Source organism: Primulina tabacum, chromosome 6, assembly GCF_025594145.1.
Source record: "Primulina tabacum isolate GXHZ01 chromosome 6, ASM2559414v2, whole genome shotgun sequence".
Taxonomy (NCBI): Eukaryota; Viridiplantae; Streptophyta; class Magnoliopsida; order Lamiales; family Gesneriaceae; genus Primulina; species Primulina tabacum.
Window position 1 is genome coordinate 31,762,364 of NC_134555.1, and position 72,089 is coordinate 31,834,452.

Genomic DNA, 72,089 nt, shown 5'->3' on the forward strand with positions numbered 1-72,089 from the left:
GAAAATTCGCAGGATTCGAAATGACAGTAGATTCGATTTTTGAGATCTAAAATTTGTTCCAAAATCGTTCCAAGCATCATCGCTCAAACTTTGCATAACATATATGGATTTTTACACACAATATGCGTCAAAATATTTACTATGACAAGATTGATCCGAAATATGAAATATTATACATGCCTTGATGATTTATACTCACGATACGACGAATATCAAAGCGAGGAGATGCGAGAACCCATCTGGGATGACTTGTGGCACGTTTCTTGCTACTAATCAAATGTGAGGCTGCTGAAAAATTGTAGGAGAAACGGGTTGGGTGATGGAGAACTCAAGAAACCTAGTTTTTCCTTTCAAAAAGAAAATCACAGAGTGTGTGTGTGTGTGTGTGTTTGTCGATGTGTGTGTGTTATAACGTGTGAGTGTGTGTTTGTGTGTTCGCGTTAGTTTATAGGCTTTTTTTTAAACTTTTAATTATATTAATTAAATGACAAACTACTAATTAGGCAAAATTATTAAGCCTTCTAAATTTAGAAAATAATAAACAATAAGTTAAAGAATTAACTCCTAATTTTCGAAAATTGAAAATAAAATACTTAAAATATCTTAATTCATCTAATAAATTAAATTAGACTTTAAACACTTAAATTTCATAAATCATTTAAAAATCAATTTTCTTGACTTGAAATAAAATACCACACTATTCATAAATCGCCTAAATCGTCATCGGTCTCTTTTCTCGATCCCGCATCGAATATTCGTCTGAAACATAAAACTAAAGAAAACGTTTTAATGTGCATCAAATAAACATGTAATAATTTAAAATAATACAAATCATAAATCATGCATCGTTAAAATAATTTTAAAATTAAATAAATACATGGGTTTACGTGTACTAATTTTGGGCTCTACAATTCCTCCTCCACTTAAATAAATTTCGTCCTCGAAATTAAATCTTACCAAACAACTCCGGGTAGCGACTTCTCATATCTGCTTCGGCCTCCCAAGTGGCCTCCTCCACTGATTGATTCAACCACTGGACTTTGACCAACTTGGTCACTTTGTTCCGAAGTCTTCACTCCTGTCTGTCTAGAATTTGGACAGTTCTTTTTTCATATGACAGATCTGGAGCAAGCTGCAACGGCTCATATCTCAAAACATGCAAAGAATTTGCGATATACTTCCTCAGCATCGAAACATGGGACACATTTTGTACTCTGGCCAGATTCGACGGTAGAGCTATACGATAATCAAGTGTCCCAACTCTATCAAGAATTTCGAATGGCCCAATAAATCTCGGACTCAGCTTGTCTTTCTTCCCAAACCTCATAACACCCTTCATGGGTGCTATTTTCACGAATACGTGATCTCCTGCGGCAAATTCGAGATCCATTCTTCTCTTGTCAGCATAACTCTTTTGGCTACTCTGCGTAATCTTCATCCTGTCTCGGATCTTGACCACTATGTCTGCAATCGGCTGAACAATCTCTGGGCCAAGTTTTGATATCTCACCCACTTCATCTCAATGAATCGACAATCTGTACTTCCTTCTATACAGTGCTTCGTATGGGGCCATACCTATAGATGATTGATAACTTTTGTTGTAGGTAAACTCCACTAGGGGTAGTTTTGATTCCCAATTCTCATGGAAATCGATCACACATGCTCGTAACAAATCTTCCAATATCTGAATCACTCGCTCAGACTAGTCATCTGTCTGAGGATAGTCTAAGGGTGGGATGCCATAATGAATAGCAACTTCGTCCCCATAGCTGCATGTAAACTCTTCCAAAAAGATGATGTGAATCTTGGGTCTCTGTCAGACACAATATAAACTGGGATCTCGTGCAATCGGACTATCTCCAAGATATAGAGCTCTGCATACTGAGTCATGGAGAAAGTCGTCTTCACCGGTAAGAAGTGTGCTGATTTAGTAAGTCAATCCACTATAACCCAAATGGTATTAGATCCTCTGACTGAGCTCAGCAATCCAACAACGAAATCCATGGTGATTCTCTCCCATTTCCACCCGGGAATAGGGAGCGGCTTAAGTATACCTGCTGGCCTCTGATGCTCTGCTTTCACTTGTTAACAAGTGAGACATTCAGATACAAATTGAGGAATGTCCCGCTTCATCCTTGGCCACCAATACAGCATCTGTAAGTTCGTGTATATCTTGGTACCCCTGGATGGATGGAATACGGAAATGTATGTGCCTCTGTCAAAATATCCCCTCTGATGAAATCAACACTAGGAACCCACATCCTTCCTTTGTACCTCACAATACCATCGGACATTGCGTAAAGTACACTGCCATTGGCTTCATCCTTCGGTCTCCATTTATGTAACTGCTCATCTGAAGGCTGACCTCTATGGATTCGGTCTAGCAAAGAATACTGGACTGTCAGATTAGGCAACTTGGGAGCTCTCCCCTTAGGATAAACTTCTAGGCCAAACCTCTGAATCTCTGACTAAAGAGATCTCTGCGCTGACAGCTGTGCTACGACTGCTACTTTCCTGCTCAAAGCATCTGCCATAATATTAGCTTTCCCTGGATTGTAGCTAATTTCACAATCATAGTCTTTTATTAACTCCAACCACCATCTTTGTCTCATGTTCAGCTCCTTCTGCGTGAAGAAGTACTTGAGGCTCTTGTGATCAGTGAATATCTGGCATTGCTCGCCGTACACATAGTGTCTCCATATCTTCAACGCAAAGACAACGGCAGCTAACTCGAGATCATGAGTCGGGTAGTTCTTCTCATGCACTTTCAACTGCCGGAAAGCATATGCTATAACCCGACCATGCTGCATCAATACTGTCCCTAAACCGAGCTTAGAAGCATCGGTGTATAACACAAAATTGCCTTGCCCAGATGGCATGGCTAAAACTGTGATAGGAGCTTGCTTCAAAGTATCGAAGCTCTTCTGACATTCATCACTCCATACAAATTTAGCATTTTCTTAGTCAATGAAGTGAGTGGCACTGCAATCGAGGAAAACCCCTGAATAAATTTACTGTAGTAGCTTGTCAAGCCTAGGAAACTACGAATCTCTGACGCGTTTTTCGGCTCAACCCATTCTTTTACTGCTGCCACTTTGATCTAGTTAGGGCTGAAATACTCAATTCATTAGGTCAATAAAAATCGCTGGAGCATTCGTCACTCCAAATGGCATCACTAAGAACTCGTAGTGCCCATATCTAGTTCTGAAGACTATCTTATGAACATCTGCATCATTTACCTTCAGTTGATGATACCCAGAACGTAGATCTATCTTAGAGAATAATCTAGCTCCCTGCAACTGATCGAATAAGTCCTCGATTCTTGATAATGGGTATTTGTTCTTGATTTTTACCTTGTTCAATTCTCGATAATCGATACACAACCCCATGCTTCCATCTTTCTTTTTTACGAAGAGCACTGGTGTGCCCCATGGTGATAAACTACGGCAGATGAATTCTTTGTCTAGGAGCTCCTGAATTTGCTGTTTGAGCTCTAACATCTCTGCTGGAGCCAAACGGTACGGTGCCTTAGAAATTGGCACAGTGCTCGGCACAAGGTCAATGGCGAACTCCACCTCTCTCGGGTGGAAGGCCTGTGACGTCGTCGGGGAAAACATCAGGAAAGTCTCTGACAACTGGTACATCAGAAATCGACGGAGTGGGTGCGTCAGGTGTTGAAATAATAATGGTCAAGAATTCCTGACATCCCTTATGTATAAGTCTCTGTGCCTGCAAGAGATCATGCGAAGGAAACTTCTCCACATGTCTTGCTCAAAGAGAAATTACTCCATGCCCAACGGTCTTACCAACACTGATCTTCTCTGAAAGTCAATTAGAACTCTGTTCTTCATCAGTCAGTCCATCCCCAAGATAATATAAATCTCTGGCATTGGCAACACAATCAGATCGGCGTAAAATAATTGGCCATGTATAACTGATAACTCCTTCCCTGGTGGGACCGTCACGGAGTAACTCACGTCGAGTCCAATGGACTTGACATTCAAATAATTAGCGAACGTCTCTGAGATAAAAGAGTGAGTGACCCCATAATCTAACAAGACTTTTGTGGCTACTCTCTTTATGAAGATATTTCCTGAGAGACGTTAGCACAACACATAAAATTATACCCCAAAATACTAATCTTAACCTTATGCATAGTTGGAAGTCTCTATTCAAAGTCTCCAAAATACGAAAACAACATACTATTATTCTCAAGTAAAATTTGAAGCATGAATGACAAAAATAATATGGTGTTGAATTAAATAGGTTACCAGTCAGTAGAGTCATGTCTGGGTTCGCCTCCTCGGCATGCATGACGAACACTCTCCCTTGGGTCGGCTGCCTCCACTGCAGGTATTCCTTCAACATGTGATCACTAGCTTCACAGTTGAAGCATTTGTCCGAACCTCATAACATTGTCCCATATGATGACGGTTGCATTTCGGGCATTCTGGATACTCATCAGGCTTCTGAGGAGCCTTATTTTGCAGAATAGGACCTTTGCCTTTCGGGGGTCTTTGAAACGACCTCTTTCCCTGCTGTCCCTAGATAGGTCTCTTGAACTGTTGTTGTTGTGAGTGATACTGCTGGGGGGCCTGATAGGGCCTCTTGCTCTGCCTGTCATTCTCAATATTCCTCTAGTATTGCTCTGCCGCCAAGGCTCTCGACACGGCAATAGCATAAGTGGTAGGACCAGCAACTCTAACATCACTGCGCAAGATCGATCGTAATCCATCAATGAAATGAATTAGCTTCTCCCGGGCATCATTAGCAATTAAGGGCAGGAAGGGACACCCCCTCTCAAACTTCCTTACAAACTTTGCTACAATGTTGTCCCCCTGTCGCAAAGTCATAAACTCACTGTTCAGGCGGGAGCGTACTTCCTCAGTGAAGTACTTGGAACAGAAGGCCTCCTTAAAACCAATTCAAGTCAAGGTCTGCAAATTTACCGACACAAATAAGCTCTCCCACCACCATCTATGGTCCCCTGTCAGGAGAAAAATGGCACATCTGACTCTGTCTGCATCCTGCAGCTCCATAAAAGTAAATATCACCTCGATGGACTTAATCCATCCCTCAGCTATCATCGGGTCAGTAGTCCCAGAGAACTCCTTTGGATCCATCCCCCTGAATCTCTCATACACCGCCTCTGGCCTGGGCCTTGCTCCCATATCTACTCCAGCATTATTCCCCGCAAACTGTGCTAACAACTGTGTCATTCCTGCAAGCATCTGTGCCTGCATGGTGAACAAGGAGGAGTGGCCCTCTCCCCATCCCGAGCCTCTCTATCCTCTTCACCTGCTCCACGTGCGATCATACGTCTAGGATGAATACTGTTCCAAAATTTACCCAACACGTAAACCAACATGCAAGAACATAATATCCATATCATAAGATGAACGTAAATCGAACTTAAACATGTACATGTTGAAATCGTGACCTTGATGCTTACTACATGAATTTTAAAACTTTAAAACTTACAGACTTGAGGCGTGACTTTGTGAGCTTCTTGCAACCGGCAGTAGGCATAACCCTTTACAAGAACACCATAAAACTTTAAAACTTACAGACTTGAAGCATGACTTTGTGAGCTTCTCGCAACCGGCAGTAGGCATAACCCTTTAAAATAACACCGCTCTGATACCAAAGTAACATACCGTACTTTAAAACTACTTAAAATTAGCAGAAAATAAAAAAATTTCTTAAATAAGTAATATCTCTCAAAGTGCAATATAAATAAAATGATTGACTAAATATTTGAAATATAAACGAGAACAAACTATTTCCGTGTCATCAATGTCGCAATCAAAACGAGCTTGCAAAAAGTACTTGTTTATACAACATGAATTAATTTCATTAAAATCAGAGTAAATGAATTTAACATGCATAATATTCTTGAAAACTTAAGCGGTCCTCGGGTTAGGCTTCCTCACAGTCCGAGCCAACTCGCTGGTCCCCACCTCTCGCCTCCTCGTACTCGTCCTCACCTGCATCGATCAAGTCTAGTGAGTCTAAAGATTCAATATGTATAAAATGAGAATAGCAAGTAATACATAATAAAACCACATGCATTACAAAGTAGCACATACATACTTAAACTATGAAAATACTTGCATAAATATAGACGTGCCATCATTTCATAAACTTTTTTATAAATGTACTTGCAACATACATAGTTAAACATGCATAATCATCATCATTTACGTAGAAATATGTTTCAAAGCAAGTGACTCATAACATAATGCGCCTGATCAGACTAAACAACAGTACTGGGCTGGCAAGGATCATCACAGCCTTTCGACCGGACATCCACTCCCACATACAAAAGATCCCCGGTCATGCTTTGCCGGCTGGATTGGTCTCTAGTCATGCTTTATCGCTTTCCAATCCTGATCAAAACCTGGTCATGCTTTACCGGGGTGGAGTGGTCCCCGGACACGTTCTCCAGCTTCCAAACCCGTAACATAATTGGTCACAAGACAATTCGTATACCTCAAAAACATAAAAACATTTTTTTTCACGTCGAACATACTTACGTAGCAATGAGGGCTTCGTTGGATCTCGCTTGAGCTACTGCTGCACTTACTAACATATTACTCATGCAACTTAAATTTCATATCTTAACTGTACCAATCGTACTCACTACCGAAGTAGTTAAATAACTTATGACTTTCTAGACCATTCGGGACTTGACCATGTTTAATCATCATACTAAACCATGACATCGAACCCCGAAACAATCCTGATATGTAGTATGAATATTTCCCTTGTAATGGAAGACACGGACCAATACTACCTAACTAGTAGCTCAAAAATCCCTGGACTAGCTCCTAGGCGCCGTGCAATGTGGTGCTGTGGCGCTACAAGCATCGAAGAGCTAGCGATGCGGCGCCACAAGAGCAGCACCGCAGCGCCCGACCACTAAAAGTTAGCGTTACGGAACCACAGGTGCAGTGCCGTGGCACCAGACCTGCGAAACATTTTCCCAAAAATGACTTTTGATCCAAACTCTAAGCCACGTCCAACCGACTCGAATCAACCATGGACTAACCTCCTCACCACCCATAGGACTATACTGGACCTACTCACTCACGGCCACAGCCCCAAAAGTCCCCAAACAATGACACACAACTACAATGCGTCACAATCCCATAAACATGAAATTCGGCATAATTCGCTTCCCTATGACTTCTATTGTAACCAAATCCTTACTGACCTGAAACAAAACATCAAATAACATCTGATCACAACACACGACATGCCTAAACACAACAGTGACCACCCGGCCGTTCCCAACGAAGCTTGCAACCAATAAACCTCAAGAAAACATGAAGAACACATTTTGATAGCACCATAATTTGAGAAGTCACACGAGAATGATCATAACTCACTCGTCTCTTGTTCGAAAATTACAAATTTACTCTCAAATCGAAGATATCAAAAAGTACTATTTTTATATTGTGAAATTTTTCCAGAAAACCGATCAAATATTCGCAGGATTTGAAATGACAGCATATTCGGTTTTTGAGATCTAAATGTTGTTCCAAAATCGTTCCAAGCATCATCGCTCAAACTTTGCACAACTTATACGGATTTTTACATACAATATGCGTCAAAATATTTACAATGACAAGATCGATGTGGAAAAATGAAAGATTATACATGCCTTGATGAGTTATACTCATGATAGGATGAATATCGAAACGAGGAGATGCGAGAACTGATCTGGGACGACTTTGGCACGTTTCTTGCTACTAATTAAACGTGAGGCTACTGAAAAATCGTAGGAGAAAGGGGTTGGCTGCTGGAGAACTCAAGAACCCTAGTTTTTTCTTTTAAAAAGAAAATCACAAAGAGTGTGTGTGTGTTGATGAGTGTGTGTGTTATATGTGTGAGTGTGTGTGTGCGCGCGTGAGTTTAAAGGCTTTTTTAAAAAAAATTAATTAAATTAATTAAATGTCTAAACTAATAGTTAGGCAAAATAATTAAGCCCACAAAATTTATAAAATAATAAATCATAAGTTAAAGAATTAACTCTTAATTTTCGAAAATTGAAAATAAAATACTTAAAATATCTTAATTCATCTAATAAATTAAATTAAGCTTTAAAATGCTTAAATTTCATAAATCATTTAAAATATCAATTTTTCTGACTTAAAATAAAATACCACATTATTCATAAATCGTCTAAATCGTCACTGCTCTCTTTTCTTGATCCCGCATTGAATATTCGCCTGAAACATAAAACTCAAGAAATCGTTTTAATGTGCATCAATTAAACATGTAATAATTTAAAACAATGCAAATCATAAATCATACATCGTTAAAATCATTTTAAAATTAAATAAATAATTTAACAATTAAATAAATGCATGGGTTTACGTGTACTGATTTTGGGCTCTACATTGTTTTTTTTCAGAGGATGAACAGTCCCTGAAATACTTCCTAAATATCCTAAAAGAAGCCAAAATCAGAAAGGAAGCAGCACAGGAGTCTGATGATGATCCTGATGAGGAAATTGCTCGAGAATCGCCCTACTTCAGCCTACAGTCCCTCATCCACTTCAGATTTTGAGAATGAGTAAGATGTTGATGCAGAGTCCACTGATGCTGAATCTGAAGCAGCCTCTGAAGAGAATGAAGATGCAGCTGACGTTGTTGATGTTGTCAGTGGTGTTGTCAGCGATGGTACAAACTATGATTTAACTGCTACTTTCTCCAATGCCTTCTATTCTGAGGATGCCGTGACCAGATGGTATTTGTATGCTCATCGAGAATTCATTGAAGAGAGGAATGTTGATGAATTCGCTATGAGAGGCTGAATCTGATTTCTTTTCTCCGAACCCGAGGGTTGCTCGCCACTGTGAATTCCATAATGCCCTACTCAAAGAGGCCAGTGCGCGAACCCGAGGGTTGCTCGCCACTGTGAATTCTATAATGCCCTACTCAAAGAGGCCAGTGCGCGAATTTTTCTGCAACCTCATATATGACATTGGAGATGTCAACTCTGTTTGGTTTGGAAGAGTGTTTGTGCGGGATGTCATCTATCAATTTTCTCCGAATTTATCAATGAATACTATTGCATGCCGTCTGTTGCTGAGGACGCTCCTCCTGTTGATATTGATGAGATCACTGCCATATTGAGTGGCTGTGTTATCACCAAATTCCCAGTCCGCCCTCACCGCCTAGCTGCTGCCAATTTGACTTCTTTTTATTTGGTGCTGAACAAGAAGACACTCAGAAATTGGACACCGTCGTCCAATACCACTGTGGTGACTAGGCCGCAAGCTTTTCTTCTATTTGATGTTGGAATGGGTCCGCCCTGTTGATTTGGACAGTTGGTGTTCAAGATTGTCTTGCAATTTGCTGAAGATGGATTGAAATCCACTTGCCTTATATTTCCATCACTGATATATGTGATACTGGAATCACAGGGGTTCCTCAAAGAGAAGATGAGACCCTTTCTGATGTAAGCGAAACGCGAAAGATAGCTCCTGCTTTTTTCAAGGGCAATAGGAAACTGGACCTACCTTGGTCAACGACTGGTGTTGCCACTGGTGCTGGCAACACGGCGTCCACATCCACCTCCACTCCTGAAGGCTACGTCATGCTCTCTTCCTCTCATCTACAGGCACAAATTGGCTTTGGGTTACAATAGATTCAAAAGGTCAAATATGACATTGCCTACTACAAAGAACGAGTGGCAGAGTATAGGCTGCTACTAGAAGTTGGCCTCCAATCTGGCCAAAAAAAGGGAGCAGAAGAACCAAAAATGACAGAGAAAGATGAGGCTGAAACATCTACCAGAGCAGCTGAGACTGATGGACTTTCAGACACCGAAGAAGATGAAGAATAGATGATTTTTTGTAGTTTGTATTGCTGTGTTTTTCTTTTGTTGGTTCACTCTTATATCTGTTTATTGTTTAATGAATTCTGATTTAATGTATTGCTGTGTTTTTCTTTTGTTGGTTCGCTCTTATATCTGTTTATTGTTTAATGAATTCTGATTTCATATATCTTCGTATGACTTCTTATGTTTTCTAGTATTCTAAGTTGGTGTTGACAACACTATCGACAACACCAATGATCTAACATGTTCAATTCAGGGGAGATACATTCTAACTCAGGAGGAGCTTAACTAAGTGCATTAATGACCAAGATTATCACTTTTTAATGTTTTGTCCATAAAGGTAAAAAGAAGGAGATTGAAAGAAGTATTTTTTTTCCTTTATTAATGTTTGCTAAATTGATATTATCAATTTAAGATTTTGTCTTTCTATATTACAAAATCTTTCTTGATTTATTTTTAGATATTAGAGGATTTGCTTTAATATGACATTTATCTCTAAGATATTTTATCTCTAATGAAAATCTTGTTTCTATATTTTCTAGGACTTTTTTATGGAATTGTTTTTAAGTCAAGTATTGGATAAATATGGAACATCATACAGCCGTGGAAGTGTGCTTTTTGTGGGTTTTTCGTGGGGTTTGGACAACAGACTTTTGCAGAGAATACATAGAAGATAATTTTCAAGTTGAAGAATTTGAATGATTGATTCACGTTTATGCCGTGTTGCGAATTGATCTGAAGACATTTGAAAAACAACACTGACGCAGTGTTGATCGAAGAGTTTTCTTTTATTTGTTTTAAGCAACTTCGGTTTATCTATCTAGTTTTTAGTTTGATTTATTTTGGTGCATTTTAATTCATTAGAGTATCAAGGAATTTGATTTTGTTATTTTCACTAATTTCTAGTAATTTTTGTCATGAAACGTTGTACAAGTTTTATACTTGTACATAATTTAAGCATGTCCTTTATTTATTAAAATTATATTTGTGTATTTATAATTTACTTCGCTGCATGTGCGCTCGTATTGACAACACTGTGCCATCTGATACACACAATATATTTATTTCCTATACTTTTATTATCAACAACGTCCTTTCAAGAACAAACTCGAACACGAAGTAGTTCACTTAACAATTTACGAGTCTAGACGGAAGTCGGCTCAAAAACAAGCATGCTCGGTTCAATTCGACTCATTTGCATTTCATAACCTAAACCGCGAATAAGTTCATATATTTGAGAAGTATACAACCAAATCTAGTTCCCATCATAGATACAACAAACAACCAATCAAGACAACCTAGCCCAATATAGATCACAAACCACAATCTGTCTCCAAACACAAATGGCTTAGCACACAAAAAACATACCAAAACTTCCTCATTATTCAGAATTTACACACATTTTTCTTTAGGTATGCCAAATATGTAAAAATAATGTCTGCATGCGATCCATAATATCTTGAAAATATTTTAACCAATCGATTTGCATTTTCCGCAGCACTTTTGTGACCCATTGACAGTTGAATCGATACAAGTTTGATCAACTCGTTTGCAATAACTATATGGTTTTTACCATAAAGTTTTTCCAGGATCTGCCAGCCAAAAGATTCGTTAAAAGTCATTAAATGAACCAATTCCCGTTTAAAATAATCAATTGAATTCGTGGGACAATAACTATATGACAAAAAATGTAATTTTCACATGATGTGAGATACAGAACAGACACAAAAAATGAATAAAATCATTTCAGTCACAAGAAAAATTGAAACTAGATGCCTTGGCATTATTCGCTTGCAAAATGTGAGTATATATTATTCTTTACTAGAAAATGGCTAAATTCAAATAAAAAGCAAGTCTTAGTTTGAAGTCGATGCTTAAACTGAAACGTTACCTCAATTGACGCCTGGCAATGGTCCAATGCAGCTTGCAGGTCTCCAGCCAAACAAAGTGCCTGTGCTATGTTGTCCTCAGCCTGAAAATAACGATTGATTTAGTAGATGACTTGTGCAGCCTGATCTTTCTTTAAAAATGGAGCAAAAATTTCTCTAAAGACAGATAAAAAAGGGAAAAATACATCAAGGGAACACCAGAACGTGATACGAATTACCTCTGCAACTTTCTTGTTGAATGGATGGAGGAACGTTTTTAAAACATCAATATATTTAATGGCATCCGTAATTGTTTTAATTGGTACTTCACTGCCTGTCATGGTATCCTGCAATCTATCCAGTGAAATGGATCAATCAAATTACAAGATTATATGTATTGGCATATGAAGTAGTGCATAGCAAAGATAATTTATGGCATCTATGCATGCGCTAAAGGGAATTAACTTTGATAAAAGATTGGTTAGACAATGTAAAATACCTTTCGATACAAGTCTCAGCCTCTGAAATTGTTTTTTGCGAAGCTTGTATATCACGATAACTGCCACAGCTCAAACAATGGCCTCCCTCCAAGCAGCAGCCATTATCATTTTTCTTGCAAACTTGGAAAGCCACACTGCTGATATCTTCATCGTGCGTATAACCCTGCAATAAACATAAACAAAATAAGAACCGTTGAGGAGCAACAATTGGATGCTGAGCTGTTGTATAATTTAAAATATCAGTTTCATAGTTACCAACTATAGCTTTTGACACACCACCAATTGCTCGATTGTATAATTGCTCCAACAAATAAGGTCACATGTTCAATTCTCATTAATCGTAAATTGGGGCGACTGTTGGAGTTATACATCTAACCATACTGTCCCATCTGATTGCCTATGTGGTACAACCACCTGTTTGGCATAACATTTCCAACTTCATCGATGACGGAGTTATCATCATTGAAAGGGAAGGTGATGCATTATGGCGAGGGCATTCCTACTTAATCAACTAAGCTAAGTACAAATGCGAGATGTTAGGGTTCAACAGCAAGTCTTTGTTTAAAGTAATTGGAACGGAGTGCAAACACAAAACATGGAACATAAAGTAAATGGTTCTACAACTTCAGATGGAGTTTTATGTGAGGTGCATAAAAAATGACTAACGATTTTGATGGAATTCTTAAATCTAAGCATTTAAAGGAGTCTGCCAGATATCGGGAATAACATGTTTAGCTAATGAAATTTATAAGCTTAAAATAACTTGAGTCCTAAAGCAAATACCTGCAAAGAGTTTGGCACTTTCAAGTGTTTGAGTTTCTCTTTCTCGTATTCGGTGACACTGCTGTCCAGAACTACTCCTAAACAAGTTGGCTCAACACATCGATAAGCATTAATGACAAGATCAGACAGATTCACTCGAGCACAGCTTCTACATTGACAAATAAATGAGTATCGATTCTCCAAAACCTGATGCCGTTCAAAACAGTTCAACTGCCCAACCTGTCCAAAATTTTTTTGCTTGTGATGAAACTTTCATATCTTGGCTATAAATGCAGCAGGCTGTGTGCTGCAAATAAACCATTACTTCCCATCATAACATCAACATTTTTCGTATGGATCGATATAACTTCCAGAAATATGTTGGGACACGATCCATTTTTACAAATAGGCAATACCACAGAAGCCATGGCGGCCATTATGAAATCAAGCTGTATCATGTAAAAATTCTTAACTTTTAAGCATATAGAACAATGTTTGTTACAAAATAACCTGAGGGCCATAAGAGAGCTCCAGTTGGGATTCTGCAGTGACATGCTCAGTCGTTTGTATGAACAGAGTACGTGAAAGGAAATAAGCGTGAACATTTGGCTGGCAAGAATGATTAAACAAACTCCCACCAGGATACACAGCTTGAGCCACTCTAACCTAGATAATGAGATTGGACAGGTTCAAGATGGTTACAAGTTTCAGTATTATATATCTCAACCAAATAAACAAAAAAATTTGAGGAAACAGCGATGTTTAACTACAAGATAGCTTTTGATTTACATGAATTTAATAACAGAAACCAACATTTGGTCCATTAAAGACTACTTATTGGTGTCAGTAGGTTTCAAGTTTTTCCAGTATCATACACACCCAAGGAAAAAGCAAATAATGTGGTTCTGAAACACATAAAAAATAAAGAAAGAAATCTTTGGATATGAACCCTTCTTGCCACTTTAAGGAAAGAAAATAAGAATAAAACATCATTATTTCAGTTAAGCACAAGATACTGTAAAAAAAAATAAACATGGAAATATTTATGAGCAATGTTTTTAATGAATCACACACCTCCCCCATGTTGATAAGGCTTTGTTAGCAGCTAACTACTAGGAGAGCGATCATATGATTCCTATGAAGTCTATCATTTTTATCGCCTTATGATTTATCGTCCTAAATTAGTCCTTTGAGTGGTAACACAATTCTAGCATTTCCTCTCATGTCATCACTCATGAATAAAATGAAAAGATTGGCTGTTATTTATATACCGTAAAAAATAGTTCGAAAAGAATTAGACATTTATATTGCGGTGAGTACCTGCTCCACAGACATTGTTCCTTGATAATCTAGAGGCTGATTGGCATCTGAATATTTCATGCGGACAATTGCCATGGAATTGACCCTAATTTGAGATAGAAGGATAATAATCTGTATTGAGGAAAACACAAATGTATGGAAAAAGTAAACAAATCAATAAAATGCATAAAATTTTGATAAAAGATGGGCATGTGTAGAGATATGAAGCTACAAAAAAATACAGATTGGTGAACCTCTAATCAATTTTCAAGCAATGTGATTTACCTCTGAAATTATGACCGAATTAAAGGGAAGTTTGGAGGCATAAAATTTCTGAAGACAGCAGAACAGGATCATAGCATATACATGCAACTCCAACTTGCTTTCATTCGGTAATTGTGCATAATTCTGACAAAGATCCTGGCATTTAGCAAGGTTATTAGCTTGAAGTTAAATGGATATCAGCACACAAACAAAAGAAAAACAATGTAGACACTTACCATAATTGCATGTATGTTAGGATGAGCACCATCATAACTCTGCTGTTGTATATGCTTCACAAGGACACGGCCAGCTAAAACTACATCAGATGGCAAAACTGCAGGCCAGTGCACACCTTGACACTCATGCTTGTGTTCAGCAACATAGTTGAGTTCGGAACTGGTAATTGAAGGTGAAGTCACGTTTCTAACATAGTCTTCAAGATCATCTATTAAGTTTCTTTGAAATTCATATTGTTTCTCATGTTCAGAAGAACCACATCCTCCAGCTAGCATTTGACATTTTGTAGAGCAGTAAAATGGTATTGAACATGACATGCAGGACACTGCATCTGCTGGCAGTTCATTGAAACAGTGGTGACAATGGGTCTCGCGACAATGCTTCAATATAATCTGCACATCATTTCTTCAGGTGAGAAAGGATCGGTGCCGCATATTTAAGTTAAAAGGGCTCTTTGTTTATCATAGTTGTCCATTCTTTTTACTAAATAAAATTCTTAAGTCTGACATAAGTTAATGGATGGAAATAAAAACAAGTTATTAACTTAGCGGACAAGATTGCAAAATGTATACAGCATGAGGTAGCCAATTTAAGAAATAGATACATAGTAAGACTTTTTCAAACTACTAGAAGCACTTCACTTTGGGGAAAAAGAGAATTTAACACATACAGCGGCATAAGGATCTTCCTTGTGAATTACAGAGGCTTGAGGAACATCAGTATAAGAAGTCATTCCCCTTCCCTTAGTTGGAGTAAAGACACATTGGAGTTCCACTTGCAGTGGCTCATCTGTCACATAAGGCCTACAGTATAAGAAATTAAAGAAGTAAAACCTACATGTTACACAAAGCAATGTGTCAATAAAGCAATAAACATACACAAGTGCAACAACAGCCAACAGTCTAAGAGATCCGTTCAGAAAATATTATGCTATGAACTAAATAGTTTGAACCACACAGCTTGTTCATAATTGGCTAAAACACAGAAGCACCAATAGAACAGATGGAAGATGAACAGTTCTGACTCCAATAGTAAATTTAACCACAAGAAAGTATGCAAACAAACAAATCCATGGTTCATACAAGTATATCTATAAGTAATTAATTAGCAAAACAAGATAAATCTAAATGAGCAGAGTCCGATATGCCAATTTATAGTAATAAGGAAGCAGTTTTCTTGGTTTGAATCTGAAATTTTTCTTTAGCACTGAAAGGATTATCTCTTTTTTAAATTCAATCATCATCATCATAACACATTCCCGCTAGTTGGGGGTTGGCTGCATGGATATTAATTCTCCAAACTACCAAGATCTAAAATATCCTCCTTGCTCACTTTTATCCAAGTTTTCAATGACATGCCCATCTTCTACACCTTCTATTAACATGTCAATTTAGGATACGTCACATTGAGGCCGTGTTTGGTCCACTCTTCACATGACAACCCAGGTCAAACATTTCTCTCTGATCTTGTCCTCTATGGGGCCACACCTAAATATATTATAATCCTTTCATTTATAATTATATCCTTGCGCGTTTTGTCATGTATTCATCTTAACATACGCATATCTGCTACCATCATCTTATGTATATGTTATCCTTTAGTGGCCCAATACTCTGAGCCATAAATCATAGTTGGTTGATTTACAAGATTATATTGAACTTTATTCAAAGAAAGCTTTAGCAAGAAGCTCAGATTTGTGTCACAGAGTAGGAAAAAAAGTCAGAAAGATGTATATACCAAAACGCATAGCATTAAATAACTTCAACAATAAATATCTAAAACAACAGTTTCGGTGATGCAAATGATTGCTACGAACAATTAATATACAATTGCAGAGTATAAACAACAAACTGATAGAATGTGAGAGGTACTTATCTGAAACACATTTCTTAGATAAAAGAGATCCAGATAAGATGGTGCTACAAAACCTTGAGTAATATCATATGGCTCCTCCAGTAGACTGCTTCTTTGCCCAGAATGACCCAACATAATTTTTAGCTCACCCTGTATCTGTCTTTTTCCACTCAAGGATGTCTCTGTCTTCAATGAAATCTTCAAGTCATTGATCGCATCTTCATGGTTCCCTAACGAAGCATTTGCCTTAGCTCTCCTATACCATGCCTAAATTAGAATATGCGCAGAGAATTTTTATAAGGATTTAATGAAATAAAAGAAACTTAAAAGAAAAACATGTTTTGTCCTCCACCTGAGAGAATCAAGTGTGTTTTGAACAGCAGTTTTTCTAAAAAGATAAGAAATGCAGAAACCAAAACAAACTTGATAATAAAAAAGCTACGCACAAGGTGACTGGAAGCCCACGTTTCATGAAGAACCACTAATCTTATTTCTTATGGGAAAAATAGTACCACTATCATTCCCATCAAATTCTGAATACATTTAGTCACAGTGAGAAGGAAGAAGAATAGAAACGGGAACAAACATTTCACCTTTGCATAAGCAGGGGATATTTTAAGCGCCCTACTGCAATCTCGCAAACTTTCCAAAGAAAATCCTAATTTCTGAAGATAAATCAAAAGGAAAAATCAGAATAAAAAATAAGTGAGTTGAAGCATGTGTCTCAAAACTGATCCTGTTATGAAACTAAAACTTACATGCAATGAAGAAGCACGATTCACATAAAGTGTTGCCACGAGATTTTTCTCCCCATCATCCACATCTGTTGGCGCAATGTGCAGTGCCTATTTATCCATTTTAAGGAATATTATTGCGCTCCAAAGTTGAAGACTGTTTATTCTCAGTATAGAGAATACAGCATTTCTTATCAGGTTCAACAGAGGCAGGTTAAAATATCTATCTATGACCCGCATTGCAAATATGACAAACTCCTAAAAAGAGATTTAGAACAACTTTCACTCTTACTCTAATATTCAGTGCATGAATGCAAGCATGAATTGTCAAAGATAGGGCTTACAGAGGTCTACTTATTCCTTATCGAGTTTAAAAGATATTGATAATTGATCACAAGGTAGTAAACAAGAAATTTTCAACAGGAGCTATCATATGCAGTTTTCCCTTCAACAGCAAAAAACTGCAAATTTAATTAGGTTACCTTTGGATGTAGTGATATTGAATTGAAGAAAGAATTCCAACTTGTATTTCAAATTAAACTAATATCGCATTTGTAATCCATTACTATTACTATTCCACTTTTGAAGCACTTGCAAAGTTTCAAGTCAATATTTGGAAGCACTTTAAAAAATGCAATCTATCTTCAAAATAAAACCAAACACAAACCAAATTTTCCTTTCCCGAAACTGTAAATTTCAACTTCAACTCCCCCATACATTTTAAGATAAAAGATCATAGCTTTTCTCCCTCCTCTCTAGTAACAGAGAAACTTAGTAAAAAAAACACCACAATGGGTTGCTTAAATTATGTTACCTGAGAGTAGAAACGCAAAGCATTGGAGAAATCCCCATTCGAGAAGCATGCGTTGCCATTTGCCTTGGCTTCTAACGCAGCTTCCTTATTCTTGCCGCACAGCGCCATTTCCGGGTCCGTCAAATCTCTGACCAGCTGAAGATATCCAACCAAAAAACAGGGGAAAAAAAGCTCATATAAACCGTCATTCCGCATCATTCCCCACTAAAATAAAGCAAGCCGAGCCCAAACCAAAATCTATCACAGAGACAAAGATTCAATATTTTCAGCAGTACCTGGTGAAATAGGGGCAAATTTTGGCAGAAATCAAGAAGGGAAGAGCATGTGGAATGGAGGGAATTCGGTGCGCTTTCTGCGATTTTGTGCCTTAGCGTTTCTGGGATTGCGAATTTCAGCTTCTCCATACTCGGAAGATAGTGGCGCCTTGCTACTTACTGAGAAGAGCGACAATAAATTGATTTTCTCGGGAAAGGACCAAATTAGTAAAGTATTACACTTTTCCCCTCAATTTCTTCATGTATCTCAGTTCGTGTCTAATTCCAAAATCAGATTTTTATGGCTTGGTTTGTGTTCCGTCACTGGTATGCTACCTATCCGGGGTCAAAAGATTTTGACAATTAAAATGATGGAAGGAATCCTTCATTTGTGCAGCTAACCTTATTCATCCACACAAAGAAAAGGAAGGAAATGTGCCAGAAAATCTTGGACCTTAGATTCTTCCAGTTCAAATCTCCAAGCTCATGACCATGAGAACATAAGCAAACGAATCCAATCCAGAGATCCGCCACCTCTAAGACCGAATGTTCATCCAATGTCATCAGAGCAACAAAGTGCTCACTCAGTTCAAATCTTCAGGCTCGTCACCATGAATGACAGAGTGCTCACTCAACAATTCTTTGTTCTTAGTTTGTCATCTTTAGGACTTGGAAGTTTAGGCAATCCAAAATGGAGTAAATCATAGAAAATGTTAAGCCAGAACATACAACGCTTGTAATGGCCTATACGAGATCATGTTTGATATTTGGTTTTAATTCAATGAATTTATTTATTTTTTGCTTCTTATTATTGAACAATAAATGTTTATTAAATAATTTGACGAATTATTTACATATTTGTCGTTCAATCTCGAACTGAAAGGCTAAAGATCAATAAACACATGATTAACCGACTAAAATAGTATTCGGTTTGAATGTGGTGAAACTGAAATTTCACGAATCTTAATATGCTTTTATTTAATTAATTAAAATAAAAAATATAACGTCCGAAAAACTAAACCTACGTAAATCACATGCATGCAAATTATTTGAATTTCTTGATTGTTTTATTTAATTGATTTTAAATTCTTGCATGATATTTATTATATGATTAAAGATATGATTGCATGACTAAATGATTATATGGCACGTATTCATGAAATTGAAGGATTTTACCTGAATATTCGATAATTGGCATGGGAAAAGAGACCGGGGACGACCAAGACTAGAATAAATATTTTTCACTAAATATTTTCAAGCCTTCCTAATATGATTAAAAATGATTTATTTTTCTTAAAATGTTAGAGTTTGAATTATTTTACGAGTCGAGCTCGATTTTACCCGAGAAGCAGGTTTTGGGCAAACAAGGGACTTTTAAAATATCAAATGCATTATTTATGAAAAGTAAATTTTATAAACTTTTATGTTTTAATTAAATAAGAGTTATTGGGCACAATTTAATTATTTTAAGTAGGCCCAATTGCTCCTAAACATAAGGCCCAAAATCAAACCCCATTAACATGTTGAATAAATTTAAAAATAGAACTCATAGGCTTTCAAAACACCACAATTCAACCTTGTAGCAGTCAAAAACACACATCACACACACACGTTATTTTTTAGAATAATGGAGGAAAGAAAATCAAGGAGTCTTCGTCGCCCGGTCGTCCAACTTTGCACCCTCGCCAACGATCGTTTATTCGAGCGTTATAAACGCAAATGCACGTTTTCTAAACTCTTTTAAACATCATACAAATCATAATATGCATGATTTAATTGTTTATGCATGAAAAATACGTTTGTACGATTGGTTCAATGCTCTGTCGAATATTTTCAAAGTTTCATTGATTTAATGCTTGGTTTTGAAACGTTATGATTCCCAAGGGTTAAGCTGGCAATATAAGATGAAATATGAATGAAACATAATTAATTTTAAAGGGAAATCAAGCTGGAAACCGAAGGCGAGGCTAAGGAGAGGACCGAGGGTTTTGTATGGTTTGCACTCGAGTCAAGGGGCGGCTAGCTTGCATGGCTGGGCAGGGCTTGGCTAGGTGGCATGGCTGGTCAGGTTTAGGTCCTAGGAAGAGTCCTAGGATGGCTAGGGCTCGAGTCTTGGGCTGGGGAAGAGTCCACGTGAAGAAGGACTCTCCCCCACGCACGGGTAAGTACAGCAGCGGCCAAGGGGGCTCGATGCTAGGGCTAGGCAACTCATGGTTGGTCCTTTAGGGTCTAAGGAAGATGGTCAAGGGTTAGGGTAGGGGCTTGTGTGGCTTGGTTCAGTGAAGGCTCGAGCAAAACGTGGAGAACACATCATGAGGCGCGCGGCTGCTGTCCACGTGCAAATGGCTTGCGGCGCTGGTCCAGGGCTTGGGCTGGACTTAGTTGGATTCTGGCATGGTCCAGGGTTGGTAAGGGTCAGGTGGGCTTGGTGGTGGCTCGAGTAGAGGAGTCCAAAGCTTACTAGGAGTCTTGGGCGAAGGTAGGAGTCACACGCAGATTTGTGAGTCTCGGGTGCAGGGCTTCTGTGCAAGCTAGGGCCAGGTTCTAAGGGTCAGGGTTGGTCAAGAGGGTGCCTAGGTAGGTTGGCTAGGGTCTGGCTCGAGGTGGCTCAACCTTGGCTCGGTGGAATAAGGAGATGGTTCAGGGGCTTTTTAAAGGGTCAATTTCAAGAATTTAAAGAATAAAATTGGAACCATGGGTCCATGGGGGTGGTTCATGGTTCACAATGGTATTTTAGGTAATAAAAAGTCTATGTTTAAAATTTGGGAAGAATTAAAGTTTGGATTTATTCGGGATTTAAACGCCTCACGAATTGTTAATTAAAGAATTAATTATAACACCTCGAATAAAGCCGAATAAAATTACGAAAAATTAGATTGAAGCTTAAATAATTATTTGGGATAAGCCCATGTCATTAAAAGTAAGAAAAATATAAAATCGAGAATTTTTACGTCTAGGGGTTAAACAGTCATTTTACACTTGGGAAATACGTAAAAGCTTGGCAGCGTCCGAAGGATCATAGTACATGTTAAATGATATTTTATGACGTAAAGGAAAATATGATATTTTATGATTTATGGTAAAGCTTTGCAATTTTTAATGTTAAAATGCTGTTTTTGGAAAGTTGTGATATTTTATGTTTTAAAAGAAAAGGAAAAATATTTTGAGGGATGTGAATTGACTGTGACAAATGATATATGATGTGTTGGGGATCCGTTTTAAGAAGGAATGGTGAATTTACAATTTTGTGGGGATGTCGTGAGGGAAAAAGCCCCAGAGGGACCCCGACGAGCGTATTTCCACGGTGGAGCCTAGTGCCCACCCCCATGGACCATGTGGAGTTGAAGACTGATCAGTCGACCAAAGGATAAAAGCTAGTCACTTTCAAGGATCAAACTTCATCCAAAATGATAAATGATTGAAAGTTTTACGATTAAAATGATTTTATGATATATGATTTACTTATGCTCAAAAGCTATTTTAAATGATTTATTTATGCTTACAACTATTTTAATTGGTTTATTTATGTTTAAAAGCTATTTTAAGTAAAAATATGATTTTTAAATGCATGTGATTGTATGTATTATTTGCTAGTCATGTTTAGAACGTGCTGAGTCATTAGACTCGCTAGGTTTGTATGATGCAGGATTTGATGACATTATGGGAGGCGCTGACGATTGAGTGGATCAAGTGCTGCATCACACTCCTGAGGGACCTTTATTTTCCGCACTAGCTTAATAGATAAAAGATTTGAAAGATTTATGTTAATGACTTTATTAGGGATTTTTATACTTTATTTTATTGTTAATTGATCTTTTTAAAGATCGACATAGGATTTTTGGTTAGTTGACTATTTAGAGATTTAAAAAGATCTAGACTGTTAAATAAAAATAGATTTTTTGATTCTAGAAATATAGGTTAATAAATAACTTAATGAATTTCAGTGTAATTACACAAAAATTTGAATAGGTTATTGAATTAGAACACGTGTCACATAGTTGAGTTCAGTAACGTAGTGCGTTTTGGTCATTTTTCTTTAATTTGATTTATTCCTCGACTAAATCCATGTGGTCCAATTCGAGTTGTTAATTTTATTAGTAGTTTAGTTTAATTTGAATTTAGCTAAATAATCTCAATCACCCACATAAATTGAATTATCTAAATTAAGTTAAATAATAATATCCTAGCAATTAATTATTGGAATATGTTGGAACGAATCGAACTCTAAATTCGGTTTATTACAATTCAACTTAATGTGCTTGTTTGTCTCAATTGATTTCGACGGTCATTAATAGTCTAACCAATACTATATTGTGTTTATTATATTGAGAGGTGCATATATTATCATTAACAAATTTGACGGTATGCATAATTACAAGACATAATCTTGAGCATGATTATAGTATATTTTGAGTATTTTTCATTTCAATTTTGGAGTTAATATAACATTTTACGTACTTTTTCAATATATATATATATATCACTACAAGAAAAGTGGGTTTCCGCAGCGTGCAATATGCGCCGCGGAAAGGTATCGGCGGCGTGCATGGCACGCTGCGACGCACGCTGTAAAGTTGAAAGCCGTGTTAAGTTTGAAACTATTGGCAGCGTGCAGTTTACGCTGCGGTTGACTCTAATAACGGCGTGCGGAGTGTGCTATTGATAATTATCTTTCGGCAGCGTGCGCCGCACGCTATGGTTAAAAGTTTCAACGTCGTGCAAAACATGCTGTTGATATATTGACCAATTCGCAGCGTGCAAGGCACGCCGTGGTTCAATGTATCCATGGCGTGCGCACGCTGCAGTTAAAAGTATCAATGGCATGCGCAATATGCTGTTGATGATTTATTGGCAGCGTGCAGCAATATGCTGTTGATGGTTCATTGGCAGCGGGTATTGCACGCTGCGGTTAAAAGCAACCATGCTGTTGATAAGGCGCAATGCAAGATATAATTGATATATTATTGTACGTTGTCGATTTGGTTTATCAGCAACGTGCAACACATTAACGTTATTTATATTATTATGAACCAAATTTTAAACAATAATATCGAAACTCAAAAGATTTATCACACAACATCCAACCAATCACCGGAATTAAAACAAAATAATAAGATAACATAAAAACTTGATAAAGTAAACAAAATACTGAATAATATGATGGTTTGATGCAATAGTGTCTCTAACCCTAGAACCAATATAAGATCTGTATCAGTCACACAAAACGATAAATTTAGAAAACCATGCTACTGTGCTTCCAACTGCATCATCCAGAAAAATCATTTCAGAATTCGGTCGAATTAAGTCTACCTGCTCCACAAGAACTCTATCAACCCAAACTTTCCAACAAGATCCACCAAGAGGAACGTGATGCACTTTTACAGTTGGATCTGTGGATGCAATTCGACCTTCAGCAACAACTCCATCACCACACCAATGAAGCAACTTACATTTAGTATTTTCAGAGATATCTCCATGACACACATTCTTTAAATTTGACTGCATATAAACAATACAAAGTATTAATTATGCCATATCTATTTTATAACAAATGTGGTTTAGATAACACAAACTTTTAAGATAATTACCTGAGATGCAACTTGATGTTGGTTCACATTATCATCATTACCACTTTTTTTGAGACGATTGATATCACAGCCGCTACCAATATCATTCTCAATCCCAATACTGCCACCACTACCTACCTACATATTGAGATAAAGCAAAAAATATCTCAAACAACAAATCTCCAATGTAAGAGCCATTAGATTACTTCTACTGTGAGTAAGCCAAGAAAATAAATGAAGCGATGTGTGCTGTACAAATCAATGACATAAGAGATAAGCTAAGAACCTCTCGATTGCATTGTTTACATGGCTTACACTTTGTGATGAATATTTTGTAATAGTGGTCAAATGGGGAAGCGAAATATACGATTCACGATGGTAATAGTTCTTGGGTGCATGAAAAATAGAGTGCTTCTGTGGTGCAGTTTGATCCAAATACATGGATTCTTGAGTACAGACGGAGTTCTTGAGGCTTACTCACAGTAGCCAAATACATGGATTCACAATTAAATGAAACTTATACCATTTTTTCTTCCCAACAATAAAACAAAAAAATGATCAAGACAAAATCATAGGTCACTAAACAAAAATTCTCAACAACATCAATACAAATTATTTTATATATTGCTGTTTAATTACTAACCTGTTCTTGCTCATTTTGTTGCCTCATATTTTGGAAAACAATGGACCTCATTTGTTGCACTTCTTGTTGAAGGTTGTGCATCATACTTTGAAGTTGTTTAATAGTTCCATTTTGTTGCAAAGATGCTCCAACTTTTGAAGGTGTAACTCCAAAGCCCATTCCACGCACTCTACTCGAATTTCCTTCTCAAATACAAGGCTAATTGCATCCTCAGCAATGTTAGTAGTGTTTTGAGATTCAGGTGCACATTCTTCTATTTCTTTCTGCAAAGAACAAACAAATAATTTTTGAGAAAATAATGAATTCAAGTTGATCAGTTTTTTTTACAGAAATAATTTTTTTACCATTTTTTCTCCAACAGCTTCACCACTAGGTTGTCCATTTTTCTTCTTATGGCCTTCCACCCATACTTTTGTTCTTGTAATTGGTGTATCAGCAGAACTTGTTTTCTCCTTGAGTAAGAAGCATATAGAAATATATGAAAAATTCATTAGGAACATAATTCAAAAAAAGTATCATTACAATTAAAAATAAAAACACTTAGAGAAGAACTTTTCATAAGGTTTTTCAAATAATAACAATTACCATGATGTGAGCCAAACGGGCATAACCTCTCCTGCTCATTGTGTGGTTGTGTATTTGCTTTCCTCTCATCGCCTTAAATTTTTCACTCTTTTCCTGAAAATAAAAAACATATAACATATTCATATATAATTGATTAGTCATATGATTGCTAAAAATTAAAGAATTGATCCAATGCATTATTGTCACATAATGGGTATAAATGAAAATTGAAAAATGAAAAATGAAAAATTAAGATGATACAGAAAAAATAAGTGCGACAGTTGAGAAAAATAACTATAAAGGATTAAAGGTTAACTTTTACACCAGTCAACCAATTAATCTAGTGGTGTTATGTGTTGGAATATTTTAAGTTTCACCAAGAATCTCAAGTGATGCAGTAAGAAGAACATTATCTATTGTGTGATTCGTTACTTCTTGGAATTATTAAATTTAAGCCCGAAAACCATAACAATTATATGCATGTATCAAACAGTCAAAAATCCATAAGAATGAATTGATACTTACTTGAAATGGTGATGATCGTGTCTTCTTTACAAACAAGTCCCATTGGTTTTGATCCAAAAATTCGGGCTTCAAAAGACAAAGATCTCGTCCAGCCACTCGACCATCATCAACTTCTCGTATAATTATTTGGAGTTTGGACTTTCTATCACGCCACAATTTACCTAACTTTTGAAAGATTGAATGTTTCTCCCACTCCTCAACTTTATAGTTCAACTACACATTAAGAAGCATAAAAATATTTTTACATTTTGTAATAAAATAGGAATAAAAAAACAGTGATAAGTATTACCTGAAGACAACACCACATCTTATTCTTCATTTTCTCGTCTAAGTCTTTCCATCGATCTAATGTGTATGGCACAAATTCTTTTACCATGCAACCTAGAAAAGTGGCGTACTTGACCGAATTATCTCCAACTGCCTGTCCAAACTCATTACGTTCCAGATCTTTGGGCTGTTGTTGGCCACTACCCAAATTAACCTTTGATGGACCTCGTCCTTTTTTCTTATTAGTTTTGGCGTCATCAACTAGGTCTTTATCACGCAAATATTCTGATGAATTAGGTGGAGTGTTGGAGTCCACTCTCGATAGCTTATTTGCTATATTTTCCTACAAAATATCACAAAGAGATATTATCATGTAAAATTGAGACATCATTAAAATTAAAATAAACCAAAATCTACAAAATAATAAAATATCACCTGAACTTCACCTACAGATACCTTGCTGCGTTTTTGGCCCAATCTGCTCATTTTTTAATGCTGTATATGAAGAGATAGTCAAACATGTAATATAACATGATAATTCGCTGAAAATAAAAAGAAAACAGACAAATATATTGCAACAGTAAATAAAGTGTAATGGAACCTTTTAAATTAACTACAAACTCTACAACCGAAAATTTCAATCACGGATCAATCACGTCAATTCCCTCACACTCATTTCTCGCATACGGTTCTTTCTCAGTGATGTTAATCTCAAGTGTGGACACATCAAGAGGTGTGAATGATGTATAGGCTTCCTCTTCAAGCAAATTCATGTTATGCATACCCCGAGGCGGCGCTTTCAGCAACACATACCAGTTTGATTCGTCATTGTCTCTAGAATAGAATACTTGTTTTGCTTGTGATGCTAAAATGAAAGGATCGCCTTCAAAAGTTCTTAGACCTTGGTGTAAGTTGATCAGTGTAAAACCATCTTCCATTTTGATTCCAGTTTCATGATTTGCCCAATCACACCTAAAAACAGGAACTTTGAAAAAATAGTAGTCTAGTAAAACAATATCTCGTATAACTCCATAGTATAATACTCTTCCAACGGTATGTGAATAATCATTCGCACTAGACTGACAAACAGTATCTGCTTCAATCGAAACACCACTATCTTGTGTCGACCTTTCAACATCAATTGTGTGGAATCGATATCCATTTATAATATAACCCATATAAGATACGACATGTTTTCTTGGACCATGTGCTAGCCATTGAATTCTGTCTGATGAGTTATCAAAAACATGTTTTGATAACCATTGAGCAAATGTTTCCATATGTCGCTTCTGTAACAATGTTTCATTAATTAAGAAACGACGATTTGTTTGTTTCAGCTCCTCAATGTGCATCCTATTTAAAATCATTAAAGGGTCATTATTAGAATATATGAATTATGTAATACACAAAGGCTAATATGATATGTAATTAACTATACTCACTGTAAGTAAGGCTCAACTTCAGCAGTATTGAACAACACATATCGATGTGCAGCTTGCAACACATGGTCTTCTAAAATTTTTTCTTTTCCTTGAGAAATTGGGCGACCTTCCACTAATCCATTGTCCAAATCCTGATTCCGATTAGAATGGATACCAATACCAGCCGCTTTTTTTATATAGGCACTACAAAACCGCATTCGTTCTTCTGCAAGGTAACACTCAGCTATGCAACCCTCTGGCCTTGCTCGGTTCTTCACATACTCTTTAAGTGTTTTCATAAATCTAAAGAAAAAAACAAATTTCACATGAAACTAGTGTTTTTAGCAAATTTAAATTATTTGTATAACATAATATTGGTCTAAAAATAAATTAATATCTATTACCTTTCAAATGGATACATCCAACGGAATTGGACAGGCCCACACAAGCGAGCCTCTCTTGCTAAATGAATTGTCAAATGAACCGAGATAGTGAAGAAAGCGGGTGGAAAGTACCTTTCCAACATGCATAGAGTTTCAGCAATATTCTCCTCGAGTTGTTCTAAACGGTTCCTGTCTAACACTCTTTGACATAATTCATTGTAAAATGCACACAATAGAAATAGAGCACTACGTGGACCTTTAGGTAAAAGACTTTTCAATGCTACTGATAGCAATTGTTGCATTAGAACATGACAATCATGAGATTTCAGCCCAATAAGTTTATGCTCTTCTAAAGAAACACAGTTACCAATATTTGAGCTATAGCCATCGGGTAACTTTATTTTCTTCAATCTAGAGCAAAATACATTCATCTCTTTTTTAGACAATGTGTAAGGTGCAGTAGGCAAGTGATACATATTTTCCCCTTTCTCTTGAGGATGTAATTCTTTTCTAATGTTTAAGTGCATCAAATCTTTGCGAGCATTCACACCATCTTTGGATTTTTTCTTCACGTTTAACAATGTGCCTATGATATTTTCGCAGACATTCTTTTCAACATGCATCACATCTAAGTTATGACGTAGCAGCAGTCCTTGCACATAACAATTAACACATTTCATAGTATTAGTTCATGATTCATAAAAATTTATGAACAAAAAAACAAATTTATAAAACTTGACGAATATAGTGCGAAATAACTCACACTCCAGTATGGCAAACTGAAAAAAATTGACTTCTTCTTCCACATTTGATCTGATTTTTGTACATTTTTTGAACTATCATGCGTCTTTCTCTTTCTCTTTACATTATTGATATTCTGACTTTTTTTTTTCCCCCAGTCATTTTCAATGACTTTTACCGCATTGAGAATTTCTAAACCAATCAAAGCCCTCGGTTTTCCTTTTCTCTCTTTTTTTCCATTAAACCACTTCTTTTTCTCACGAAATGGATGATCAGGAGCAAGAAATCTTCGGTGGCCTAAGTATGAAAACTTTCTACTGTACTTAAGCCACATAGAACAAACGTCTTCACCACATATTGGGCAACCGAATTTTCCTTTTGTGACACATCCAGCTAGGTTTCCATAAGCTGGAAAATCATTGATTGTCCACATCAAGATAGCCTTCATATTGAACATTGACTTGCTAAATGCATCAAATGCCTCCACACCTATGTCCCACAACTCCTTCAAATCTTCCACAAGAGGTTCCAAGTACACATCTATATCATTTCCTGGTTGCTTTGGACCTGGTATTAGTAAAGTTAACATAAGATTTTCTTTCGACATGCACTTCAATGGAGGAAGATTGTAATTGACCAAGATAACCGACCAACAACTATATCTAGAACTAAGGTCACCAAAAGGGTTGAATCCATCTGTTGCAAGACCAAGACGAAGATTTCTAGGATCTGATGCAAAAGCAGGCCACTTGTGATTTATTGTATCCCAAGCTACTGAATCAACTGGATGACGCATCATATGATCTTGACTTTTGTGGTTAGAGTGCCAAATCAAATCTTTGGCCATTTCTTCTGATTTAAACATCCTTTTAAATCTTGGTATCACAAGAAAATACCTTAGCACCTTTTCAAGAACTCCTTTACGAACTTTTAAGGTAACTTTGTCCACCTTCCATCTTGAGGAACCACACTTTGGACATGAGTCTAATTCTTTGAGCTCCTTTCTAAATAGACAACAATCGTTTGGGCAAGCATGAATCTTCTCATATCCTAAATCAAATGGTTTCAACAACTTTTTCATCGAGTAAACACTTTGTGGAAGTGTGGTTTTTTCTGGAAGCATGTCACCTAAGATCTTAAGGAGCTCATTGAAACTACTGTCAGTGTGACCATTGGTAGACTTGTAATTGTATAATGTGACAGATGCTGACAACTTTGTATAAGTCGTACATCCAGGGAAGAGAGGAGTTTCTGCATCTTCTAATAAATCAGTAAACTCATAATCTCTTGTGTCAGACGTAGTGTGTCCAACCTCTTCATCTGAGACAAATGCATCCCTATATAAGTGAAATGCTTCTCTACTTTCATCATCCGCTTCTTGAACTCCTCCTAAACTACCTTCACCTTCAAAGTGTGAGGTATCAGTTTCACCATGGAAGAACCAAATCGTGTAAGAAGGATCGAACCCCTTGAATATTAAGTGCTCATACACTTTGTCAAATGTCATATACTTCTTATTTTTACAACGTATGCAAGGACATAATATTACGTCACGTGTTTTGGCGTAGTCCTTGGCTTGTGCAAGAAATTTTTGAACCCCTTCTTCATACTCGGGTAGAAGTCTTGAAGGCAAATGAATCCATTCTTTATCCATTTCGTAAATGACCCGAACCTTAACATTCAAATTAATATATGACGTCAAATAATTTTCATTACTTCATAAATAAAATGAGAAAATGAGAAAATTAATTGGCCCATAGGTTGTGGAGACAGGGGATGGGAAGTGCATGCTTTTATGATTAGGAAATCTATTTTTTTCAACCAACTAAAGTTTCACTTTCTCAATTTTTTTTTTTAAAAAATTAAGGCATCAACAGAGATGAACCACATGAAACAAGCATATATAAATCTCTTTTTCAAAAAGGCATTCATTCATAGTCCAAGATCACATTTTCCCATGCATGAAGGGTGTCGATTTTTTCGACTTTTAAGGAGGTTCTTTTTATTTAGTGCAATACAATAGAGCTCTTTTCAATGTAAAGAAAGAAGGATCACATATTTATCTTTCTTTTTGAAGTGGAAGATGTAAAGCAAATATTTTTAGACCATGCTTTACTTTTTGGCCCTCTCTTTAGAACTATTCCATATTCTAATAAAGCTCAAATATACACTAATATGCTGTGAATTGGGCCCAATTTTTCATGGATTTGTCAATTTCGGTCAATTATAAAAACATTAAAAGGTTTTGCAAACGATCTCCGAGCTGGACACGAGAGTAATAACTTAGTTCCTTTTGGTATCGGAACTTACATCATCAAGACTAAACAATAATTTAACGGTAAAATATAGAGAAAAATGTGAAAAGATAACGTGAAAGATGTGTAACAAGTTTCTTGTTTTATACTGCCTTTTGAAACCAAACAAAATTTATCCAAGGGAATATTCAGAATCTTGGCATCAATTATGCCACCAAAGACATTACTAGCTGCTTTGAAATAAATTTTGAATAATTTGGTTGAATTTGATATATGTTTATTAATTCATAAGAAGCAAAGAACCCTCTAGGCTTTCTAAAAGAATTTAATGCAAAAATGTCCAAATCCAAATCATATACAGGTACACAACTCCATCTCAGAAACCAAACATAAAAGTTTTTGAAATTTTCTATTTATGAAAAAGTTCAACATTTAGAACTATAAAGTAATCTGAGTTGGGTGCTTATTGTGACCTTTCCAACCTCCAACCACTACGAGTCGACAAATTCTAGCCTTTAATTAAAATTTTAGGACACAATTAGGTTTCCATGAAAATGTGACATCTACATTTGCAATTCAACTTATATATTTTAATTAAAGATAGGCCCCGTAAAGTTGACTTTCTTTTATCTGAAAAAAAAGGGTTTAATGCACGCCGTTAATGTCGTGCCGCAAAAAACCATTTTTCTTGTAGTGATTTTTTCTCTTTTACTATAATAAATTTCATTTACACCACAAAAGTTAATTAAATAATCATAAATCAGCGAAAAGTAAGCAATAAATAAGAATGGAACCTGTGTTTCTGGGAGAGCAGCTTGTTCCCGTTGATCTTATGCGCTGCCACGAGTTGAACTAGAACTATAATGCAAGCAAACAATGTCTTTTTAACTATTGCAATAGTTAAAATAGCTTACAATATCAAACAATTGCAATATCTTTAAACGCAAATTAAAGCTGGTAACAAACAATAACGGAAAGAGGATTCAATCCCACCGGTAGAAGTAAAAGAAAGAAATCTTCGCATATAGCACATAAAACCTCCGAACAACCTGCCAGCAAGATTTTTCTTGTTGTCCATTTCAATTTTTTGTCGAACCTATGATACAGCAAATTCGGTAGAAAAATGCCAACGGAATTTAAACATACAGCTCCAAGCATAATTCTCAACAATCATCAGGAAAGTTCATCCACTGATATACATGGATATAAAAGTAAGAGAAAAGAAGTCATGTCAAATTCTGCAGCTACTGATCAAAGGCCTTGTTGCTTGGTACACTACTAAGCCCATGGTGATGGAACCAACAAAGGCAGAATGTTTGCTCCTTATCTCAAGCATAAAGGACAATCTTAAAGTATTTATCTATACAATATATATATATATATATATATGTGTGTGTGTGTGTGTGTGTGTGTGTGTGTGTGTCCAAATTTTCAACAAATATCGAAGCATACATATGGTATCTACGTTTATATTGAATATAAACACAAATGATGAATTAAAACTTAAACATAAGTTTTTAATTAAAATGTTATGTATTTTATAAAATGATAAATCATAAAAGACGAATAGATCTGCGTGAGTAGGCACAATTCCTAATTTGATCCAAGCTTGGAAGCTGGATCCAAATCTGGTTTTTGAACTTAATGCAAATACACCCTTAGATTGAGTTTGGATTATAGGTCTCAAATTTGAGTAACGGATTTGAGCTGGATTTTGACAGAAACCATACTGAGGTAGATTTGAATCCATCGTAATACAAGTAATAATTTCATTCAAACACACATGCGAAATACCAGTCACACACTTCACTTGCACACAGAAAAATTGATCAAGATCCAAGCCAAACAATAATACAGCAGATTAACAGAGGAAATCTTCCGAAAAAACACGGCAAAGAAAAATTAGAATGTCATCTCCAAAAGAAAAGGAGTCCAATGTACAAGTAATAATAATCATCAATGCACTAACGCATAGGTATTTTCTGATCTGGTTGATGAACATGCAGTATACTTTCGTCCCTCTTGAGTTATTGGGATGGATTAGGTGAAAATATTTAACAAACTACAGCCAGCTCAACATTTAATGGGGGCAATATGCATTAGAAAACTTGTATTCTCTCGAGAATTGAAAGCACACTTGCTGAAATTAGAGCCATTCTACTGAAATATGATCACAATCTACAACTAAAGGGATTACAGTGCAAAATATTTTTTTGAGGAGTATAAAAAAAATTGCCATGGGAAATGGCTTCTAGCATTACTAACTAACAGAACTTAAACCTAAAAACTAATCCACTTAGCATGTTCAACCATGTTTCAACATAAAACTGAAGGATCTATGATTTTCGACCACATCTAAAAAGAAAATCTTCTAAACCAAAAACAACAATCTTGCACAAAAGGATTCAAGAGAAAAACAAATATTTTCTGGGAAACGGCTAAAGAACCTGAGAGAAAGCGAGATTCTGAGCGAAATTGATATGATTAATTGTGAAAAAAAAAAACAGAAACGCCACACAGCTAAATGATTGTAAGAAGCAAAGTGCTTGGAAAGGCGTAACCAGGGCAAACACATGAACATGGAGGGTCGCGGCGAGTGGCTCGCGGTTGCAGCTTTTTCGGCGTCTGATGGGATAGCAGATGGAGCAGCGACGGAGGTTGGATGGGTCCTGTAAGCAGAAGGCAAAGAGGCTGGCAGTAGGCGCACGGTGAGACGGCGGTGGTAGAAGGAGCCGACGATGACTTCAGCTAGGAAGAGGTGCGATGAAAAATTACGAATTTGGGGAAAATGAGAAGAAGATTGGAGGGTTTTGATCGGGGAAAAAAAGAAAGGCGCGATATTTGGGGATTTGGCGCCTCAATTGTAAAGTATTAATTTTATTCCCAATATTAACAGCATGCATTGTGCGTCGTAAATATAATTTTTAACAGCTTACTAAATGCACGCCGTTGAAACAAATTACTTTAACGGCATACTTTCCGGTACGTCGTTGATAAATATATTTACAGCGTTTTTGTTCTGCACGCCGTGGTTTGTGTAAGGTGCAACGACATTAACAGCGTGCATTTTAAAGCACGCCGTTAAAAATTATATTAACGGCGTGCTTTTAATGCACGCCGTTAATGTCGTGCCGCAAAAAACCAGTTTTCTTGTAGTGTATATATATATATATATATATAACGTTCCAGATTCGACGAGTGTCTCAACTGTATTAAGACGAGTCTTTCCAATGTGCCAATGTACTCATTCACACGTAGCCGATGAAACTTTCCAAGAAATCACTCATCCCAAAATTGTCTCAAGTCAAAACATACTTAACTTTGGATTTCTTAAATTACGAGCTCTAAGAAATCATTCATACCAGAATTGTCCCAAGTCATTCATTGGTGGGGTTTTCATCATTCAGTATTAACCACCTACATTTTAGACCATGTACCACCCTTGGAATTTCGAACCATATACCGTCCTAGGATCTTTGGCTCCAGGATGTCATATATTTAACTGTGACACCATCTTCATACGTAGGATAGTCTACTTTATGTAAACATTTTTCTTAACAACCATGTAACTCTTGATCATAAAAATCCATAAACATCTTAGTAATTACCTAAACCTAGATTAAAATATAGGGAAATAGCATAAAGCATAAATGGATTTAAAAAAATTCGACAACATTTTCACGTAAATAGAACATGTCTGAAAATAAACTCAAGCATTCAAACTCAAGAAATTACCATACATATATAATGTACAAGCCATATTGTACTTGAGGTATTTTTCAAATCCAAACCAAAGTCCAAGTACCTCATTTCGACATAGAAATATATATTAAACATATATTTTTTACGAAACTCCTTTTCTAATTCAAACCTATGTTTTTATTACTCATTAGCACACATATATAAATATAAGAGGAAGCTATTTCGCCATTTTCAAGTTCTTGTGTGACGAGGCACGCTGCAAGCATCCATTGAAAACTAATCTCTTACTCATTCTTAGTACCTGATCCTGCAACACATGGTCAATGTGAGTTTAAAACTTAGCTAGTGGGATTTCGTAATAACAATAAGCATAGAAATGATCATACTTATCAATATAGCGATGAAAGGTGATTAAAAGGACATAAATCAATAGTTATAAGGAATACTCCCGTTATATGGTGTTCTAGCCATTTTTGTATGTTCATGTATGTGTTCAATGTTGGCCAATTTCTATGGATTTATAACCACCAATGCATTATATTGTCATTGTGACACAACTGTCAACGTGTTTCTTTTATTACTTATGTCATATAACACATATTTTTTTCATATATCATAGCATAGAAATCTCATAGAATAATAACTTGTTACAATAAAATGCACAAACTTTTTCATTCTTTCATATTTAAAGATTTGTTTCATAGCTAAATGCATTCCCTTTATCATTTCACAATGGAAATTCCCATCTATGGTGCATACAATGCAAAGAAATCATATACCAAGTACATATAACATAATTTGTGAAATTCCTTTTCAAAAAATCATGGTAAAAATAATATGCCCATATGAAGCATCAAAGAAAACCCTACTTACAAGCTTTGGAATGATGAGTAATACCATTTGTATGATTCTAAGTTGTGAAAACATCATAAATTCAGTCAATATCCTTCTTTCCATATCAATTTTCGAAATTCTACCATAGGTCTCCATCTAGACCATAAGAAAATGAATTCTATAAACATTTACACACCTAGGAAGGGGATTTTCTGCACACAACTTGAATCTACCTTCGATCTGTTAAATAATAGAGTGTTTGTGGATGATATTACGTGCAAGATTGAAAACCTCCTTTGTTTTTTGTGCTCTATTATGAAGTTGGGAATTGAGAAATGGGTTTAAAATCCTCAAACCCTTGATATTTTAAGCTTTTAGCATATGATACAGGGCATTGTGTGTGGCCGCGCAACCAAATCGCACGGGCATGCGTGTTAATCTGCGCAGGTGTGTTTCTTGTTTTGTCTCCAACTTTATTTCTCCTCGGAATCGGCAAAAGTAGTAAACATGAAAGTTGTGTCTCTATGTCTTTGCTTTCATTTTTAGTTAACCTCGCTCAATTTGAAGAATGTATCAGAAAGTTATGCTCATTCTATCAAAATATGTTGGTGCAGGAATGACAATACACACGACACAATTCGGGGTAATTTGGTCCTTTTTTATAATTAGATTTGGACGAAACCCAAAACATAAAAAATATAGCCTTATAACTTGGATTTCTATTGAAATTAGTTTCGACTCATTAGGACAAAAATTTTAGTCTATTATGCTAGAAACCTTAATTAACTGTGGTCGTTTATCCATTTCAGCCCAACAGACATTTCAAGTATATAATCAAATAATATTCATTACTTTTATCCTTAACATGCTATTTCACAATTTAACACAATTAAACTTCAACTTACACATCATATACATGAAAACATGATGTATTCATAGTTTCCCTTAGTTACATCTCAACATAGTCACAATGCATAGAAGAATAAGGTATGGATTGCACATGTACTGAGCATGCATATATATGCTCAAACAACCTTGTTGGAGTGAGTCTCTTGCCCCAAAGGCAATGCTATGGTGAATTGTGTTTCTATTGTACTAGTGGTGATGCTCAATTTCTGTACAAAAAAATCAAAAATAAAAGAATGTGTAGCTTCGGAGTCCATTAATAGAATGGTTGTCATACCAAAAATCAGAAATATGCATGTGATCATAGAGGTATAGGGATCCGCCTCCTCAGTTGTAACGTCCCAAAAATTTGAAGGTCCACGTAAATCTCATGTATGCAAGTTATTAAATTTCTTTGTTATTTTATTAAATTGTTTTAAAGCATTAAATGCATGTTTATTTTATGAATTTGTGTTTTAATTTATGGTTTATTTAAAGTTTCATGCATTAAGATTTTAAGTTGCTTTTCGCGCTCAAATGAGGAACAGAGACCGGGGATATTCAGGGAAAAAATTTTATTGAATAATTAATTTTAATTATTTAATATGAGGTGTTTTTAAGTATGATTTTTGAAAATGGGCCTTGGTTGGTTAATTTTACCTGCCGGGATATATTTTTATTCAGTACGCAAATTTTAACGATTCGGAGGACTTTTTGAGGGCTCGGACCATATTTTTAAAAACGTACCTAAATGAAATATTTTTCGGGAGTGTTATTGAGCTTGATGAGTTTATTTTAATGCTTAATAGGCTCAAAATCATTTTTAACCCTATTAATTTAAATTAGGGCCCATTAGGGTGTTATTATATTAAACCTAAACCTAGTTTTATTCACCCTAAACACTCCTACCCTTCAGCAGCCGTCCAACCCCTTATTCCAGCAGCATTTTCACGTGTGAACAGCAGCAAACAAATAGCAAGCTTCAGCCCCCATTGTTTCTTCAAGAAAGCTTTCTCCCCGCCTCTCCGGTTCACGTACTGCGCGTAGTTCTTCGAGCTTTTGATCATATAAACGCTAAGGCATGCTAGAATTGTCAAATTGAGTCAGGCCCGTCGGGCCGACCCGCTATAAAAATTGAGTAGGTTGGGTTGATAAAATAGCAGCTTGTTTGGAGGCAGGCCAAAAGGGCTGAGCCCATTTGGGTTGCGGGCCAAGACGGGGCCGGCTGTCCCGCCAAATTAGGGTAGAATTTTATATTTTTAAGTTTTAAGTTTTATATAAATATTGGAATAAGTTACTAGTGCCTCCATCACTCTCTTATCTTATTTCTTTCTTATTTTTCTTCTGTGTTTCGCCTCCACAATTCTGGTAAAATTTGAATCTCTGTGCTTCTTCTTTTTTTTTGAAGATGTTATTCTCTCATCCCTTTTCTGTAATGTTTAACTCGAATTAATCCGGTCAATCAAATAGTTAATGGTTTTTAATACATTTTTAGAGTCAACTTTTTCCATTGGTGCTCATGTGCTCACCAAGTATAAAAGTCGTATCCTTCTTGAAAAAGTGCAAGCTCTTATTTGCACGTGTAACTGGTTGTGTGGTTATATTTATGATAATTGGATTACTTCGTGTCTTTTAGATGCGTACGATAATGAATGTGCAAATATTAAAACAACATCATCCCGAGAAGGATCCAATGTTATTGAAATTTTTTATGAAGAAACAGTGGAGGGAGCTATTGTAGAAGATCAAGATTGAATGAAATTTAATGAGAATTGATTTTATAGTATTTGTTTAATTTCTTCATATTTGGTTTAAGCACTTTACTTTTTTTGGATTATGTTGTATGCTTTCATAATTTCTTATTTCAATATTTTTAAATATTTTATGAAACTATTCGACTGAAATATATCTTTCTTCTATATTTACTATGATATTGTTTAGCATTTTTTCTTAAAAAAATAAGCAGGTCGGCCCGCCTAACCCACGGCCAAAGGTAGGTTGGGCTAAGTTGGCCCGCCCCGCCATGCCCTACCTCGCCTAATGGCGGGTTGCGGCGGGTAGTGGGCTAGCCCGCCCTGCCAGCCCGTTTTAACATGTCTACTTGTTTCCTCTTTTCTTCTTCACTCACGCCATATTATTGTTGTTATATGTGTATATGCATGAGGATTATTTTCGGTTAGCATTGGAAATCGTTTTATGCATGTTTTGTCATGATTTTTGCATTGTGGGATGCATCCTCACGTTTTTCTCAGCTTTTTTGCAAAGGGCTGCTAGAAATAGGATTATAAGGGGCTGCCCACGTTGAGGACTAAGGGAACTAGGAGCTGGTGTCACGGCATGGTGGAGTTGTTGGGTATTATAGGAGGGGTAAAAGTACGGATGGGCTGGTTTAGGCTAGATCGGTGGTTAGGCCTAGGCCAATGGTGCAAGGGTGACTCCAGGCCTTGGACCATACTCTGGTGGGTCTGAGTCATGGTCTGGAAATAGTCTAACAATGATGGTTCTGTCCTAGGAGTCGCAAGAGGGAGTCGAGTGAGGGTTGGTTCAATTTGCATGTTTAGAGAGTTACCAAGCATGCGACCCGTGCTGCGTGCATGAGGTTGATTGCATGAGGTGGTTCGGTCCAGGAGGGCCCTATGGTGGTCTAGGTGAGGTTGGTTAGTGGTGTTAGAGTAGGTGCACGTCGAGCCAAGTCCACCATTTTGAATTTTGAATTTTTGATTGCTATCAAATAATTTGTTGGTGTGTTATTGGAGGTGAGGTGGCCGATTCTCTCATGCTAGACTAGGTTAGGATATGCTCTAATATTAATTAATTAAGGTTGATCAATAATTAAAAAAAGTTTGCATGCTAAACTTAACAAAGAATGAGTCAAAGAGTGAGTTGGCAAAGAAATGTTGCATCTCCAAGGGGTGGCCGAATTTAGAAATAAAAAAAATGAAGGAGAAATGTTGTATATTAAGTAAATTTATAACCCTTTAAAGCCTTACCTATCCTTTAAATAATTTAGTGAATTAACCCTTTAATTATGGAACTTAAATGAATTTATTTTCTACTCACTTCAAGTTGTATATATAATTCCCTAAACCTCCTTATTAACTTAAATTAACTTACTTGCTAGCTAAAATAAATTCTGGAAATATTTTCTGAATCTTAAATTTTATCTCTAAACTCCAACTTCAGTCCGGCCTCACTGAAATAACTGAAATGATAAAAATTAAACTACTACGTAAAATAATTAAATTTAAATACTCATGCAATAAAATCATTTTAATTTAAATACTAGAATTATGCATGGCTTATACGTAGTCTAAGTTACGGGTTCTACACCAACCCTGGTCTTCCACACTGAAAAGCTGTGAAAGACATCCTCAAGTATTTGAGAAAGACCAATAAGTTGTTCTTGGTCTATGGGGGTGGAGAACTGAAATTGGAAGGCTATACCGACTCTAGCTTCCAAAGTGATATCGATGACTCGAAGTCAACCTCTGGGTTCATATTCATGCTGAATGGTGCTGCTGTCTCTTGGAAGAGTACAAGCAAGACAGTACTGCGGATTCCACCACTGAGGCAGAATATATTGCTGCATCAGCTGCAGCAAAGGAGACTGTTTGGATAAGGAATTTCGTCCAAGAGTTGGGCGTCATTCCTAATGGAGTTGCTCCTGTCCCGGTGTTTTGTGACAACACGGGAGCCATTGCTCAAGCAAAGGAGCCGAGGTCTCATCAGAAGTCCAAACACGTATTGAGAAAGTACCACATCCTCAGAGAGATCGTGGAAAGAGGAGATGTCACGATTGAAAAAGTCGGCTCCGCAGATAATGTTGCTGATCCGCTAACTAAGCCTTTACCTGGACCATTATTCGAGTAGCATCGCGAATTGATGGGTTTGAAGCATATGGGTAGTTGGCTCTAGTGCAAGTGGGAGATTGTTAGAGTAGGTGCACGTCGAGCCATGTGTTGGCCGAGTGTTCACAATGAAACTCTATGTATAAACAATCTTTATTTTAATAATATTTGAAATTATTATTGGCACATCTTTATCTGAATACCCATGCTAGTTGCATAGATAAAGCCCTTGAATATACAAATAGTAGAATTAATATGAGATGCTCATATGATGAGTATCATGAAACTCATATTTTGAATACTGTATATTCTAAACAGTTCTTAGTCAATTCAGCCGCCGCTAAGAAGGATATAGGCCGCTCGAGTTCGAGACTAGTATCTGCGATGTGAGTACCATGTTTCATTGGTAGGGGACATTGTGATGTCCGAGCATGCAGATAGGTGCTCCTGGTAGAGTGCACTGAACAACCCTCTATAAAGGACTTTCCAAGTGGTTCTCACTTATCGAGTGGAAACGTCCTAGTTTATGGTTGTACACCATTAGTCCTTATGACCCGGGACAACATTGAGACTCTATGTGCTAGCATTACACTTTGACTTGTTTACCGACTCTCAAGGGGTCATCAGGTGGCAAGGTTGGGTGTTTTGTCGAAACATATAGGAGTCGATGCATTGTAGTCGGGGATTCACCGCTTACCTTCGGGTATGGATATCCTATGTGTATGTAGTATGAAATCTATGATCAAAGTATGGTGGTAATTATGAAAGGGGTTTCATAGATTACACCATCGATGCAACTACAACATGACACATAGTATCGATTCATTGACAACTCTCGATAAACCAATGGTTATCGAATCGGTCGGGATATATGAGTTGAAGGGACCGTACTGTACGCTAACCATAATTGAATGATTCTTGCAGACACTATCATTTGATACCTAGGGAATCATGTAAGCGATACTGCTAGGCGTTTAACATGATTGGTTGAGTACTATCAGACTTGAGTTCTGACATTCTTGTTATCAAGGAGTTGATAAGTAAGAATGGAGCAATTGGGGTATGCTCGAGTAAGGACAAGTTTAGTCCGAATCACATGGAGATGTGAAACCACGGCTAGTTGTATCAATGAACCATTGAGGGCCACACAAGTAGTAGCTTTCTAGATCCCGTTGAGAAGTAAAATAGTTCAATGTGTTGAACGGCTTATAAATGAGTTTATAAGCGTAAGGAAAAATAGAAGTATGACTTCTATGAGGAGAATGTAACTTTAATTTGAGGAAGTGTTCCTAAATTAAAAGTTGGCCAAACAAATAATGTATTTTAAAATTGTGATTTTCATAAACATTATTATGGACTAAATTAAATTATTTCAAGTGTTGAATTAATTAAACACTAATGAGCCTAGTAGAGTCCAAATAATTAAATTAATTCAAGTGTTGAATTAATTAAATAACATTGGGCATTGTAGAGCCCAATTAGAAATAATTATTAAACTAGTGGACTTGAGTAAAATCAAGTAAAATTTAAATGGACTCAAATATGTTTGAGACATTTAAATAAAAGTTCATGGGCCTTGTAATAGTTACAAGCCCAAGTCATTTTGCATGCTTGGGAGGTGAAGAGTTGGGGAATACTTTTGATTAAAAAAATTGGCATGGCATGCAACTTTTGCTTTTAGCTTTTTGCAACCCCAAGACAAGTCATCCCTCTCCCCATTCTTGCAAGCAATGGCCGAAATTTTTGCTCAACTTTCTCTCCAATTTTGTTCTTCAATGGTTGAGGAAACAATACACTTCTCAAAGAAAAATGCTCTAATTTTTTTAGTGCAAAATTAGAGTGGTTCTAGCTAGTTGGTGCTGGGCTTAATATTTGAGCAAGGTGGGCTCAAAGGGAAGCTTGAAGATTGTCTTGCCATTCAAGAGCTAAGGTGTTTACACCTTAGTTGGAGCCATCATCAATCTTTTAAGATTGATAGGTACATTTCTATAAACACCCTATGTATGATATTTTGGTGTTTTTGTATTTGCTACACATTATAGTCTAAGGTGTTCGAAAATTTTTCTATAAAATTTCGGTTTTCTTACCTTTCAAAGATTTTTGAACTCTCGTTGGGCATTCGGGCACCTAAAATCGATCCCTTTCAAGTGGTATCATGAGCTATGGATACTATTTTGTGTAGCTTATACAAGATATTATATTGAGGTCGATTTCTAACCGCATGAGATGATTTGTTGCAACGAATTCAAGGCCGATTTTGGGGTGTTTTTGGGCAGCAACATTTCGGGCAGCTCAGGCTGCCCATGGGGCTGCCCGTTTCGGGCAGCAAGGGTAGTCCGAGTGGCTGCCCGAACAGCCCCTTGATTTTAAATAAAAAAATTTTTTTTTGGTAAGTTGGCCGGAATCCGGCGACGGAGCTCCGGCTACGGCGATGACGACTAGGGTTTTCAAAAGTGTTTTGGAATATCAAAGTGTCATGGGCCTTGAAGTTATTGGGTCATTAGATGGCTAACATATTTGTGAAATTTTAAATGGGCCAAAATATTTTTGGTGAAAAATGTGTTTTTGGGTCCTTAAGTTTAAAATTACAAAAGTTGCAAATATTTTCTCATAAAATAAATAATTGAAGTTGGACTTTAATTATTTATAGTAAATTGTGATTTACAAGAAATTCGGTTATAAATAAATTAATTGAAAAGTAGACAAAGGTGTTTGTATACTTTGTTAATTTAGTTTATAATCGTGGCGGTTAGTGATTGGTTCAAGATATATAATATTGGATCAATTAATTATTGTGATAATTAATTGATGGTGTATAATATGTGATATTATGCATGAAGGATGATCAAAAGCCCAAGCCCAATTTGCTAGGTGTATGCTAGGATATTTTGTGTTGAATGATTGTAATAATTATCAAATTTAAAGTGGGCTTGGTTTATGACCCGTTCCCACCCCATGAGATGTATCCCTATTTGCCATGGATATTTATTTGTAAATAATAGTATAGTGGATGATCAAGATTGGAAGATGGTGGCCTTGATGATTATGAAGATCGAAGACATGTAAATATTGGAAGCTTATGTAATAGTTGCATTTGCATCCCATCCATTTCCCTAGGATTGGACCTAGGCCCGTGCTTAGCTCACACGGGCCATTAGTATTGGGGCGATTGATCATCCTTGTTTGTTTACTGTTTATAATATATGCATGATATGTTATAAATAATGAGTATGTGCGTTATTATTATGATAATAACAAAGTTGCATGAATCCGGCAAACATACGATCAAACATAGCGAGCTTTTAAATAAAATTAATGATGAGACCTTCCAAAATTAAAAAACCCTCATTTTGAATAAAATTCAAAATTAATATCAAGCCCGAAAAGGAGAATTATAAATTTGTTTATAATTTCCATGTCTTCCATCGACAATGGGTGCATGATGAACGCTACCCGTACTCGGGGCTCGGCTCATATTATTGGGGGGGCCCTGGGTGCCGGAAAGCTGTGACATCCATTGACATGGTTATGTGAACTACGTTGAACTCTCATGATTTCGGCTCATATTATTGGGGAACTCATGGCGACCGTCCATTAAGGTTCAACATCGATGGGTAAGGCTTGACACGTGAAGATGAACGACGTCATATTATTGGGTCCTAATCAAACGTGAGACAAAAGTTTACGTAGAAGGTTGCATGGAGATGCAATTGGAAACTACCTTTTAGGAATTGTGATTGGCTGATATTATTCGGGATCATAATTCGCTAATTGGACTTTACGTACCTACTGAGGAAAGGAGTTTCCCGTTTTCACTAGAGGGTAGTGAAAGATGTCAAAACAGTGGGAGTAAACATTTATAAAGTAAAATTCCATACTTTATATCTTACTAAATATTTTAAAATAGTCATCAACATTTATCTTTTTTACTTTTCAGTACAAATTGACAATGTCTTTGCTACACAATCCATTATCTGCAATACTCAAAAAACACATATTAACTGGACATAATTACCTCACTTGGCTAAGAAACTTGAAAATCGTCTTGAATTCGGAAAGGATAGCATATACACTGACTAAGTCGCGCCCTGTTGATGCTCCGACTGACTGCACTCCTGAGGAATTGCAGACTTACAAGGAATGGTGTGACCATGACTTGAAAGCCGAGTGTTTTATGCAGGCTTCCATGAATGATGAGAAGTCGGTTCTTTATGTGGATTCTTCATCTGGTACGAAGATTGGTCCACATGGGAAGAGAAAGAAGCGTTCTTTCCAACGTCCCAAGAAGAACGTGCCCTTGCAGAGGCAATCTCCGAGTCCCGCTGTGGCAGCCATACCAGTGAAGGCTGACAAGACTGTTGACATATGTCATTACTGCAAGAAGCCTGGACATTGGAGGCGTAACTGCAGAGAATATCTTGCCCAGAAAGGTTCTGGAAATGGTATGTTCTACATTTAAATAAACATTTCAATTAACTCTACTTCTTGGATATTAGATACCGGTTGTGGCTCACATCTCTGTAATGAGTTACAGGTGATGGGAAGAAGTAGAAGGCTTAGTGAAGGTGAGACCTTCTTGAGATTGGGCAATGGAGCAAGAGTTGCTGCCAAGGCCGTGGGAAATGTTTACTTATTGTTGAACAATGATTTTAAGTTGATTTTAAGAGATGTTTTGTTTGTACCTGATTTGGTGAAAAACATTGTTTCCATTTCTATGCTTGATAAAAATGGATATTCTTGTTTATTTAGCAAAAGTGTTTGCAACATTTACAAGAATGAATGTTTAATTGGTACTGGGGAACTTGAAAACGATCTCTATAACTTAAAATTGAAAGATATTCCACTAAACAATGTCCAAGCAATAACAACAACAAACAAGCGAAAACAAGATACTCTAAATTCGACACAATTATGACATGGTCGATTAGGACATATTTTCCCTAAGAAGGATGAACAAGCTAGTGGGAGTAGGCATGTTTGATATGTCTGATATTAATGCTCTCACGACTTGTGAATCCTGTCTAAAAGGAAAGATGACCAAAATTCCCTTTAAGGGCCACGTGGAGCGAACCAAAGGGTTATTGGATTTGATCCATATCGATGTGTGCGGTCCACTTAGCATCACCACTAAACATGGACATGCCTACTTCATCACATTTACCGATGACTTTTCGAGGTACGGGTATGCGTATTTGATGAAATACAAGTCTGAAGCCTTTGAAAGGTTCAAAGAATTCAGAAGTGAAGTAGAGAAACAGTTGGGACGAAGCATCAAGACACTTCGATCGGATTGAGGTGGTGAGTACTTGAGTCCCGAGTTCCAAGAGTATCTTAGGGAGAATGAGATTCTCTCGCAGTGGACTCCGCCCGCTACACCACAGTTGAATGGTGTTTCGGAGCGTCGTAACCGGACTTTGATGGACATGGTTCGGTCTATGATGGGGTTCACGGAGTTTCCGCCATCTTTTTGGGGATATGCGCTTGAGACAGCGGCATTGTTGTTGAACAATGTCCATTCAAAGGCAGTTGACAAGACACCATATGAGATATGGATGGGTAAGCCTCCCAAATATTCTTATCTTAGAATATGGGGGTGCCCTGCTTATGTGAAGCAGGTAGTGGGAGATAAATTGGATAGTCGATCCATTTTATGTTACTTTGTGGGATATCCAAAGAATTCGGTTGGATACTACTTCTATCATCCCCAAGAAACAAAAGTGTTTGTTTCTAAGAATGCAACCTTTTCGGAAAAGGAATTTTTATTGGATAGAAAAGGGGAGATGATAGAACTCGAAGAGGTTCGAAAGACACCCACAATTATAGAACCCACACGCGAAGAGCCAAGAGAGGAGATACAAGCTCCTAGAAGATCCGAGAGAGTCTCGAGACCACCTATGAGTTATGGTCTGCTTCTTGAAGAGGGCCATGATGAGACTATCCATGGATGTGATCCAAGGACCTTCAAGGAAGCGTTATCTGATGCCGATTCATCCAAGTGGCTTGAAGCGATGGAATCTGAGATGAATTCCATGCATTCGAACCAAGTGTGAAATCTCGTGGATCCACCTGAGGGAATTGTTCCCATAGGATGTAAATGGATTTACAAGAGGAAACTTGGGGCGGATGGGAAGGTATTGACCTTCAAGGCGCGATTGGTGGCAAAAGGATATACTCAAAGACAAGGAGTTGACTTTGAGGAAACCTTTTCTCCAGTTGCAATGTTCAAGTCCATAAGGATTTTGCTAGCCATAGCTGCATGGTATGACTATGAGATATGGCAGATGGATGTTAAGACAGCCTTTCTTAATGGGGATATTAAGGAAGAGATTTACATGTCTCAACCCGAAGGGTTTACATCTATCGGAAGTGAGCATATGGTATGCAAACTTCAAAGATCTATTTATGGTCTAAAGCAGGCATCTAGGAGTTGGAACCTCAGATTCGATAGTACAATCAAAGAGTTTGGTTTTGCTAAGAATCCTGAGGAACCCTGTATGTATAAGAAGGTCAGTGGAAGTGCTGTGACATTCTTTGTGCTTTATGTTGATGACATTCTACTCATTGGGAATGATGTAGGGATGTTGCAATCAACTAAGATATGGTTAGCGAGTAAGTTCTCGATGCAGGACTTGGGTGAAGCATCTTTTGTATTGGGAATACAGATCTATAGAGATAGATCAAAACGATTGCTTGGTCTCACCCAGTCCACATACATTGATATCATCGTGAAGCGGTTCTCGATGGATGAGTCCAAGAGAGGACATCTACCAATGTGTCATGGCGTGTCCCTATCCAAGTCTATGTCTCCTAAGACTGATGCAGAGATAGTGGCGATGACAAGCATTCCTTATGCATCTGCGATTGGTAGCATCATGTATGGGATGATATCTACACGTCCTGACGTGGCTTTTGCACTAAGTGTAGTTAGTAAATATCAATCCAACTGTAGAGGCCTAAAAATCCGTGTTTGAAAATTTGCGGAAAAATGAAAATTTTCTTTTTAAATAATTAAAATTGCCTCATTCATAAATGAACTGATAAATAAATTTTGATGTTCAAAATGGCAGCGGAAGAAATTAACATTTTCGAAATAACAGTAAAAGTTTATCCAACGACAATCACAATGTTTGAGCAATCAAATAATAATAATGCTGAACTGAGGTCCTCGGGTCCTACTACTGCCGACTCGAGCTGGCTCACTGGTCCCCGCCCTCAGTCCCGACATCATCAGTACCTACAACAATCAAGTCTAGTGAGTCTAAAGACTCAACATGCATATATCGTAAATAACAAGTAAATAAATAGTAAAATTTTGCATGAGATTAAAATATCATGTCATGAGGCATAATGTGAAAATAACTTGTCATGAGCAATTATAATACGTGCATAACTGAACTGAAAATCATAGTGAAAATGTTTGCTCCTTGGAGCCCTGTACTGAAATAGCAAGTAATAATTTTCTGGTGAGATTATGGTCTACGCAAGTGGTCCCTGAACTGAACTGAACTGAGCTGACCGGTAACTGGCGACCGGACCGGTAACTGGCGACCGGGTTTAATAATGTACGTCTGATCAGACTACTGCCACAGTATACTGGGTGAAACAACTAAACTGACCGGTAACTGGCGACCGGACCGGTAACTGGCGACCGGGTTTAATCATGATAGTAAAGTGACCACAAGCAATATCGCATAAATCTCAAAATGAATATTTTTGCACGTAATATAATTAATCAACATAATTAAATATCCTGCAATAATTTTACTGAATGGATTGGATCGCTCCCAGGCTCGCTGCAACCTACATATGCCATGAAAAATATGCAATAGCTTTTACTTGACCAAACTATGCAATTAAATCCGAAAACTGAGACAATTGCGCCTACGACTTCGTATTTAATCATGACTCCGTGCCAACCCGAACCAACACCGAACCATCAAGTAGTCATGATTAAAATACGCCTTAAATGATTAAATAATGATCCTAAAGTGGTGAGGGTCGAAATCTAGGTGAATGGAGGCCAAAACATGAAACGCTATTTCGAGAGTCAATTTGACACATCGCACCGTAAATCCTCGTAGGACCTCAAAAATGATCCAAATCACAAACGGCCAAAAATATGACATTCCTAACTTAATGAGGCACTGTCCAGTCCAAGGCCATAGACTAAAAGCCAAACAAGAACTTGAACGAGCCACTGAACCGTCACAGCAAGTTGCTGTCCACAAAATACAGCAGATGTGCTTTTGTTTCTTGCGTCGTTTTCTAGGCTAATGGCCATTGGGTCTTGAACCACCGACCAAAACTTCTTACCAACATCCTAAGGAATGATTTGAACCATGGCTAAGGGCCCTAGACCAGCCACAATTCGCATCACACCAGCAAACATCCGAACGTTCCAACCGAGAACAAATTCTGCACGTAGGATGCATTGCTTTTGTTTTGCTGTTGCGAATCGTTCTAATGGCCATTTGATTGACCATGACACGATCTAGACATCTAGGGGTATGGTATGAACCATGGCTAAGGGCCGGAGGCCAACCTAGATCCACACCATTCCCTAAAAATCGAAACAACACTAGCTGTCAAAAATGATAAGCCGAAGGGTGCAGGGGCTGTTCGTGAGTATTTTGTAAAAACCGATTCACCATGGACCAAGCCACCAAAAGGGCAACTTAGTCACGTCTTAGACATGCTAGGGAAGTGATCTAACCATGGCTATAGGCCCTTAGGGCAGCCAAGATCAGATCCTTTCCCTTGACATCAAAACAGAATTTTCGAAAACACAAATGGCTAAGAATGAGAAGCTGCTGTCAATTTCGGTTTCTATCATGCATGGGGCTTGTTTGAATGGACCATCATGGTCTTGACACACCCTAGTATGTGTCTAGATGTAGCCTAGTGAGCCTGGAGTCGAACCATCCACCTGAAACATCAAAACAAGAGAACCCGTGAAGAGCATCATGAAAGCCGAAATTCTGCATCTTTTATTTTCTGAAAATTTTTGATAGATTTTGTTTTTTTGCATGGAAATGGTGACCATGTAATGTTAAATACTGATAATAGGACTTGATTTAAGAGTCAAGGAAGAACATATGCATGCCTGGTTTCGTTTGAAAGAAAACGAAAGGATGAGGCGATTCGGGGCGGAGGAGGTGGAGCGCTTTCTTTTCTTGCTTCTTCACTTGGTTTTTTTTCTCCTTACTCTCACTGAATTCTCACGGTTTTTAACACTGAAATGGCTCTTAGATTTCGGTGATAGGTAGGGGGTAATATTGGTTAGGGGAGTGAGGGAGATGGGTGCAAAATATAGGGAAAATGCAAGACCAAGTCCACCATTTTGAATTTTGAATTTTTGATTGCTATCAAATAATTTGTTGGTATGTTATTGGAGGTGAGGTGGCCGATTCTCTCATGCTAGACTAGGTTAGGATATGCTCTAATATTAATTAATTAAGGTTGATCAATAATTAAAAAAAGTTTGCATGATAAACTTAACAAAGAATGGGTCAAATGGTGAGTTGGCAAAGAAATGTTGCATCTCCAAGGGGTGGCCGAATTTAGAAATAAAAAAAATGAAGGGGAAATGTTGTATATTAAGTAAATTTATAACCCTTTAAAGCCTTACCTATCCTTTAAATAATTTAGTGAATTAACCCTTTAATTATGGAACTTAAATGAATTTATTTTCTACTCACTTCAAGTTGTATATATAATTTCCTAAACCTCCTTATTAACTTAAATTAACTTACTTGCTAGCTAAAATAAATTCTGGAAATGTTTTCTGAATCTTAAATTTTATCTCTAAACTCCAACTTCAGTCCGGCCTCACTAAAATAACTGTAATGATAAAAATTAAACTACTACGTAAAATAATTAAATTTAAATACTCATGCAATAAAATCATTTTAATTTAAATACTAGAATTATGCATGGCTTATACGTAGTCTAAGTTACGGGTTCTACAATCCTTCCCCCTTAAAAGAAATTTCGTCCTCGAAATTAAAACTCACCGAATAACTCAGGGTAACGATCCCTCATCTCCGGCTCAGACTCCCACGTAGCTTCCTCCTCTGAATGGTTGAGCCATTTGACTTTGATTCGCTTAACCAGCTTGTTCCGAAGCTTTTTCTCCTGCCTGTCTAAGATCTGCACTGGTCTCTCCTCATAAGATAGATTCGGAGTAAGCTGCAACGGCTCAAAGTTCAGGACATGCGAAGGATTTGCCATGTACTTCCTCAGCATAGAGACGTGGAAGACATTGTGTACTCCGGCCAGATTCGGCGGAAGAGCCACACGGTAAGCTAGCGTCCCAACTCTGTCGAGGATCTCAAATGGCCCAATGAATCTCGGACTGAGCTTCCCTTTCTTCCCAAATCTCATGACACCCTTCATAGGTGCCACCTTCACAAAGACATGGTCGCCGACAGCAAACTCTAAATCTCTCCTCCTCTGATCTGCATAACTCTTCTGTCGACTTTGAGCAGTCCTCATCCTATCACGGATCTTGACTACTACATCGGCAGTCTGCTGAATAATCTCTGGACCCAACTCTGCTCTTTCTCCTACTTCATCCCAATGAACAAGAGATCTGCACTTGCGACCATACAAAGCTTCATACGGAGCCATTCCTATAGACGACTGAAAGCTGTTGTTATAGGTGAACTCAACCAATGGAAAGTTCGACTCCCAACTCCCTGAGAAATCAATGATGCAAGCACGGAGAAGATCCTCCAAAATCTGAATGACTCGCTCTGACTGCCCATCTGTCTGCGGATGGAAAGCTGTGCTAAAAAGCAACTTCATACCCATAGTCGAATGCAAACTCTTCCAAAATGAGGAAGTAAATCTGGGATCTCTGTCAGATACGATAGAAACTGGAATACCATGAAGTCGGACTATCTCTCGGATATACAACTCCGCATACTGAATCATGGTGAAAGTCGTCTTAATAGGCAAGAAGTGCGTTGATTTGGTAAGACGATCTACAATCACCCAAATAGCATTCGATCCTCTGGCTGACTTCGGCAATCCGGTCACAAAATCAATGGTAACGTTCTCCCACTTCCACTCGGGAATAGTAAGAGGCTTGAGCAAACCTGCTGGTCTCTGATGCTCGGCCTTCACTAACTGACAAGTCAGACACTCGGATACAAACTGTCTGATGTCCTTCTTCATACCAGGCCACCAATACAATAGCTGCAGATCTTTGTACATCTTCGTACTCCCTGGATGAATAGAGTACGGCGACGTATGGGCTTCTGATAAGATATCTGCTCGGATAGAATCACTGCTAGGAACCCATATCATGTCTCGGTATCTCACTATACCGTCACTGACTGAATACAAGACACTGCCCTTGGCCTCATCCCTCTGCTTCCACTTGGCCAACTGCTCATCTGCTGACTGACCACTGCGAATACGGTCCAGAATGGAAGATTGAATGGTCAAGGTAGATAGACGGGGAACTCTACCTCGAGGATAAGTCTCAAGATCAAACCTCTGCATCTCAAACTGAAGAGGTTTCGAAACTGTCAAATGGATCATCGCTGCAACTTTCTTTCTCAATGCATCCGCAACTACATTAGCTTTATCCGGGTGGTAGCTAATGTCACAATCATAGTCCTTCACAAGCTCCAACCAACGCCTCTGACGCATATTCAGCTCCTTCTGCGTAAAGAAATACTTGAGGCTCTTGTGGTCAATAAAGATCTGGCACTTCTTTCCATACAAATAGTGCCTCCAAATCTTCAAGGCAAAAACTACGGCGGCGAACTCTAAATCATGGGTAGGGTAGTTCTTCTCATGAGTTTTCAACTGTCTAGAAGCATAAGCTATCACTCTCCCATGCTGCATCAATAATGCGCCAAGACCGAGCTTCGAAGCATCGGTATACAGAACAAACTCACCGGGCCCTGACGGCATGGCCAAAACTGGTGCTGAGATAAGAGCTTGCTTCAAAGTATCGAAGCTCTTCTGACACTCCTCGCTCCAAACAAATTTCACATTCTTCTTTGTCAGTGCTGTGAGTGGAACTGCAATCGAGGAGAATCCCTTAATGAATTTTCGATAATTTCCTGCTAGCCCAAGAAAACTGCGGATCTCTGATACATTCTGTGGCACAACCCAATCTCGGACTGCTGCAACTTTCGCTAAGACTACCTCAATGCCACTGCTGGAAACAATGTGGCCTAAGAACGCCACCTTCTCTAACCAGAATTCGCATTTACTGAACTTTGCGAATAATTTGTGCTTTTGCAATGTCTGCAACACTGTGGTCAGATGCCGGCGGTGATCCTCCCAATTCTTGGAGCAGACGAGAATGTCGTCTATGAACACTATCACAAACTGGTCGAGGTACGGCTGAAATACGCGATTCATGAGATCCATGAAGATCGCTGGCGCATTCGTCAAACCGAACGACATCACAAGGAACTCGTAGTGACCATAACGAGTCCTGAAAGCTGTCTTCGAAACATCTGCGTCTCTCACCCTCAACTGGTGATAACTTGAACGCAGATCAATCTTAGAGAAAATCGAAGCTCCCTGCAACTGGTCAAACAGATCCTCAATCCGCGGAAGTGGGTAGTTGTTCTTCACTGTAGCCCTGTTCAACTCCCGGTAGTCAATATAAAGTCTCACAGAGCCATCCTTCTTCTTCACAAATAAGACTGGCGCGCCCCATGGTGAAAAACTCGGGCGAATGAACTCCTTGTCAAGAAGTTCCTGAATCTGCTTCTTAAGCTCTGCCATCTCTGTCGGTGCTAGTCGGTACGGTGCTTTGGAAATCGGAACCGTACCTGGCATAAGGTCAATAAAAAACCCCACCTCTCTCTCGGGTGGCATACCAGAAACGTCCTCAGGGAAAACGTCTAAGAAGTCTTTAACAATTGGAACATTTGCGGCTGACTGACTGGGCGCCTCGGGGACAGATATAAAGGTCGCTAGAAACGCCCGACACCCTCTATGCATGAGCTTCCTAGCCTGTACATATGGAATAATGCGTTGTAAAGAAAAGTACCTGTCTGGCTCAAATAAGAACTGGGTCATTCCAGGAGGTCGGACTAGAACAGATCTCTGCTGGAAGTCAATCAAAACTATGTTCCGTAATAGCCAGTCCATGCCTAATATGATGTCAAACTTTGGCATCGGCAATAAGATAAGATCCGCATAAACAAGATTTCCATGCAGCTCAAGGTCTATGTCTTGGATCACATTGGTGGCTGTGATCTCCTCTCCAGAAGGCAATGATACTGAATAGGCTACATCTAGCCCGATGGTCTTAACTTTGAGAAATTTCGCAAAGACCTCTGAAATAAATGAGTGGGTAGCCGCTGAATCTATCAGAGCTTTGGTAGCTGAGCCAGCTATGAAAATTCTCCCTGAAATTTCGGAACACTAAGTTGAAACCAATAATCACAAGAGCTAAGCTTATAGGCATGCAAAGATCAGAGTTCTTCTATCTTAATCCTGAAAATAATACTGAGTAGAGCATGCAATCCTATCGCAATACTAAGTTAAAAATCTTAATCCCGATTCCCAAAACATTGGAATGCAAATATAAACTTAAAGTTGTAAGGTACCTGTCATCAGCATGGTGTCGGGGTTCGTCTCCGCAGCATGGAGAGCAAAAACTCTGCCTTGGGTAGGCATATTCTTCTGGGGGCACTGCTGCAGCACGTGTTCTGTGCTTCCACACTTGTAACATTTCCCTGAGCCATACATACATGCTCCAGGATGACGGCGTGAGCACTTGGGACAGACTGGGTGCTCAAAAGTCCTCGGGACGGCACGTCCCTGTTGCTGCTGCTGCTGCTGAGGTCCTCCTCTGTTTCTGGGCGGGCCGTGATGCGGCCTCTTATGCTGATGCTGATGCTGCTGAGGAGGAGGAGGACGGTGTGGTACATGTATTGGTCGCTTTCCCAAGCGATCCCTCTCTATATCAATCAGATCTTGCTCTGCAGCCAGAGCCCTAGAAACAGCAACCTCAAAGGTAGTAGGGCCAGCAACCCTAACATCGCGGCGTAAGATCGGCCGCAGACCATCCAGAAAGTGCCTCAGCTTGGCACTGGCATCGTTCGCAATCAAGGGAACAAAGTTACAGCCCCTCTCAAACTTACGGATGAACTCCGTAACAGTCAGATCTCCCTGTCTCAGGGTCATGAACTCCCTGGTCAAACGCGAACGCACCTCATCCGTAAAGTACTTGGAGTAAAACACCTCCGTAAAGCGCACCCAAGACAGTGTAGCCAAGTTAAGGGCTACTGAAGCTCCTTCCCACCATAAGCGGGCATCTCCTCCGAACAGATAAGAGGCACAACAAACTCGATCTGAATCCCCAAGCTCCATAAACTCGAAGATAACCTCGAGGGACTTGATCCAGCCCTCGGCAATCATGGGGTCCGACGTCCCTGAAAACTCCTTCGGACGCATCTTCATAAATCTCTCATATACAACCTCGGACCCCGTCGGCCTGGTCGCCATGGCATTGTTCCCCGCAAACTGTGCGAAGAACTGAGTCATCCCAACTAGCATCTGGGCATTCATGTCAGGCGGAGGGGGTGGTGGAGGTGGAGGTCCGTGCCTCTCTTGTCTCTGATCCTCGCCGTACTCATAACGGCGTTCCTCCTCTCTAGTGCGCTCGAGAATGCGTCTAGGGGGCATACTGTTCCAATCATAACCCATACGTAACTAACATGCATAATTCCTTAATTTAATTAAATTTAAATACTGAAAAATAAAAATCTGGACGTAAAATAATTCATGAAAACATGCTGTCAAATAATTCATGCTTTAAATAAAATGCGTAAATGTAAAACTTACAGACAGAAGACGTGACTTCATGAGCTTCTCGTGGTCAGTAGTAGTACAACCCATTACAGAACCATTGCTCCGATACCAGCTGTAGAGGCCTAAAAATCAGTGTTTAAAAATTTGCGGAAAAATGAAAATTTTCTTTTTAAATAATTAAAATTGCCTCATTCATAAATGAACAGATAAATAAATTTTGATGTTCAAAATGGCAGCGGAAGAAATTAATATTTTCTAAATAACAGTAAAAGTTTATCCAACGACATTCACAATGTTTGAGCAATCAAATAATAATAAATGCTGAACTGAGGTCCTCGGGTCCTACTACTGCCGACTCGAGCTGGCTCACTGGTCCCCGCCTTCGGTCCCGACATCATCAGTACCTACAACAATCAAGTCTAGTGAGTCTAAAGACTCAACATGCATATATCGTAAATAACAAGTAAATAAATAGTAAAATTTTGCATGGGATAAAAATATCATGTCATGAGGCATAATGTGAAAATAACTTGTCATGAGCAATTATAATACGTGCATAACTGAACTGAAAATCATAGTGAAAATGTTTGCTCCTTGGAGCCCTGTACTAAAATAACATGTAATAATTTTCTGGTGAGATTATGGTCTACGCAAGTGGTCCCTGAACTGAACTGAACTGAGCTGACCGGTAACTGGCGACTGGACCGGTAACTGGCGACCGGGTTTAATAATGTACGTCTAATCAGACTACTGCCAGAGTATACTGGGTGAAACAACTGAACTGACCGGTAACTGGCGACCGGGTATAATCATGATAGTAAAGTGATCACAAGCAATATCGCATAAATCTCAAAATGAATATTTTTGCACGTAATATAATTAATCAACATAATTAAATATCCTGCAATAATTTTACTGAATGGATTGGATCGCTCCCAGGCTCGCTGCAACCTACATATGCCATGAAAAATATGCAATAGCTTTTACTTGACCAAACTATGCAATTAAATCCGAAAACTGAGACAATTGCGCCTACGACTTCGTATTTAATCATGACTCCGTGCCAACCCGAACCAACACCGAACCATCAAGTATTCATGATTAAAATACGCCTTAAATGATTAAATAATGATCCTAAAGTGGTGAGGGTCGAAATCTAGGTGAATGGAGGCCAAAACATGAAACGCTCTTTCGAGAGTCAATTTGGCACATCGCACCGTAAATCCTCGTAGGACCTCAAAAATGATCCGAATCACGAACGACCAAAAACATGACATTCCTAACTTAATGAGGCACTGTACAGTCCAAGGCCATAGGCTAAAAGCCAACCAAGAACTCGAACGAGCCACTGAACCGTCACAGCAAGTTGCTGTCCACAAAATACAGCAGCTGTGCTTTGGTTTCTTGCGTCGTTTTCAAGGTTATGGCCATTGGGGCTTGAACCACCGACCAAAACCTCTTACCAACATCCTAAGGAATGATTTGAACCATGGCTAAGGGCCCTAGACCAGCCACAATTCGCATCACACCAGCAAACAACCGAACGTTCCAACCGAGAACAAATTCTGCACGTAGGATGCATTGCATTTGTTTTGCTGTCACAAATCGTTCCAATGGCCATTTGATTGACCATGACATGATCTAGACATCTAGGGGTATGGTATGAACCGTGGCTAAGGGCCGGAGGCCAAACAAGATCCACACCATTCCCTAAAAATCGAAACAACACTAGCTATCAAAAATGATAAGCCGAAGGGTGCAGGGGCTGTTCTTGAGTATTTTGTAAAAACCGATTCACCATAGACCAAGCCACCAAAAGGGAGACTTAGTCACGTCTTAGAAATGCTAGGGAAGTGATCTAACCATGGCTATAGGCCCTTAGGGCAGCCAAGATCAGATCCTTTCCCTTGACATCAAAGCAGGTTTTTTGAAAACACAAATGGCTAAGAATGAGAAGCTGCTGTCAATTTCGATTTCTATCATGCATGGGGCTTGTTTGAATGGACCATCATGGTCTTGACACACCCTAGTATGTGTCTAGATGTAGCCTAGTGAGCCTGGAGTCGAACCATCCACCTGAAACATCAAAACAAGAGAACCCGTGAAGAGCATCATGAAAGCCGAAATTTTGCATCTTTTATTTTCTGAAAATTTTTGATAGATTTCGGTTTTTTGCATGGAAATGATGATCATGTAATGTTAAATACTGATAATAGGACTTGATTGAAGAGTCAAGGAAGAACATATGCATGCCTGGTTTCGTTTGAAAGAAAACGAAAGGATGAGGCGATTCGGCGCGGAGGAGGTGGAGCGCTTTCTTTTTTTGCTTCTTCACTCGATTTTTCTCTCCTTACTCTCACTGAATTCTCACGGTTTTTAACACTGAAATGGCTCTTATATTTCGGTGATAGGGAGGGGGTAATATTGGTTAGGGGAGTGAGGGAGATTGGTGCAAAATATAGGAAAAATGCAAGACCAAGTCCACCATTTTGAATTTTGAATTTTTGATTGCTATCAAATAATTTGTTGGTGTGTTATTGAAGGAGAGGTGGCCGATTCTCTCATGCTAGACTAGGTTAGGATATGCTCTAATATTAATTAATTAAGGTTGATCAATAATTAAAAAAAGTTTGCATGATAAACTTAACAAAGAATGGGTCAAATGGTGAGTTGGCAAAGAAATGTTGCATCTCCAAGGGGTGGCCGAATTTAGAAATAAAAAAAATGAAGGGGAAATGTTGTATATTAAGTAAATATATAACCCTTTAAAGCCTTACCTATCCTTTAAATAATTTAGTGAATTAACCCTTTAATTATGGAACTTAAATGAATTTATTTTCTACTCACTTCAAGTTGTATATATAATTCCCTAAACCTCCTTATTAACTTAAATTAACTTACTTGCTAGCTAAAATAAATTCTGGAAATGTTTTCTGAATCTTAAATTTTATCTCTAAACTCCAACTTCAGTCCGGCCTCACTGAAATAACTGAAATGATAAAAATTAAACTACTACGTAAAATAATTAAATTTAAATACTCATGCAATAAAATCATTTTAATTTAAATACTAGAATTATGCATGGCTTATACGTAGTCTAAGTTACGGGTTCTACACCAACTCTGGTCTTCCACACTGAAAAGCTGTGAAAGACATCCTCAATTATTTGAGAAAGACTAATAAGTTGTTCTTGGTCTATGGGGGTGGAGAACTGAAGTTGGAAGGCTATACCGACTCTAGCTTCCAAAGTGATATCGATGACTCGAAGTCAACCTCTGGGTTCATATTCATATTGAATGGTGCTGCTGTCTCTTGGAAGAGTTCCAAGCAAGACAGTACTGCGGATTCCACCACTGAGGCAGAATATATTGCTGCATCAGCTGCAGCAAAGGAGGCTGTTTGGATAAGGAATTTCGTCCAAGAGTTGGGCGTCATTCCTAATGGAGTTGCTCTTGTCTCGGTGTTTTGTGACAACACGGGAGCCATTGCTCAAGCAAAGGAGCCGAGGTCTCATCAGAAGTCCAAACACGTATTGAGAAAGTACCACATCCTCAGAGAGATCATGGAAAGAGGAGATGTCACGATTGACAAAGTTGGCTCCGCAGATAATGTTGCTGATCCGCTAACTAAGCCTTTACCTGGACCATTATTCGAGTAGCATCGCGAATTGATGGGTTTGAAGCATATGGGTAGTTGGCTCTAGTGCAAGTGGGAGATTGTTAGAGTAGGTGCACGTCGAGCCAAGTGTTCACATTGAAAATCTATGTATAAACAATCTTTATTTTAATAATATTTGAAATTATTATTGGCACATCTTTTTCTGAATACCCATGCTAGTTGCATAGATAAAGCCCTTGAATATACAAATAGTAGAAAGAATATGAGATGCTCATATGATGAGTATCATGAAACTCATATTTGGAATACTGTATATTCTAAACAGTTCCTAGTCGATTCATCCGCCGCTTAGAAGGATATAGGCCGCTCGAGTTCGAGATTAATATCTGCGATGTGAGTACCATGTTTCATTGGTAGGGGACATTGTGATGTCCGAGCATGCAGATAGGTGCTCCTGGTAGAGTGCACTGAACAACCCTCCATAAAGGACTTTCCAAGTGGTTCTCACTTATCGAGTGGAAACGTCCTAGTTTATGGTTGTACACCATTAGTCCTTATGACCCGTGACAACATTGAGACTCTATGTGCTAGTATTATACTTTGACTTGTTTACCGACTCTCAAGGGGTCATCAGATTGCAAGGTTGGGTGTTTTGTCGAAACATATAGGAGTCGATGCATTGTAGTCGGGGATTCACCGCTTACCTTCGGATATGGATATCCTATGTGTATGTAGTATGAAATCTCTGATCAGAGTATGGTGGTAATTATGAAAGTGGTTTCATAGATTACACCATCGATCCAACTACGACATGACACATAGTATCGATTCATTGACAACTCTCGATAAACCAATGGTTGTCGAATCGGTCGGGATATATGAGTTGAAGGGACCGTACTGTACGCTAACCATAATTGAATGGTTCTTGCAGACACTATCATTTGATACCCAGGGAATCATGTAAGCGATGCTGCTAGGCGTTTAACATGATTGGTTGAGTACTATCAGACTTGAGTTCTGACATTCTTGTTATCAAGGAGTTGATAAGTAAGAATGGAGCAATTGGGGTATGCTCGAGTAAGGACAAGTTTAGTCCGAATCACATGGAGATGTGAAACCACGGCTAGTTGTATCAATGAACCATTGAGGGCCACACAAGTAGTAGCTTTCTAGATCCCGTTGAGAAGTAAAATAGTTCAATGTGTTGAACGGCTTATAAATGAGTTTATAAGCGTAAGGAAAAATAGAAGTATGACTTCTATGAGGAGAATGTAACTTTAATTTGAGGAAGTGTTCCTAAATTAAAAGTTGGCCAAACAAATAATGTATTTGAAAATTGTGATTTTCATAAACATTATTATGGACTAAATTAAATTATTTCAAGTGTTGAATTAATTAAACACTAGTGGGCCTAGTAGAGTCCAAATAATTAAATTAATTCAAGTGTTGAATTAATTAAATAACATTGGGCCTTGTAGAGCCCAATTAGAAATAATTATTAAACTAGTTGACTTGAGTAAAATCAAGTAAAGTTTAAATGGACTCAAATGTGTTTGAGATATTTAAATAAAAGTCCATGGGCCTCGTAATAGTTACAAGCCCAAGTCATTTTGCATGTTAGGGAGGTGAAGAGTTGGGGAATACTTTTGATTAAAAAAATTGGCATGACATGCAAATTTTGCTTTTAGCTTTTTGCAACCCCAAGACAAGTCATCCCTCTCCCCATTCTTGCAAGCAATGGCCGAAATTTTTGCTCAACTTTCTCTCAAATTTTGTTCTTCAATGGTTGAGGAAACAATACACTTCTCAAAGAAAAATGCTCTAATTTTTCTAGTGCAAAATTAGAGTGGTTCTAGCTAGTTGGTGGTGGGCTTAATATTTGAGCAAGGTGGGCTCAAAGGGAAGCTTGAAGATTGTCTTGCCATTCAAGAGTTAAGGTGTTTACACCTTAGTTGGAGCCATCATCAATCTTTTAAGATTGATAGGTACATTTCTATAAACACCCTATGTATGACATTTTGGTGTTTTTGTATTTGCTACACATCATAGTCTAAGGTGTTCGAAAATTTTTCTATAAAATTTCGGTTTTCTTATCTTTCAAAGATTTTTGAACTTCCGTTGCGCATTCGGGCACCTAAAATCGATCCCTTTCAAGTGGCTGGTGCGCTTGGTCGTGAGCTAGGTGAGAAATTATGGGGCATGGTCGCATTAGGGTTCTGACTTGGCACTTGCTAGAAATTCCAGTAGCTAGTGGCTTCATTTTCGTGGGTCATAGCAGGCTGGAATGTGAGGTCTAGGGCTGGTAGGATGTCTTTTAGGCATGGTTTAAGTTTGGAATAAATTGGTTAAGTTTCGGTTCGATTCGGGTTAAAATCGGGACTCTTGTCCAAGTTTTAAAAAGAATCGATTAAGTTTTGAAACATGCTCTAGTTTACGTCTAAGAAATACTGCTAAATATGTTTTGGGATGTTTTAAGGAGTTTGGTAAGCTTTGGGTGAAAATTAAGAGGTCCAGGGATAAAATAGTCATTTTGAGTTTCAAGGGACAAAATGGTCATTTTACACTCGGGGTGAGTTTTTAGTCCTGGCAGCGCCCTGAGCACAAATTTATCATGTTTTTAAATGTTTATGCATCATGAACATGATTTTTATAAAATTACGAAATATACGTTGCATGCTTGATTTTAAGAAAAATTTACGCATGTGCATGATTTTGATAAGTGATGAAAATGATGAGGTTTTAAAGGATTAGAATTATTTGTGACTATCGATGTATATGTAAATGTTTAAGATGTATATGTAAATGATGATGAGGCCTAGGCACAGTGGATGGGTAATACTGTCATTGATGTCCGATAGCCGTCATGTACAACGGTTTTATGTAGATGAATACATCGTATAATGATGAATGATAATACAAAAGTCACAAATAATGAACTAAATTCATTAAAGGCAATGATGTATAAGTATATGATGATACGATGATCTGTTTTGACATGTAATGATTTTATGTGACACGTTTACATATACGCTTTTTGAGTTCATGAAAGGTATGTTGAATACAGTATATTTTCACTGCTGTGTGCTATGTATATGTACTTGTTATTTCAGTACAAGTGTGTTGAGTCTCTAGACTCACTAGGCGTTTGTGATGCAGGTCAGCATGCTTATGATGGGACTGGAGATGCCGAACTCTGAGTAGGCAGGACTGGATGTGCGTTCACGACCCGAGGACCACGTTTCTTTCACACATGATGCTTTTTATGAGTTTTGAGAGGACATGAACATTTTATACATTGGTTTTAATACGTTGATGATTACTAGGATTTTTACTCGTTATGTTTATGCACTCTCTGTTGGTCAAGTTTGGCCATTTTTAACATCACTGTTTTAAGTTGATAAACATTTACGATTATTTTTAAACGACATATTTTTAGTAGGGTTGCATGCACACAAAATATTTAAATGATATTTACAAAAATGTGAGCTTCTACACCAAAAAATAAAATATTTCCGCATTTTAAATTAGTAGACGTTACAGTTGGTATCAGAGCAAGGGTCCTGTATTGGGTTGTGCCACCGCCAGCTTCTGCAGCTCAGTCTTCAAGCTTCAAGTTTGTAAGCTTTAAATGTTTTAAATGATTTACTGCTATCACCTGCATGTTTACATGTTATCTGTTGTTATGCTTTGAGATTAGATGCTTTAAAATTTTTATGCATGTTACGACATGAAATGAGAAATTATATGATTTTCATGCATGCTGGCTTTGTGATAGAATTGGACATGAATAAGAATTTTGCTATTGGACATTAGGAAATGTTGGAAATGATTTGTCTATATTGATTTTTGGTTAGTAATTACTGATGTTCTACTCTTTGGGTCACAAGTTAGTCATGAAGATTATAAATGCTTTTGGTACTTGTAGATTTCTAAGAAATTACTGATGGTTCGTGGTTACTAGTTGATAAAATTTTTAGGATTCCATGTAAGGAATAATGATTCGAAAACTACGATGATATTTGGAAGTAAAAAAACGTAGAATTTATTTAGGATGAATGCTCTACCTATTTTGATTTAAGGATTGAATTGAGAATTTTAAGGACCTAATTGTAATAACCAATAATTTGAGGACCTAAGTGCAAAAATAAAATTCTAATGGACTATTTTCAAATTTACCAAATTTTTGGGATTAAATTCTTAGTTTCGAAGATTTAAGGTGTAATGAGGCTAGAATCGAAAATTTTATTGGGACAAAAATGCAAATTTCGAAGAGTTGTAGGTCCAAAAATGTAATTTTTGAGAAATTTAAGGGCCAAATTTTAAATTCTGAAATTTTTGAGGATTAAATTCGAATTTTCGAGGAAGATTTGGGTTAAATCAGTAATTTTTCGAGGTTATGGGAATTGATTTTGGGTTTAATAAGCTTAAAATTATTGAAATTTATGTCATGAGAATCCTATAAAATGGAATTAGGAACGCCAAGAACTTGTATGTAATTGTGGAATTTTTGGTAATTAAGGACCAAGTGGATAATTTTCGAGGAAATTATAAATTTATTTTTGCAATTGTTAAGAAATTTGGGGACTAGTTTAGTAATAAAAGAGAATTGAATGGATTCAGTGATAGGAATTTTCGATGATTTAGGTTTGAAGGGATATTTAGAACCTTGAAATATCTGGAATTATAATGTTATAAGAAATGGTAATCAAGAGCATCGTAGGATGAATCAATATTGGGCTTGAAAATTTAAGCGTTATTGAAATAATGTTGTGGCAATTAAGAATTTAGAGTAATAATAATTTAAGGTAAAGTTGATTGATTAGTTAAGATACAAGAATAGACATTAAGTTAACCTATTTTTGGGGACTTAAGTTTTGATGTAGCCTAAGTTTTAATCATGATCTTAGGATTAAAATTATATCTTCGCTAGAGTTAAATTTTTCTAGAAATTTGGGTGTGATTGATGATTAGGTTACTCGATAGAAGCATGTAAGAAGTGAGTTAGACACCATGTCTTAAGGAATTTTTTGAAAGTCATTAAGAAACTTGAGAATAAGTGAATATGTGTCTTGGAATTAGGTTATCTAAGACTACTTGGGTTGTGTAAGTATGAATTTCAAGTTTATGAAATATGTGTTCATATGGAAATTTTTAGGTGAAATAAAAACAAACGGGAACTGGTTGGGTTCAACATAAGTTACCAACGAACGAATATTAAAATTTTTAGTCGGGTAAGTAATCAAAAATCTCGATGTGTGGATTCTAGAATGCTATGGATCATAAGTGAAGTTGAATTATTAGAGTTCGTCTAATGCTAACATAGGATAATTTATTAAGTTTTGTACGCTAGTGTGTATTAAACATTGAGGACACGTAAGAATTCGATTATCGTTCCAATGAGAAAAGTCCAAGGGTCTTAGGCCCCAACTATCTTGTAATTGGGAAGAAAATAGTTTAAGCAATGATGCTAGAAGGGTTTTACTAATTAGGTAGAAGATTGATATTGTATATTTTGGGTTTTATGGATTAACACTACTCGAATTTAAGATTTGCAACAATTTAATATTTGGGATGTACTTGTAAATAGTTAAGTTACGTAAGTTTGGTGCCATAAGATAAAGATTCGATTCAAGGATCTTAGGCTAATTTTGTTTTGGAGTTGAGATAAGGTTTAACTTTTAAGTGTATCACTGAGGATAGAAGTCGGTCAGTAAATCTTGGGGCTAAGGTTTTCTAAGTTGAACTGCCTAAATGCTATTGTAATAGGACGATGAACATTATGGATATAGCATAAGAAAAGTAAAGTTCGATAAGTTGGGACATCCCTTGCTAGTATGAGGAATTGCGAGAAAGGTCAAATTCGAGGTCTTAGTAGAATAGAACTTAGTCGCCATAAGTCGTTTTAAGTTGCGATTCGCAAACGAGAATTTTGGTAGGCAAATTTAATTAGGATTGAGGAGACGTAAGGACAGCTTAACACTTATTTTATCAGAGTAGCGCTGCGGAAGCTATGATTTTTGGGATACTAAATTAAGAGTCTAAACTTTTAATGATTGAGAATAAGCGAATTTTGGAGACGAAATTCAATTTAAGGGGAGACATAAGGACAACTTAACACTCATGCATGCAAGTTATTAAATTTCTTTGGTATTTTATTGAATTGTTTTAAAGCACTAAATACATGTTTATTTCATGAATTTGTGTTTTAATTTATGGTTTATTTAAAGTTTCATGCATTAGGATTTTAAGTTGTTTTTCGCGCTTGAACGAATAACGGAGACCGGGGCTACTTAGGAAAAATATTTTTATTGAATAATTAATTTTAGTTATTTAATATGAGGGGTTTTTAAGTATGATTTTTGAAAAAGAGCCTTGGTTGTGTATTTTTACCCGCCGAGATATATTTTTATTCGGTACGCAAATTTTAACGATTCGAGGGATTTTTTGAGGGCTCGGGCAATATTTTCAAAAACGTACCTAAACGAAATAATTATCGAGAGTGTTATTGGGCTTGATGAGTTTATTTTAATATTTAATGGGCTCAAAATCCTTTTCAACCCTTTTAATTTTAATCACGGCTCATTAGGGTGTTATTATATTAACCTAAACCTAGTTTTATTAACCCTAAACACTCCTACCCTTCAGCAGCCGCCCAACCCCTTATTCCAACAGCATTTTCATGTGTAAACAGCAGCAAACCAACAGCAAGCTTCAGCCCCCATTGTTTCTTCAATAAAGCTTCTTCCTCGCCTCTCCGGTTCACGTACCGCGCGTAGTTCTTAGAGCTTTTGATCATATAAATGCTAAGGAACGCTTGTACCCTATTTTCTTCTTCATTCACGCCATATTATTATTGTTATATGTGTATATGCATGAGGATTATTTTTGGTTAGCATAGGAAATCGTTCTATGCATGTTTTGTCATGATTTTTACATTGTGCGATGCATCCTCATGTTTTTCTCGGTTGTTTTGCAAGGGGCTGATAGATATAGGATGATAAGGGGCTGCAAACGTTGAGGACTAAGGGAACTAGGAGCTGGTGTCACGGCATGGTGGAGTTGTTGGGTATTATAGGAGGGTTAAACGTACGGATGGGCTGGTTTAGGTTAGATCGGTGGTTAGGCCTAGGCCAATGGTGCAAGGGCGACTCCAGGCCTTGGACCATACTCTGGTGGGTCAAGCCTTGGTCTGGAAAGACTTGAACACTGCTGGTTCCATCCTAGGAGTCGCAAGAGGGAGTCGAGTGAGGGTTGGTTCGATTTGCATGTTTAGAGTGTTACTGAGCGTGCGACCCATGCTGCGTGCATGGGGTTGATTGCGTGAGGTGGTTCAGTCTAGGAGGGCCCTATGGTGGTCTAGGTGAGGTTGGTTAGTGGCTGGTCCGCTTCGTCGTGAGCTAGGTGCGAAATTATAGGGCACGGTCGCATTAGGGTTCTGACTTGGCACTTGCTAGAAATTCCAGCATCTAGTGGCTTCATTTGCGTGGGTTATAGCAGGCTGGAATGTGAGGTCTAGGGCTGGTAGGATGTGTTTTAGGCATGGTTTAAGTTTGGAATAAATTGGTTAAGTTTCGGTTTGATTCGGGTTAAAACCAAAACTCCGGTCCAAGTTTTAAAAAGAATCGATTAAGTTTTGAAACATGCTCTACGTCTACGAAATACTGCTAATTATGTTTTGGGATATTTTAAGGAATTTGGTAACTAAATTAAGAGGTCCAAGGGTAAAATAGTCATTTTGGGTTTTCAGAGGCAAAATGGTTATTTTGCACTCGGAAAAGTGTAATCAAACAAAGAAATAGTATTGAAAGTAATCAGAGGTCTTCCAAAAGAATTGGATGTCAAGACCATGGCAATGTGAGAATCAAAGGACCTAAACAAGGTTGAACTTCATGACTTATTTGCAGATTTAAAAGCATACAAGTTTGACCTGCAAACTAGAGAAGGGGAACCTTCTACACCAGCTCCTACAACTGCTCTAAGTACTGTCAAGCTGGAACAAACTGGTTCAGTGGAAAGGTCTGTTGATAAGTTGAGCAATGACGCAATGTTATTGTTTGTCAAAAAGTTTGGAAGATTTCTGAGAACGAATTAAGCAAACTTCCAAAAACAATATCAGAAAAATCACTCCAAAGAGGAACCTTATGCTTGCTACAACTGTGGCAAAGTTGGTCATTTCATTTCTGACTATCCCAAACCAAAGAAGGACAGTCGAGGCTTAACTGAAAAAGGGAATAAATCTTATGAGCATAAGAAAAGATCAAGGATGACAAGAAATACAGAAAGAAGCATGAGGTGCTTCTAGCTGAGGAAAGCAAGTCAAAATGGGCAGAATCTGATAGTGATTCAGAACCCGAGAGCTTGAGCTGCTCTAGTGATGATGAGGAAGAGGTCAAATGTCTTGTGGCGGATGACACAGAACTGGAGTCAACCAGCCAACAGGTATTCGACTTTAGCTCAATTGATTTCAAATGAGATGAACTCATCTCTATAATTCATGACATGGTTAATGAGTATCACAAGCTTGTCTTATCTTTTAAAAAGGGCAGAGCGAAGCAAAATGATCCCAAAGACGATAAAACCGAAACTGATGAATCAGTTGATTTGTTAAGTCTTAAACGGGAGATTGCTGAGCTCAATGCTGAAAGAAGCAATAATCAATCAAAGATTCAGCAGTTGATGCTTGGGAATTCAAAGCAAACTGAGCTTATTCAAGCTTGGAATAAATCATCTGTTGAATTAGCTGAAATACAAGATAAACAAAAATCAGTTACTAATAGAACTGATTTAGGGTTCAGCAATCAAGATGAAACTTCCACTGGTGATACTCAGCTGAAACTGAACATGAGCAAAGAAAAATATATTCACTTTGTAAAATCAATAGCAGTAAAAGAACAACCTAAGCCAAGTAAACCAATTGAACATCCTATTGAAAATAAGAACAAGTCTAGAAGGTATGCTATTGGTTATAGTCCAAAAATTTCAACTGATTCACAAAATCAGTCATCAAAAAGGTTCAGAAAGAACTATTCAAATGACTACTCCAATTACTATAACAACGAGCCAGTTCAGAAAAGATATCGGCTGAACAACCAGTTGAAAAAGGTTAAAGCACATATTACTGCATCTACACACTACATACTTAATACCCAAAAGTCGAGAAAAACTATTTGGAACACAGCAATTGGAAAGTCAGTTAGACTGGTCCAAGTCTGGGTTCATAAATGGCTAATTAGTTTAGGACCCAAATGAATATGGGTACCAAGATTATGTATTGTGTGTGATTGCAGGTGATAGGTACAAACAAAGAATCAATCTGGTATCTGGATATTGGATGCTCGCGACACATGACAGGGGATGCAAATTTGTTATCCTAACTAATCAAATACAATGGTCCACACATCAGTTTTGAAGACAACTCTAAAGGTAAAATTGTGGGAAAGAGTAATCTTATCCATAATAACTTTATAATCAATGATGTGTTACTAGTTGAGAATTTGAAGTACAACTTGATAAGCATTAGTCAGTTATGTGACAATAAATTCTCAGTACAATTCGACAGACACAATTGTTCAGTTAGAGACTCAATTGATGAAGTCATCCTAACTGGAAATCGATGTGGGAACACCTACAAAGTCAGTTGGACAAATCAACCTTATGCACCAGTTTGTCTTAAGGCTTCCGAATATTCTAAAAACTAGTTATGGCATAAGAGGTTAAACCACCTAAACTTTAAATCTATTGCCTATCTGAGTAACCATGGTCTTGTAACTGGTTTGCCCAAAATAGATTTTTCAAAAGATAAAGTTTGTTCAGCATGTCAGTTTGATAACCTAGTAAGATCTTCATTCAAAAACAGAGGTTGTAAATCATCCTCCCGATGCTTAAAACTGTTACATATGGATCTTTTTGGTCTAATACCAATCATGAGTTTAGGGGGAATGAAATATACCTTAGTAGTTGTGGATGATTTTTCAAAATTTACTTGAGTTATCTTTCTCAAATCCAAAGACCAAACTGCTGCACAACTGATTAGGCTCTTCAAAAGATTATTAAATAAAAAATTAGTTGGAATTGATCGAATAAGGTCTGATCGAGGGACTAAATTCATCAATCAAAATCTTTCACAATTTTTAGAAAATACTGGGATCAAGCATGAGCTCTCAGCAGCTAGAACCCCTCAGCAAAATGGTGTAGCTGAGAGAAGAAATCGGACCCTTAAAGAAGCTGCTAGAACAATGCTTGCTAATTCTGGTATTTCTCAAAGGTTTTGGGCAGAATCAGTAAACACTGCATGTTACACTCAGAACAGATCAATGATTAATAAGAATCATTTGAAAACACCCTATGAGATCTGGCATGGACGAAAAAATGTGGTTTTTTATTTCAAAATTTTCGGCTGCAGATGTTTTATTCTTGATAATGGCAAAAGTCATTTAAAAGCTTTTGATGCTAAATCTGCAGAGGGAATATTTCTTGGATATTCAGCAGTAAGTAAAGCTTATAGAGTTTTTAATAAAAGCACTTTAAATGTTGAAGAATCAATTCATGTCGTATTTGATGAATCTATGCTAACTATTAAGCCAGCTGGTCTAGTTGAGCTAGTTGATCGCCTTACAGATATAAGTTTAGAGGATGATAATGAAGAAGAGAATCATATTAATCGAAACATCCTTCAAATACCAGAACCAAAAGTACTGGATCAATCAGTTGAACAAGAAATTGTTGCTGATAACCAGTTGGTGGAGCATAATGTGAATATTGAGTTACCAATTGATACAACTCCAACTGAAACTGAAGTAAACATTCAGTTGCCAACTGAAGCAGTTGCTGATATAAAAACAACAAATAGTGATTACATATGGAAGAAATCACATCCTCCAGAATTGGTGATAGGTAATTCATCTGATCCGGTAAGAACTCGAAATCAAATGTTTAATTTATTTATTCACTCAGCTTTCGTTTCCCAACTAGAACCGAAGAAAACTGATGAAGCTTTTGCTGATCCTAACTGGATAAATGCAATGCAAGAAGAGTTAAATCAGTTTACCCATAACAATTTCTGGAACTTAGTTCCGAGACTAGTTTCTAAAACTGTTATAAGTACAAAATGGGTATTCATAAACAAACTGAACGAAGATGGTTCAGTTGTATGCAACAAAGCAAGACTTGTAGCTTAAGGATATATGCAAGAAGAAGGAATTGACTACGATAAAACTTATGCATCAGTTGCAATACTGGAGGTATGCCTCTTTCAAGAACTTTAAAGTATATCAAATGGACGTAAAGAGTGCATTCCTGAATGGTTAGTTACAGGAAGAAGTATATGTTGAACAACCACAAGGTTTTCTCAATCATTGTCTACCAGATCATGTTTATCATTTGAACAAAGCCTTAAATGGTCTTAAACAAGCTCCAAGAGCTTGGTACAAAACTCTTTCAAAATTTCTAACTGACCATAATTTTACTGTTGGATCAGTTGATAAGACATTGTTCAAATTTTCAAAGAATGATCATATTTTACTTGTGCAAATATATGTTGATAATATTATTTTTGGGTCAACTAACCCCAAATTATGTGAGAAATTTTTCAAGTTAATGCAGGAAAATTTCGAGATGAGTATGATGGGTGAACTGACATTTTTCCTCGGTCTGCAAGTAAAACAACTGGAAACTGGTATTTTTATCAGTCAAACTAAATACACGAAGGAATTTCTCAAGATATTTGGCATGAAAACGTGTTCAGCTGCAGATTACGCATGATGTAAGCTAGATTGTAAAAGCATCGGTGGATCTTGTCAGTTTCTAGGAGACACACTGATCTCATGTATCAGCAAAAAGCAAACATCCATAGCTACTTCCAAAGCTGAAGCAGAATATCTTGTTGCTGGAAGCTGCTGCTGTGCTCAACTGCTCTGGATTCAGCAACAACTGAAAAATTATGAAGTCATTGCAAAAGAATCACCAATCTTTTGTTATAACACCAGCATGATTGCAATCACATACAACCCAGTTCTTCACTCAAGGACCAAGCATATTGATGTCAGACATCACTTCATCAGAGATCATGCTCTGAAGAAAGCAATCAGACTGGAATACATACCAACTGAACAACAAGCACGGGATGTCTTCACAAAGCCATTACCCGAGACTAAGTTTTCTCACTTTCACAATATTCTTGGCTTAATAGATTTCTTAATTTGTTTTATGTTAGTATGTTTGATCAGTTGTCATAAGTCAGCTCGAATAAAATAAAAACGCAGTGAGATTAAGACAAAATTTAACTAATATATAATTTTATTAAACAAAAAAGCAACGTACATGGATTATTTTTTTTTAACTGCGGACCTCCAGGAGGACAACCACGAGGTTAATCCTCCAATAGAGGTCCTTAGGAAGTCTTCTGAGATAGCAATCTTTCTCAGAGACTTCCGCTCCTTGAGGAGGAGCAGAAGGTAGACACCTTCATCAGTTAAGATGTCCACATTATCAGCAAAGCGAAGGCGCCGCCGATACTTCCTCAGTGTTGCCACCCTTTTGGAGGTAGCAACCTCTCCTTCCTCAAAAGTGGTTTGTAACTCCTAGATTTTTATCCAGAGCTTCAGTATCTTTAAAAAGATACTGTCTTTCATCACAGTCTTCCTAGCAGCAACAATGGATGTCATAAACTCCTCCGCAAAGTCTGGCTGTGGGAAACTCCCTTCTTTGTCCATAGCTATCGAACTATCGAACTTTACCTACTGATACCTATTACTTAACTCTTCCACTCTTATTTATAGCTGAGAATCGAAGGAGTTGAAGAGACGTAATCATTATTCCGGACGATTCATCTTCTGAGAATAAGATTTCTTTTATTTTTCGCATCATTATTTTAAATGGCATTTTAATTTCTAGATTAAAATATGAATTAATTGAGGGGGAATGAAAAATTTAAACAGTTAACTGATAAGAGAATAGTCAGATGATCTACGACTGAACTGTTTCAGTTTCCAACTATTCTATCAATCAGTGATCGAATTGATCTTATCCAATAAGTTAACTGCTTATTTGAATAATATTCCAAATTAAATATGTGACTGATGTTTACACATTTAATTACTGTATTTAAATAAATAGTGTTTTGGAAAGTGGACCCACGTAGTCCACTTAAAATTCTATACACGATTTCATCACACGAACACACGTTTCTCTTACTCAAATTATCTTGGACTGACACGTGTCCAAAAATTTTGAACAGTCACATACAAAGGTACATTAACCCGTTTCATTTCAGTTTTTCTTTACGATCATTTCAATTTACAAAAGAAAACCCACAAACGAAGATTTCTTTCTCGTAGATAATCAATTCTTCAGAAATGGCAAACCAAATTCCAGCATATATGTTGAACGCCATTGCTATTGATTTTGATTCAGTCCTGCCTGTTCATGACGAAGCTATCAAAAGTGCATTTATCAAAATAGATGCTGCTGGACTAAAGACATTTCTGGGACTTTCTTCCCAAGAAATATATCCTAAAGAGATTCAGGATCTCTATACCAATGGTTTTGTCTCTGCTGATGGCAACATCACAACTACTATCAATGGTTAACTGGTGATCATTGATGAAGACTCCT

At 37.5% G+C, this 72,089-nt stretch overlaps 4 protein-coding genes across 12 annotated transcripts; all 4 read right to left on the minus strand.

The window, feature by feature from the left end:
* Positions 1–11,013: 11,013 nt before the first annotated feature.
* On the minus strand, positions 11,014–19,122 carry LOC142549234 (histone-lysine N-methyltransferase ASHR1). Of its 4 annotated transcripts, none has more exons than XM_075658073.1 (15): positions 18,457–19,118; positions 18,182–18,316; positions 17,392–17,456; positions 17,227–17,298; positions 16,708–16,900; positions 15,450–15,568; positions 14,779–15,171; positions 14,564–14,698; positions 14,300–14,410; positions 13,490–13,645; positions 13,001–13,219; positions 12,217–12,380; positions 11,957–12,071; positions 11,741–11,821; positions 11,014–11,441 (listed from the first exon to the last, which is right to left on the minus strand). In XM_075658073.1, exons 2-15 carry the CDS (start codon positions 18,228–18,230, stop codon positions 11,235–11,237), a joined length of 2,079 nt encoding a protein of 692 aa, XP_075514188.1. In that variant the 5' UTR covers positions 18,231–18,316; positions 18,457–19,118; the 3' UTR covers positions 11,014–11,234. The 4 variants fall into 4 exon arrangements, 3 of the variants coding, with proteins under 3 accessions (XP_075514188.1, XP_075514187.1, XP_075514189.1); XM_075658072.1 differs by having other exon boundaries at positions 17,392–17,478; XR_012821140.1 differs by lacking the exon at positions 11,014–11,441 and having other exon boundaries at positions 11,957–12,064; positions 17,392–17,478; positions 18,457–19,122.
* Positions 19,123–23,563: 4,441 nt separating this feature from the next.
* LOC142549237 (uncharacterized) lies at positions 23,564–26,664 on the minus strand. Of its 5 annotated transcripts, none has more exons than XM_075658077.1 (8): positions 26,603–26,664; positions 26,437–26,496; positions 26,024–26,344; positions 25,735–25,947; positions 25,231–25,323; positions 24,990–25,097; positions 24,024–24,140; positions 23,564–23,934 (listed from the first exon to the last, which is right to left on the minus strand). In XM_075658077.1, the coding sequence occupies exons 2-8, from the start codon at positions 26,485–26,487 to the stop codon at positions 23,647–23,649; spliced, it is 1,191 nt and encodes a 396-aa protein (XP_075514192.1). In that variant the 5' UTR covers positions 26,488–26,496; positions 26,603–26,664; the 3' UTR covers positions 23,564–23,646. The 5 variants fall into 5 exon arrangements, 2 of the variants coding, with proteins under 2 accessions (XP_075514192.1, XP_075514193.1); XR_012821143.1 differs by lacking the exon at positions 26,603–26,664 and adding an exon at positions 24,642–24,908 and having other exon boundaries at positions 23,826–23,934; positions 24,024–24,136; positions 26,437–26,575; XR_012821142.1 differs by lacking the exon at positions 26,603–26,664 and adding an exon at positions 24,646–24,908 and having other exon boundaries at positions 23,872–23,934; positions 24,065–24,140; positions 26,437–26,575.
* Positions 26,436–28,485, minus strand: LOC142549235 (uncharacterized). Of its 2 annotated transcripts, none has more exons than XM_075658076.1 (3): positions 27,827–28,485; positions 27,444–27,725; positions 26,436–26,973 (listed from the first exon to the last, which is right to left on the minus strand). In XM_075658076.1, the coding sequence occupies exons 1-3, from the start codon at positions 28,483–28,485 to the stop codon at positions 26,643–26,645; spliced, it is 1,272 nt and encodes a 423-aa protein (XP_075514191.1). In that variant the 3' UTR covers positions 26,436–26,642. The 2 variants fall into 2 exon arrangements, with proteins under 2 accessions (XP_075514191.1, XP_075514190.1); XM_075658075.1 differs by having other exon boundaries at positions 26,436–27,354.
* A 26-nt stretch (positions 28,486–28,511) lies between these two features.
* LOC142550164 (uncharacterized) lies at positions 28,512–30,200 on the minus strand. Its single transcript, XM_075659403.1, has one exon. The coding sequence runs from the start codon at positions 30,198–30,200 to the stop codon at positions 28,512–28,514; it is 1,689 nt and encodes a 562-aa protein (XP_075515518.1).
* Positions 30,201–72,089: the final 41,889 nt, after the last annotated feature.

Bases quoted from the DNA above. Each gene is read 5' to 3' on its own strand.
- LOC142549237 (XM_075658077.1), bottom strand. From the start codon at position 26,487: ATGAGCAGATTGGGCCAAAAACGCAGCAAGGTATCTGTAGGTGAAGTT. The intron at 26,345-26,436 runs GTGATATTTTAT...GATATTTTGTAG, and splicing joins TATCTGTAGGTGAAGTTCAG to GAAAATATAGCAAATAAGCT. The intron at 25,324-25,734 runs GTAAGTATCAAT...TTTTATTTTCAG, and splicing joins CACGATCATCACCATTTCAA to GAAAAGAGTGAAAAATTTAA.
- LOC142549235 (XM_075658075.1), bottom strand. From the start codon at position 28,485: ATGAAATGTGTTAATTGTTATGTGCAAGGACTGCTGCTACGTCATAAC. The intron at 27,726-27,826 runs GTAATAGATATT...TTTTTTCTTTAG, and splicing joins TGGATGTATCCATTTGAAAG to ATTTATGAAAACACTTAAAG. The intron at 27,355-27,443 runs GTGAGTATAGTT...GATTTTAAATAG, and splicing joins GAAGTTGAGCCTTACTTACA to GATGCACATTGAGGAGCTGA.
- LOC142550164 (XM_075659403.1), bottom strand. From the start codon at position 30,200: ATGGATAAAGAATGGATTCATTTGCCTTCAAGACTTCTACCCGAGTAT.
- LOC142549234 (XM_075658072.1), bottom strand. From the start codon at position 18,585: ATGGAGAAGCTGAAATTCGCAATCCCAGAAACGCTAAGGCACAAAATC. The intron at 14,411-14,563 runs GTAAATCACATT...TCCTCAATACAG, and splicing joins ATTCGGTCATAATTTCAGAG to ATTATTATCCTTCTATCTCA. The intron at 12,381-13,000 runs GTATTTGCTTTA...TGTTTATTGCAG, and splicing joins AAGTGCCAAACTCTTTGCAG to GGTTATACGCACGATGAAGA.